At 34.8% G+C, this 66,756-nt stretch overlaps 3 protein-coding genes across 3 annotated transcripts; all 3 read right to left on the reverse strand.

Annotated features, from left to right (window-relative positions):
• Positions 1 to 3,152: 3,152 nt before the first annotated feature.
• LOC128553902 (uncharacterized) lies at positions 3,153 to 5,312 on the reverse strand. Its single transcript, XM_053535103.1, has 2 exons — positions 5,016 to 5,312; positions 3,153 to 3,728 (listed from the first exon to the last, which is right to left on the reverse strand). Exons 1-2 carry the CDS (start codon positions 5,254 to 5,256, stop codon positions 3,427 to 3,429), a joined length of 543 nt encoding a protein of 180 aa, XP_053391078.1. The 5' UTR covers positions 5,257 to 5,312; the 3' UTR covers positions 3,153 to 3,426.
• A 3,166-nt stretch (positions 5,313 to 8,478) lies between these two features.
• Positions 8,479 to 26,092, reverse strand: LOC123563906 (neuroendocrine convertase 2-like). Its single transcript, XM_045357056.2, has 9 exons — positions 25,817 to 26,092; positions 25,166 to 25,252; positions 15,344 to 15,442; positions 13,162 to 13,299; positions 12,663 to 12,751; positions 10,884 to 10,972; positions 9,930 to 10,123; positions 9,089 to 9,189; positions 8,479 to 8,527 (listed from the first exon to the last, which is right to left on the reverse strand). Exons 4-9 carry the CDS (start codon positions 13,267 to 13,269, stop codon positions 8,479 to 8,481), a joined length of 630 nt encoding a protein of 209 aa, XP_045212991.2. The 5' UTR covers positions 13,270 to 13,299; positions 15,344 to 15,442; positions 25,166 to 25,252; positions 25,817 to 26,092.
• An 8,027-nt stretch (positions 26,093 to 34,119) lies between these two features.
• LOC123563905 (furin-1-like) lies at positions 34,120 to 59,855 on the reverse strand. The gene is made up of 13 exons (XM_053535102.1): positions 59,590 to 59,855; positions 56,405 to 56,491; positions 54,531 to 54,635; positions 54,142 to 54,279; positions 53,383 to 53,471; positions 46,629 to 46,717; positions 45,158 to 45,357; positions 43,187 to 43,378; positions 40,238 to 40,338; positions 39,832 to 39,938; positions 38,000 to 38,114; positions 35,759 to 36,066; positions 34,120 to 35,414 (listed from the first exon to the last, which is right to left on the reverse strand). The coding sequence occupies exons 1-13, from the start codon at positions 59,761 to 59,763 to the stop codon at positions 35,077 to 35,079; spliced, it is 2,043 nt and encodes a 680-aa protein (XP_053391077.1). The 5' UTR covers positions 59,764 to 59,855; the 3' UTR covers positions 34,120 to 35,076.
• Between the last annotated feature and the right edge of the window lie 6,901 nt (positions 59,856 to 66,756).

The following is a 66,756-nucleotide window of genomic DNA, read 5'->3' on the forward strand; positions in this document are numbered from 1 at the left end:
GATCAAAGAACCAAGAACGTTTAAGCGCAGCACTTCTACAAAGTCACTTCGATTATTTTTGTTCGTCATGGTATCGAAGTTTTAGCAAAAGTCTGAAACGAAAATTGTAAACTACTCAAAACGAAGTTCTTAAAAGGTTCTTAGAAAATCAGTTACAGTTACGGCTACAGTTAATTATAGTGGGATCCGTGGCCGAGTGGTAAAGGTCGCGGACTTAGAATCACTTTCCCCTCACCGATGTGGGTTCGAAATCTCGCTTGCGGCGTAGAATTCTTTATGTGATGAAGTTATCTAGAAAGATATTTCGTCGTATAGAATGTCTACGAGAGAGTAAGATTGATAGGCTGAGAAACTAAGCATTTGATTATCGAAATGTTACCAATCGCAAATTGTTTGGTAACTGGCGAAAAAAAAATGGCATAAATACAATATGTTAATACAATGTACGAAACTGCCAAACTATTAAATGCGATGTTTTGTGGTCACTGTAGGTCAAAAGCAGTGACTAAATTCATTTCCGATTTGTCATAGAGTAGTCAGTGCGTCAACGTTAAGATTGACAAACGACATTTTAAAATGTATTGATTCTCTAAGCTGCAAGCGTCCGTTTAAATGGTCTAAACAGGATCAATTTAACTTTTTGTTCTAGTTTTGCGGTAAACGCAAAGCTGGGTAACACCGCAAAGACATGAACGTGAATGGAATGTTATAACCTATAGACTGGAATCTTCCACTTAAGGCTATCATCTACAAGTGATACGCTGTGATCTAGGTCTTCACTGATTTTTGTAGTTTATATGTACACATGTAATATGGTTAAGTTTCTTTCCAGTCCAATTCCAATTGTCAAGATACGAGTTATATGGTCCAGGAAAGTACTTGTGCCTTTTATATCTTGAACAATAAATGGGTTCAGTCACTAAGATGACTACATCTTAGACTATCTGACAAACTAAGTTTAATGTCCTTTGTTAAAACGTAAAGCTGTTGAGACCTATATATATATCATAGCATAGGCTACCTCGCCTAAACGATTCGTGTGCCAATGATTCATAAATGAATTGAATTATTCAGATTATTTCACGGATCAGGCAAATCACTCAATATTTTAAACTAACAACTTTCAACTAATAATGATCAGCTCAATCGCCTATAGGCTAGAGACACGATACTTGACTGGTCCTTTTGTTGAAGTTCCCGATAGACGATGTCTTTGAATCAACAACATAGGAGTCCTATCGCATAGATGTTTAGCCAATATCTTCTTAATTGAAGCTGCAACTCAATATGTTAAGCACTAACTCTTGGATGCTAAGCACTTATATGCTATCACATAGCATCCAGCTACCATATAGGTATAACCCCGATACCTTGGTTGTACTTCGCCAATAACGCTGAACGTCGTCTGTAAGCTGGAACTCTCCTACTGTCTCAGTAGATTACTAAACTATGTTTCTCTGTCTCAGGTTCCGATGTTCAGCCTATATTTGCTATTGTTTATAGTATTCAACTACCGTTAAGGTAAAACTCCTATGCGATTGCCCTATAGCTCAAAACCTAGTTACAATTCTGCAACACTACTTTAGTCTATAAAGGTGTCTTCTTTTAAATAAGTTATCCGCCCTGACATTGTAGCTGCAATAGCTTTCTCATCAAGGTACTAGGATAAATTGTTATTTGAATCCACGTTGTGTCTACATCAATCGCTGGATACAGAATGAATTCACTTTCATCCATTTACCTATATATACCCTAGCAGAAGTACGTTTTGATTTGTATTATTTATAGAACTTGTTTCTGCATAGAAATAGTTGGTTCCCTTTAATTATTGTATATAACATAATGTGTGATACTGTGATGATCACTGTTATTAACACGAATCAGCCATAAATGATCCACATTTTATTATTAACAGCAATTCATCTATAATTTTAGTAATGACAGAATGAAAATTGAGCCATGCACTATCTGTATCACGTTATCAATACATCAAAAATACAAATTATTCTGACACCAATGTCGACACGTTTTACACGCTCTGACATGCCCGATCCAAAATACTTGGTACCATTGGCAAGTGAAGGGCCCAAAACACAATTCAACATGCAAATAGTTATGTTTATGTTTTTGTTTTATAATAACCTAAACACATGAGAAGTATATTTAATAATATTTTTATATCATTCCAATTCCAACATAGTGATGACGTAAACAGCTGTAATTTTTTATTTGTAACTATTCATAATCAAATTCACAGTAAAACCAGAAATCTTTTATCGGATAATCTATCTACTAGGTGAGTATGTTCGCTGACCATATCTTAATTATCACTGACAAAATGCAATATCAACCTTCGAAGTTTTACCCGCTGGTGCCTAAATCAATACTTTCCTCACTCCGTGTAGACGGTCTTGTCAAAAATCTTACCTGAGGTAACAGAAGTCGGACGAAACGGAAACGGTCTTCCATCCATCTAGATTCGACTTAAATTTGCGAAAAAAGTAAACTGTTATGAGACACTTTTCTGACCAACATGTTTTCGTCTGGTCTGGTCGCAGGCTTAAAAAATATACATATATTTCAGGTCAGTTATTTGCGGATAATATGATTCAGGTCGCGTGAAGCGTGCATTTTGGACCATTTTTGCCTCAAAATTTAGTGTCCTGAAACCGGAGTTTTACTTGTTATTATCAATGAAACAACGGATTCGGCAGGCAATAAATTTCACATGATGAAGTGCTAAGTATATGCACTACATCCGCACTACACTTACCTGGCATTTCTCAAAATAGGATTTTTTAATGTTTTATTTTTCGCATTGGAATGAACGCATATTTAAAGAATTTTCAACTTTCCCTTGCCCTCTAACAAATGCAAAGAGGGTGACTGCTTTTACCAATGAAGCCAAATTAAGGAACAGTTTTAGCAAATTCATTGAATTGCATAAGCAGGAAGTAGTTGTTACGTTCGTTTTGTATTATCTAGCAAGAGAATTGTCGGTCATTATTTTCAGACCAGTACGTTTGCAACGAATGCTTAATATTGATACACTCACAGTCGCTCTCCTGTGCTTACTCATTTTCAATTAAATCTGTATCTCATTGTCTTATGTTAGGTAAATAATAGGCATGTAAACATTTTCAGTAGTTTTATTGCTGATCATATTTAAACAATACCATCCTCATTCATTCAAAATTTCATTGTCATTTAATATTTCAGAATTTCACCTGAAAATTTAAAAATGTCACACATCGAATGACACATAATAATATACAGAAGTTTGATAGATACAAAAGCATATACACGTTTTATCACAATCAAATATAAAACATTGCACACGTGAACAGAAAAGAGATCTACTTCAAAAATAGTTAAAATGTTTCGTCCCTATTTTACAGAACGCACTTGCTTGGCTTTGTTTTTTTTTCAGGCGATAAGGGCTTTGTTTGACGGGTCTTTCATTTCATGTGATTCAAGGGTTGTTCCTTTTGTTCTCTTTTTGTGTATAATACATGATACAACTACGACAATTATAATCACAAGTATGCAAGAAAGAGTAACAACAACGGCAATTATGATACAGCGAATATCAGTATGATCAGAATACCTGGGTAGAGACTGACATGTTGGTGCACAAGTTTTGTCCTTCAACATTGTGTTCTTTCTTGTCATGTCTGTTCCAGTTCCAAAAAATGTCAGTGAAACTTTTCTTATCACATTAATTTTTCCTGCAAGTGGAACATAGAGCAGCATAAAATGTTGTTAAGCGCAATTTATAAAATCTTTAATGTAACGTTACATGTGTAAGCCATGCTGTATACGTGTGTTTATTTTGTTTCATTTTTCTTTTGTACAAAATAGAAGAAATCTAAAATAAAAATATTGCAGACGAAATTAATTGAACAGAAAAATTTTCATGAAATAATCAAGGTATTCGAGGTTTTTGTTGTCTAATTTATCATGGTTCAGGAATTGGGTAAATATCTAAGCACCTGAACGATGTAAATACGTGGTAAATTAGACAATAAACCACGAGAAGGCCTTGACTGTTTTCATTCTTACATTGAAATATTTTGATTAAAACCATGCTGGACTTCCATTTATATACATACAATGAGAGACTTAAAATAAATTCATGCTATTGACAATACATGTTTCAGTTAAAACCCTATCTAAAATGGAAGGTTGATGTTTACTAATACATACATTAAAAGACTTTATCCAGACAATATTAAAACATTTATCACTATCAAATATGTGGTAGACTGATTACTACACTCATAAAGTAGTGCTAGTCTTACCAAAATTAAGAGTCCATTTCACTAAAATTTCTAACACCAGCTATGGATTTCAATTATTAAAACCAGCACTATTACACTAGATATTTGCATATTTTTAACACAAGGGCACCTAACTATTCTTGCACTTAATTCTACAATCATATTCTTTAAAATACCAGCTTGAGTTATAATACCAATTTGTGTACCTAACTCGATTAAAAACCCAAAGTAAATGTGCTATATTTACGGGAAATCAGTTCTTCTTTTTAAAATATCAAAGCATGTTTTGGCAGACAACCGCACAATACTCTTATTTGTAAATATTTAAAAAAAAATTTTCTTCGTCTGTTATGGTAGTGAAATTTTCAATATTATTTGAAACATATGTAAATAGACTTCCACGAAGATCATCATATAAATGATAGTTCATCAAAACTTGAAACTCATTTTCCGCCTGATTGGTACATAAAGGGCAAACCCTTTGATCAACATTTAACCTTTCATATCGTCCGGTTTCTATTCTGATTGATCAAACGGAGCCATGTTAGAATTTCAAACATCCTTGTAATTACTTCTTATAAAACACAAGTAAAGATAAATTCAGTTTTATTGAAATAAGGATTTGGTTATCGATAGTATTAAGAAATGAATCGAGGTTTGTAGTATTCAAACAATTATTTATTTATTTTTTTTATAAAAAGAGATTTGTCATGTTTATAAAGCAATCAACTCTACCATCAGATTTGAGCTCGAATCTCCAAAGTCCAAATGCATCTTCATCCCAGAAATAAACTGAAGTAAGAATCTGTTTTCTTTTTGTTGAGTCTGTTCGCACACTGTTTGATTCAAAATCCTGTAAAACTGACACTGTCCCGCTCGGCGAGATCAAAGTCATGCGCATGTATGTAGCAGATGTGCGATAAGTTACTTGAATCTTTACGGTTTTGACGACATGCAGACAACCTGATGCAATCATAGAACCGGCAATATCTTGAGAACAGCTATAACAGAACTCTGCAGTTTATCCTTGTGCTTCATTATAGCTATAAAACAAAATACGTACATATTTTTATCATGTGACATATTCGGGTTTTACCTACGCTTTTCTGCTCTATCCATAAAGATCACGAATTCAAAGAAATTTCATACATTTCCATTCCATTTTAAAGCAGCATGCATCCAGATCGTTCGACAGCAAAAAAAGATATTTTTTTAGATATCTTGAAATAAATGCTATATTTCTTAAGAAGGCTTTAAAACTTAAATACTGACAAACTTTATGTTACAGAAACACATGAGAATTTGCTGTTGTTACTACTTTTTACAATGAAAACTGAAAAGCGTTTGTCACGCTTTTACTCCATGTAAATTGTCTTGATTATAAATATCTATATTTTGAAGTCATTATTCACTACTTCAGCATTAGCGCTATTGGTTACGACGACGGGAAAATGTCTTTATTGCCGCGGCGGTCCGGGGTCCGATTCCCGACGCGGTCATCTTTTTTTCTTGATTTGGAACTTTTAAAATATTTTAGAAACAAAAATTCATATTCCAATGTTCATAATATGACCAAACAAGATTATTTTTTAGCCAAATCTGGAGGCATGCTGCTTTAAAGTGATTACGTAAGATAACACGACAAAAGCTTTACGATACTGTTTGATTGATAAATCAAACATAGATAATAAAATTGATGAATCTGTTGACATTTAAATTTCTAAAAACGAAATACATATCACACCGTACAGAAATGTTATGAAAAAAGAAAGACAACTATTATACGAAAATGCCGAAGACTTCCGTAATTTTCCGTAGGTCCCGATCCCATAAAAGGGACACAAAATCTCCCCAAACCCACAGCAGTGAAAATGCTGTAAACATATATCTGATAAATTACTCGACATCACCAGTTTTACCCATTCGAACACGCACACTATAGCTATACAATGTATCAATAATCTACAAGATATATGTTTGCCTGTAATAAATGATAATTGAATGCTTATCTTCTTACAGATTTTATTAATAAACTTAAGAAATGTCAATTATCTCTGTTACTAAGGGAATAATATGTTTGACTCCAATACTTAAAGAATGCATTGATCACTTGTTGAAAACGATAACCAAAAGGATTATGATTACCGGAAACTACAAAACGATGCAGATTAAGGTTTATTATGTAAGAATACTTTTCCAAGAATTAATATAGCTAAAAGCAATGATTAAATCATTACCAAGCTGAAAACAAACGCAACGAACAACAAGAGGGCCAAGATAGCTCTAGGTCGTTCACCTGAGTAATACACCATAACATTGTAAACATTTTTTACCTAGTGATTTCATATTCTGACCAATTTTCATTAACGTTGGACTAAAAACGTGGTCTGTGTGTAAACAAGCAAAAAGGTGGCCTAGCTTTTGACCCAGATTTGAAATTATCCAAGACTTCATGATAACAAACATTCTGACCAACTTTTATGCAGATAGAATCAAAAAACGTGTCCCTAGGGTGTAAATAAGCGTATTCTTTGATTTGACCTGGTGACCTAGTTTTGACCCACATGACCTAGATAAAAATTAGTCAAACATTCTGACCAATTTTCATGCACATCAAATGGAAAATGCAGCCTCTATTGTTTCCATAAGATTTTACTTTGATTTGACTTGGTGACCTAGTTTTTGACCCAGATGATCAAGATTCAAACTTGGGCTAAAGATTATCAAGATCATCATCTTCACCAAGTTTCAGGAAGATAGAATCATAAACATGGCCTATGGAGTATTAACAAGCTTTTTCTTTGATTTGACCGGATGACCTACATTTTGCCCCACAAGACCAAGATTCGATCTCAAGCTAGAGGTCATCAAGACAAACATTCTGACCAATTCTCATGAGACTGAAACTTGAAGTCTCTAGTATATTAACAAGATTTTCCTTTGACCTGGCCTACCGTCCTAGTTTTTGAACCAATATGGCCCAGTTTCAAACTTGACCCAAGGATCATCAAGACAAACATTCTGACCAAGTTTCATAAAGACTGAATCATAATTGTGGTCTCTAGAAAGTTTTTCCTTTGATTTAATCGAGTGACCTAGGTTTTGAACCCACATGACCCAGATTCGAGTCTGACCTAGAAATCGTTGAGACAAATATTCTGATCAAGTTTCACAAAGATTGAATCACAACTATGGCCTCTAGTGTGTTCACAAGCTTTTCCTTTGCTCTGACCTAGTTTTTGACCCTATATATGACAGATGTAAACTTGACCTACAGGTCATCAAGACAAACATTCTGACTAATTCTCATGAGTTTCAAACGTAACTTGTGGTCTCTATAGTGGTAACAAGATTTTCCTTTGATCTGGCCTACTGACCTAGTTTTTGACCCAACGTGACTCTGATTCAAACTTGGCCTAGAGATCACAAAAAAAAACCCATAAGTATCATAAAGATTGAGTCACAGCTATAAGCTTTTCCTTTGATGTGGCCTAGTGACCCCACATAACCCATTTCAAATCTGACCTAGAAATCATCACAACAAACATTTTAACCAAGCTTCATAAAACTTGAGTCACAAATGTGGCCTCTAAAGTGTTCATAAGCTTTTCCTTTCATCTAGACTAGTGACCTAGTTTTTGACCTCACATAACCCAGTTTCAAACTTGACCTAGAGATCGTCAAGACAAATATTCTGACCAAGTTTCATTAAGATTGAATCATAACTATGGTCTCTAGTGTGTTCACAATCTTTTCCTTTGATCTGACCAGGTGACCTAGTTTTTGACCCTATAGGACCCAGATTCAGATATTGCATACAGATTATCAAGGCAAACATTCTGATCAAGCTGAATAAAGATTGAGTCACAACTGTGGCCTCTAGAGTGTTCACAAGCTTTTCCTATGATCTAGCCTACTGACCTAGTTTTTGACCCCACATGACTAAGTTTCAAACTTGACCTAGAAAACATCAAGTCAAATATTCCGACCAAGTTTAATAAAGATTGTATCACAACTGTGGCCTCTAGAGTGTTACCAAGGCAAATGCTGAAGGACGACGCACGATGGACGACGGACGATGCACGACGCACGCCGGCGGACGCCGGACAATGACCGGTCACAATACCTCACCTTGAGCACTTCGTGCTCACGTGAGCTAAAAAGCAACAATAACAACAAATAAAACGAACATTTCAGCTCAGCTGCGTTCGTTGTTATATTTGTTGATTCTTGTTAACAATCCACGTCTGAAGAATAAACAATTAAATCTTGGATGTCTGCCAGTTTCAGCTGCGGTCTAAAATAAGACATTGAAATCTTTTAAAGTAGTTTCTTTGATAGTTAAGACACGTTGTGACAAATGTAACACATTTTTGTCATTCAAAATTTTGATTTAAATATTTTGAATTGTATTATTCATTTCGGTCCTTCAAATAGAGTTAACTATGGAGGCCTTTTTGGTAAAACTAAAAACTGATGACATTTTCGTATATAAATGTTTTTCTATGAGCTTAATGAAACTCACCATATCTTTTATCATATGATAAAAGTACACATCAGAGAACAACACATTCTTTTCGTGACATTTACTGATGGTTTCGAAGATTCAAACCCATTTCCTGACATTTGAGTTATTAGATTTATGACCATATTAGATATTGCTCAAATAGATATTATTACTATTATCATTATTATTATCATAGCTATTTATAATACAAAATGTAATTAATTTGATTGGTTAATATAAGTCTGAGAAGACAGTTGAAATAATATTTTGTGTGCTATATATACCCAAGCTATACTCCTACCTTGCTTCTAAGGCTAACGCTATAATTCCGGCAACATTCGCGGTTGCAGCAGATACTCCCACAAAACCTGTTACGCATTTATTCCAAAATGACGTAGTAAGCTGGAATTGAAAAGGCAAGATACTGTTGTTCAAATCTGTCTCCTTTAGCTAGTTTTACTGTTGTTGTTGGATTACAACAGGCGTAATAATATTTATTAGAATTTAATTTTTAAAAAGGCCTCAAAAACGCTAAACACTATACATTGCACATTGTATTTGATATCTATGTGACCAGTATTCAACAATTTAATCGAGAGTTTATTCTGATTTTTTTGCAGACAATATTATTGCATCAATGTTCATCTCTTGATTGAAAAGAAAATGTAGTTTAAGAGTTGATCAAAAATAGAATGGTAAAATTATAATTGTTTACCATAGAATTGGCAGTGAGATTATTTCCGTTTCGAAGTCCCGAAGTTATTACACTCGCGCATATGACTGAATCACTCGGAACTGTTCCATTTTGTCCAACTGCACTTACTGTGATGGTATACTCGTTATTAGCTAGCTCATTTCCTGGAGGACCGACAGGAAACACCTGTACAGCTCCTAGCCCTCTTCGGCCTTAACATCGCAAAAACATGTATATACATTATTCTACTTAAGTTCTTAATTCTAGTTTTTCCTATAACTATTATACAATATGTAAGCTATCGAGTATCTAGTATCAAAATATTATAGGTCGTTCATTGTACATTTATATGTTTGAATTGCATGATAGAAAAGTTAATATCTTATTATATTTGTTTATGTTCGACAATGATTTTGTTAAGAAAATATGAAGAAGGACGTCTACTAACCGTTTTTGCACTACTCCTCATGGCTTCTCTGCGATCAAGACCAATCTCTGAAAACGGCTCGGTTGGTCCCCAGGAGTTTGAATAAATGTCAGTTTTGTCTGGACCGTAAACGTGAGATCTGGCCATCATGTCAGAACTTGACCAGGCATGAGTATGCTTAGGATAGTCTCTGTAGGCTCCAAACATTTTAAGCGCTAAAATATAATACATATCTTTCAGTGTAAATTTAGATGTTGCTGTTTTGTTTTTAAACATAAACGGAAATAAAGGACAGAACATTGATAAATCATGTTATGGTAATTAATTAAAACATTTGTTGCTTGTTAAAACACTTTAGGAAGAAATCATGTTAATGGTTTTGCTACTTGTGCATGTACAAGAATATTGAAACATGTAAAAATAAAAGAACTCGAAGTGTTTGATAGAAATATATGCGTCATTTTACATGTAATCAGACAAAAATCATTAACCACATATATTTTTCATTAAGTCAACGTTATTTTCTTATTTCCATAACCATAACATGTTTACAATTTTCCAGCAGCTCACACAATTTACATGTTTAGCTTCTTTAAAGTTTCTTCGAATGAATTTCATTGTATGTTTATTATACTACAATAACTTCGAACGAAATGATATTCGTCTTAAGCGACAATGCAATTGCAGATCTGATACTGGTTTTGTGAGACTATTAATAGAGAATACAAAAATTCTTGTTATTCATCAGTATTTGAAACCAGAGCTGAGACATCTATAAAACTAAGAAAGTTATCTTTAACTTCAATAGACGTTGTTCTACAGTGGTAACATTTTGCATCATGTTGGCTTCGTCTAATTACAAACATTTGATTCTGTCAATAACATTTGAATGTTATATCAACGGTGACATTGTTGAATAAACTCAGTTTAGTATGCTATAGCGAAAGTTCAAATAAACATTGACAAGTTCAATACCGGCAATGGATGCATTAAAGGCAATTCCTGCGCTACAGACTTCGTTTCCTTTTACAGCAGCAATGAGGCTGGCACATCTATTTCCATGGCTGCAATGTTTCAGATAATTGTAAAGTTTCATTTTCAACTGCATTGTAACAAATGCCGAAAGGGCATCTGGCGTGGATTCTATTACTGTAAGCAATACAGACAGACAGTACCTTTCGCTTTTAATATGTACCACCTAGAAGTACCCTTAGCCCATGATTATTTTTATATCAAAATAAACAATATTTTCAAAGATCTTAGAAAAGATATGCATGTTGTCTTTATATTGTCATTATGCTTATTCCTATTTACTCAAGTCAGAGGGTCAACCGTCATATTTTCCATGTAATTCATTTATCTGTAATGAACATAAGTTAAAAGGTAAGGAAAGCCTGTAAATAAGTTAATTTTATATGAAAGCCATCATCAAGCCTTTCATAACGCTGAAAGAATTTTTAAAATCGGACAACTATTGAAAAAGATATGGCAGTTTGAAATTCAAGAAAATGGCTGATAATGGAGGCAGCCATTTTAGTGTGTTTATGACGTCATTTACACGCTACTGAATAATTGATTTAGCAAATAACCTTTTAAAAGACTAATTTTCATATTTTTCTTGAGTGTAATGTGTAAAACATGATAATTTCTTTCATTATAGCAGGAAAAAGTAGAGATTTTTTTTAAAGTAATAAGTAAATGCAGTTCAAGTGTGTCTAAAAACTTATAAAATCCGCAATTATGTTTTTTGTTGCTATGGAAACAAAATGGCAGCCAATTTGACCAAATATTTAAATGCTCATAACTTTCTCATTTTTACTCCGATTTTGAAAATTCTTTCACTTCTTTAAATAATTTAAGAAATCCCAGCTGAAAAAAATTAACATACGAACAACGTTGCCTTTCCCTTTAATTCAATTTATAAATTACTGTTGATAAAAACTGAATTGTAAATTGTTTAAAATGTTATAGTTATATCAGAAACTGTAACAGAACTTGTTTGTTTTTTCCAAGCTGTTTTGTTTTCATTTTAATTCTCAACTTACAATTATTTTTTCAAAATGCATAGTTTAACCACTATTTGTATTAGTTATGTTTTCCCATTTGTACAACATTTTCTTGTTGACAATTAAATTGATCCGTCGTAATATACTTATATTTCATCAGATAATGAGTTGGACTGGGAGTTTCATAATGTTTGTATCTCGCCTTGTTGTAACTAGATACACATGTCACACTAATAAAATAATTACTTACTTACTTACTCGCTCATAGCGATAAGTATGCAGGCAGGCCGTTAGAACCATGTCACTCACTCACTCACTTGAGCTACATTTTCTCGCCTTTATCACCATAGCATGTGGTTTAATGTGAATAAGCATTGTAATAGATTGACATAATGACAAGATAATAAGAAATCATGAAAATATGTAAACAACCAGGTGCGAAATTAGTATTTACCATATGGCTGTTGTTCATACATTTAGTTCCATTTCATATATTTGATATTTATCCCTTATCATGCTGCCTTTGCGACCAGTGTAGATCTTGATTAGTCTGCACATCCGTGCAGTCAGATCAGGATCTGCACTGTTTACCATTCAGTCAGTATGTATCTTTTTGGTAAGCACCCCTTTGAACTGTTAATGGTACTGTCCAAATTGAAAGATGGACAAGTTCATTTTAGAAAATTAGCGGGGTAAGAGTTAAGGCCTATCGTAAAATGTGTGCAAAAGGAACATTTAGGAAACTTACTCAGTAAATGATTCCTCCCTGTATGAATGTAAATACTCTGGTGTTACATTCGTTGAATTGTTTATAAAATTAAAGCAAAGGTTACCATCCTGTAGCACAAATAATATACGGTTAATAAATACAGTACGCTAAATAATTGAAAACATGACTGGTTCCCTGTTATTATGTTAGTATTTCCCACATAAGCACCATTTCGTCCCTTAAAATCAAATCGATAGATTAATGAATTTATAATTTTGTTGTGATAAAAATGTCAAGATTAGATTAGACTGACTTTGTACAGTTTTCAAAATTTAAAGGAACTACATAAATATATACAACCCGGTGATAACAAACCGAAATACCCAGTAAGTTCCAAAACTGCCACACAAAGCCTTGATAGCTTTTTGTAGAAAGATTTCTCAACATGTACAATTCGACATACTTCTTCCAAATGAAGTGAGAGTATCAAACTCGGTCATAATAACTCCAGTAAAAGCTCGTTTGACAACATACTTACAATATTTGGCTGGAGATCAATCAAATCTGTATTTATGCCTATATCAGTTACGGCAACCACAACGCCCTTTCCACTATAGCCACGTGACCATGCATTCTCGACGCCCATCCCGTAGTAATGGTCACATACTAGATTTGGCTGGTCAAGATAAAACACAACTGCATTTTAGGCTTTTTAGAGTGCAGTATGCTGGCAAATTTTAGATTTTTGATTTTTTTTTAGCTCACCTGTCACATAGTGACAAGGTGACCTTTTGTGATCACCCTTCGTCCGTCGTTTGTGCGTCCACGGGTGCGTCCGTCCGTCAACAATTTCGTGTCTGCACGATAGTGGTTTCGTTTATGATTTTATTTTAACCAAACTTGCACACAACTTGTATCACCATAAGATCTCGGTTCCTTTCTTGAACTGGCTAGATCCCATTATGGGTTCCAGAGTTATGGTCCCTGAAAGGGCCAAAATTAGCTATTTTTACCTTGTCTGCACAATAGCAGCTTTATTTATGACTTGATTGGTACCAAATTGGCACACAACTTGTATCACCATAAGATCTTGGTTCCTTTCTTGAACTGGCCAGATTCCTTTATAGGTTCCAGAGTAATGGCCCCTGAAAGGGCCAAAATTAGCTATTTTGACCTTGTCTGCATAATAGCAGCTTCATTTATGATTTTGTTTTAACCAAACTTGCACACAACTTGTATCACCATAAGATCTTGGTTTTTTTCTTGAACTGGCGAGATTCCATTATGGGTTCCAGAGTGATGGCCCCTGAAAGGGCCAGAATTAGCTGTTTTGACCTTGTCTGCACAATAGCAGCTTCATTTATGATTTGAATTTAATCAAACTTGCACAAAACTTGTGTCACCATAAGGTCTTGGTTCTTTTGTTGAACTGGCCAGATGCCATAATGGGTTCCAGAGTTATGGCCCCCGAAAGGGCCAAAATTAGCTATTTTGACCTTGTCTGCACAATAGCAGCTTCATTTATGACTTGATTTTAACCAAACTTGCACACAACTTGTATCACCACAAGATCTTGCTTCCTTTCTTGAACTGGCCAGATTCCGCCATGGGTTCTAGAGTTATGGCCCCTTAAAGGTCCAAAATTGGCTATTTTGGCTTTTGCAGCCATATAGAGACTTCATTTATGGTTTTATTTGATACAAACTTCCAAAATATCTTCAACAACAATAAATCTTGGATTCCATGACAAATCAGATCCAATCGTAGGTTCCAGAGTTATTTTGTATCTGATTACCTCCCCTGATTGTAATCAAAATGGATTTATATCAGTAAGTACTTATAGGACTTATTTGAAATTTCATTATTGTCATAAGTTGGACTGAGCCAATCAGGGTAGATAACTATGGACTGATTTTATGTCAAATTACCTCCCTTTATTTCAAATTAAAATGGGTATATCGCCGTAACTAAAGAAGATACTGATATGAAATTTCATCTATGTCAACAGTTTTATTTGGCAGATCCTTCTTTTAGTTCATTTACAATATTTTTTTTAATTACTTCCCTTTTACGTTACTATAAATAGCTTATTTTTAGTAACTTTTTTATTATTGGCTATAGGGAAAAACCGAGACCACTTTTCTGTGGTACAATACGGATGGAACCTCCAATTTTAGGTGTATTTTGACATATCTGTACCTTGTAAGATTTTTTCTTTTTTGTTAAATTTCTTCCCCTTGTTGTTACTGTCCTTTGGACTTAGATATTTTTTCTGAGGACCTTCTTGTCCTCAAGGTCAATGATAACAGGTGAGCGATATTGGGCCATCATGGCCCTCTTGTTTAGATTTAACTCTTAAAATAACCTGGGCGTTCTCTTACACTTTCATTTTCAGCATTCTTGTTTACCCAAAGCAAACCTTTACCTACAGTTTGTAGCAATTGCAACAGGTCAAGTTCGATGAACACAGGCATTATGAAAATAACTCGCATATCTATTTTAGAAAATAAGTATCTTATTTAGACATACCTATCAATAAGAGGTGAAACATAAAATAAAACATTTCTATTTTTTTTTCTAACATATTGCCTGATCTGATACGGCATTGCTTAAAACCAACTCAACATTATTCAGGGTTAGGAAAGAAAGTAAGTGAACATGATTTAATTTTGTCGCTGTTCTGGTTTGAAATAAAGTTTGAACATTCAAGTTGAACTTACCTGTACTAGATCTTCAAAATACGTTTGGTTTTGGTCTAAAGATGTTTCGTTTGTTCTAATAACCTCAATGTAGTTCTTCACTTGTTCTATTTCAATTAACTATAAATTTAAGATGAAGAATTATATCTGTCAACTATGCAGATTTTAGTCATGGTCATAACATATAAAAGTGCTTTTATGACATACTCGTTTCTATTCCCCGTTAAGTTACAGTGGTACCGGAAACGTGAACATTTTTCAATACACTGACGCCTGAATTTCATATCAGGTGTGTGATGTTATTTAATGTGTGTTGTTGCATTAATTATTTTCTTATTTAGTTCAGTTTCTTCTTCTTCTTCTTCGTTTGTGAATACACTGACAGACCAGTAGCCTCAATGAAGCTAGTGGTTTTCCGCAGATCCTCAATGCCTCCATACAGTTTCTGGTGGATTGAGATATTTATCGGCCAAGTTGCAGCTCGCTCCTAGTCATGCCTTTTACATCTCTGAAGTATATGCTCCGTAGTCTGATCTTCCTCACCACATGGACAAGTTGGTGATGGTGCCAGTCTGTATTTCTTGTACATATGAGCATTGAGCTTGTTGTGCACTGAGCGAAGCCTGACCAGCATCACTTGTTCAGACCGATCAAGGAGATGAAAAGCATCTTCCTCAATCCTTGGTCTCATTAGTGCCTTGATGATGGTGACTTTATCTTGTAACTCACAGGCGTTGTTGGTTGTTCTGACTGAGTTCCTAGCTTAGCCAGTTGGTCTGCCTCTTCATTGCCTGCAAGTCCACAATGGGATGGAATCCACTGAAGTACTACTTTGCAGGAAATACTCAAGCTCTGCATTCTCCTGGCTAGCTGCGGAGCTTTATTGTTGATCAGAGCTTCCATAACAGACAGTGCATCTGTGAGAAAGATGACTGAGGAGCTTTCTTCTGTCTTCAACCATTGAGACGGCCTTCATGAGTGCTTCAGTCTCTGCCTTGTAATTGCTACAGTGCTTTCCTGTGGCTGCATGTGGTATTTCTCTCTTGCCAGATGGGTATTGAATGACAACTCCTGCTCCTCCATCTTTGATGGCGCATGTGGCTGATTCATCTGTATAGACATGAGTCCATGTTTCCGGAGGATATTCTTCATTGATCATACATGTAGCAAGTGTGAGGCTCTTCCGAATACCTTCATCCTCTTGCTTCCCGCGGTCAAGACAAGGAACAGCAAGTCTCACAGTCACTGCAGACAGATCATTCGCTAGAGGGTTCATAATGTTTTCACTACCTAGGGGAGTCGTTGGTATGTTCAGCTCAGTTTTGAACTCTCGGATACCTGTTAGCTTCTCCATGAAGAAGATGGGTGTAGACATTGTAGCACCTGTCATGCTTGGTTTTGAACCTTGTCTAGAGCCTGTTGGTTAGTTTTGGCAGTAGTGGACCAGGCAGTTGAGCTATACTCTATGTGGGGTCTCACTGTTCCCTGATTTACTGTCTTCAGTATTTACTTCCCTTCTGCTTGGCTAATGTGGGGGTTTCCAGGTTAGCCGTTTGTCAAAGGTCACTCCAAGGTATTTTGCCTCGTCTGCTTCAGTCAGCGAAGTATTTCCCATCTTGATTTTACCCGCCCTCTGCTTTGACGACAGGGAAAATAGTGAAGTGGACGATTTCTCTGTATTGATCGAGACACACCAATCTTCAGCCCAATGTGAAAGCTTGTTGATGGCTTCTTGTATCCTGTGTGTGGCTGTTGTGGCATGTTCTTCCTTACACCATAACACCAGGTCGTCAGCGTACAGTGCAGCCTTAACTCCTTTCGGTAGTTCAGGCACCAGATCATTGATGAAAAGCAGAAAGAGTGTAGGGGATAAGACTCCACCTTGCGGGACACCATGACGCAACAGGAACTTCCTACTGCTGGCATGTTCTTAGCTTACTCTTGCTCTCCTGTTATAGAGTTATGACTTAATCCACCTCAGCATGTGACTTCCTACTCCACTCCTCGTCAGTTTGACGAGGAGTCCATCAGTCCAGACTTTGTCGAACGCTACTGCAGATCAATCCATGCTGTAAGCACGATTTTCTGCTCTTTGAAGGAGTCCTCTATCTCTTGAGATAGATAAGTGGTCTGGTCCTCAGTGGAGTGGAATTGTCTGAACCCAGCATGTTGCGTTGCGAGTAAGTTGTTAGTCTCCATGTCTTCAGGCGTGCATTCACAATCCTCTCCATGGTCTTTCCAACACAGCTGGTTAGGCTGATAGGACGGTAGCTTGCAGCCTACTTTGGATCTTTCCCTTTCTTATGGATGGGGTTCATGACTGCCTCTTTCCATATCTGTGGAAGCAGTCCTTGTGTCCAGCTGTAGTTGTAAATTTCCAGGAGTTTGCACATTGCTAGATGTGTCAGCATTTCATTTGTGACTCCATCTGGTCCAGGAGACTTCTTTGTCTTCAACTGTCTAAGAGCTGTCTGTAGCTTATGTAGTTTAAGACTCTGTTTCATGCATTCTGGTGTCACTTGGCTTGTCTGCCTGTCCCTTTTTTCTCTTCGGGCTTCCCCTTGCCGTTCCCTGTTGATTGGGATGTTAGAAACATCTTTGTAGTTGGAGACAAAAGTGTTAGCCGCTTGTTTACCTTCAACAGTTCACCATTCTCTTCCAAAGTTCCTGAGCCTCTTCCGGTGTCTTCATCGTTCAGTTGTCTCGTCAATCTCCACAGCTTTTGGCCATCTCGTTCTAGGTTGAGCGAGGCTTGTATCTTCAACTCTTCCTCTGTACTTCCAGTTTGTGCCTGAGGAATTTGTAGAGAAAGGTTACTTTCTTGTGAGGTATTGTTTTCTGCTTCCTCCCTGGCTTCTGATAACTTTGCCTGTAGATTCTCCAACTCATCACTCCAGTAGGACTTATAGTCCTTTCTTGCTTCCTTTGGAATGGCGCTGTAAGCAGCCTTTAGTATACTGGCGTTGAAGTCTTTGACAACCCGGTTGATGTCTCTACCTTCCACTCTGATGTCTTTGCAGAGCTCATCACTCAGACTTTGGTGAAAGGCCCATCTGGCCTTCTTGTAGTTCCATCTGGGGATGTTATGTGAAGTAGAGGCTATACGGTCCATAGTAAGATGGACTGGGCGATGATCGCTTCCTCTTAGTTGCTCATCGACTTCCCGCTTGACATGTCCATGTATGTCATCAGTACATAAAGAAAGATCAGGGGTTGACGTTGTTCGCCAGCTTCTGGAGTAAAAATTTGGGGGGTCCTCCGGCCTGTTGATGAGGTTAAGCTTGTTATCATCTTGCCAGGTCTCCACTTCCTCTCCACGTTTATCAAGGTGGTCATATCCCCATCTTTGTGAGTGACTGTTAAAGTCTCCTACAATGATGAACCTGGTTTCATCAGTTGTAAATTTGTCCAGGGACAAAGCTTTGTCACTTGGAGTGTATATATTCACAAGGTTCAAATTGAACTCGTTCTTTCTTAGGCTCAGAACTTGGAACTCAGAGTCATCCATATGCATGTTGGTCTGGACAGCACTGATGTTGTTCCTGGCCAATGTCATGATGCCTCCTTTTCGTCTGCTAATTCTGTCACAGCGGAAACACTGGTATCCTCTGACTTTGAAAGATTTCTCTGGTTGTAGGTGAGTAGTTTCCTGTATGCAACAGACATTGATGTCTTTCTCATGGAGGATATGCTCAAGTTCAGCTTTCTTGTTGAAGACACCCTCCGTATACCAATGCATCGGATTGGTTCTTCTCCTTTGTAAGTTCCTCCTCCTCTTCGCATGTTTTGGATTGAAGGAGGGACCCCCAGTAGCTGTGGGTGGACTCTGTCGAGGCTCAGAGCCCGGCACTGAATCTCCCTGGAGGGACTTCGGAGATTCAGTACCACATTGTTGAATACCTGATGGCTGTGTAGTCATAGCGATATTGCATGGTGATGTGGTTTGTTAAGAGAGTGCCAACGGCCCAGCACCTCTGTCTTCAACTCTCTAGGTTTCTGTCGGGGTTACCTCACCCTTAGTTCCGAGTTCATACCCTACCCTGGGAACACAGGGGCTATTTGCCCCATAGCTGGGAGTCTGTTCATAGGCATCAGGACGTGTTCACACACCGGTGGGCCTGGCATGCCATATGTCTGGGGCAGACCTCCTCCGATTCCCCTGTAGTTCTGCCTGAGGCCGCAAGGTGCTCAGTTACCGTGTGGCGCCAACTGGGAGGCACTGCAAAGGGGCTTGTCTGCAGAGAGGCTATGTACTGGCAGGGAAGACTTACGCACTCGGCTTCTTTTTCACCAGAAGGCTAGCCAGCGGCGGAGACTGAAAGCGGAAGGTGACATGCACACAACACACAGCACACCACACTCGACGCATCAGGAGACCAATGCCGCACTGATTTAGTTCAGTATTTTCAACCTTATCCAGGCTATTGAACAAATGCATAATATTTACATTATATTTATGCGTGTAGATACGTATGTAATAAAAAATGCTATCATCTTTGCATCAGGAAATATGCACTCTTTCTATAGCGGAAGAATATTGCACTCCTGAAGTCGCACAATATTTCCGCTACAGAACTCGTGCATATTTCCCGATACAAAGCTAATAACTTATTAATATAAAAGGAGTGCGTTTTCGCAACTGATGTTCATGAGCAAATATAGCCAGAATTCTTAAATTGCAATCGAATCTCATTGTTCAGCCAAGATCATACATAATTGAGTGATGCTATATCAATCTCCTAGACTTTAATGGTATTGGATGATAATCTCAATACTACTGAAGAATAAGAAATTATCTAAGTTTGTACGTGTATTGTCATATTCTAATTGATATTTAAAGCTCAAGTAAATACAAGTACAAATATAATTTAATACCAGGGTGTTAATAAGGTTCTTACTGAGGGCATCTGATTGTTTGTAATTAGCTTGATAAATTCAGTAAATAAAATGTATCACTGCATCTATACTAATTAATGTTATCCTATGTTATCATATTGTTTGTACAGATACATGTCCTCATGCTGCCTTTCATTCTGTGTAACAGATGGTATATTAAAAACATGACCTTTTTATATAAATATTTTTACCTTGAAAGCATAATTAAGGTTAAGGAGTATATTTTCGAAACACAGAAATATTTGATAAATGCACAACATCTTTACGATCTACCTGACCATTACATGTCTTGCCGTACTGTCTCATATGTCGGATACTTAAAATATTCTCAAAAAGTTGCCCCTCTTTAAAAATGAATAACATTTGTAAAGAAATAAAATTAAACAATTGCTGAAAACTACGTTCAATCTAGTTATTGGTTATTTCAGCAGTGGGACATTATTGCAAATGCATCGAAACGAAGATATATAACAGTTCTTTGAAAATGGTGAGTTTTAAAAGGCGCTGAACTGTCCGAAAGTGTGGTCCCTTTCTGCAGCCTTTTTCCGGATTCCAATGTGTATATCAGTAAACTGACAGTTATTGTGTAGACTAATATATATGTTTGATAAGCTGTAAAATTTTCATGTAAAACAATCCTTTCTTTCTATGATTTGTTGTTGTTTGATTTTTTGTTTTCTCAAAATGTAAGGCTATGCCTTAAATTGTTGCAAAGTGACAAGATACATTTTTTGTCATTTAAATTTGATTATCTAGGATAGACAGATAAATAAAAAATCTTGTGTATTTTGATCAAATGTCATAGCAGCAAAGTACAATTAACAGGGTATCAAAAAATTAATCAAACTTTTATGACATTCCCTAAATCCCTGAAGAGGTGTAATATCCTAACACTGTTATTATCAGGGTTTACTAAGTTTTGAAATAGTTTGATAAATAAATGTTCATTAATAGAAGAAATGCACTCTTGTTACATATATAAAGACTGTGATGAGCTTATAAAGGGCTGGTGGAAAAAGTAAGTTCTCTCTCTCTCTCTCATGTTCACAAAGAAAATTAGAGGAAAACGAATGTTTTGTTTTCATTTATTTCAACGGACAACTAGAATATTTAAAATCCCTCTCTTTTTCAGTCTTAAGTAACTAAGTGTGTGTAAAAATTCAGAATTAAAATACACGTGTATTGGAAAATGTATGATTTTCCCTATTTAATAAAAAAGCTCTCCCAACAAAGTGTTAAATTACTATTTAAAAAAATGTATTACAAAAGCTCTCTTTTTCTCAATGATTATTGACATATTAAAGTATGAGGTGTCTCTGTATTAGGAATAAGAAAGAAAAGTTCATTGAGTTCATTGAAGTGAAATACTGGGACAGGCTATGAAATAAAAAGAAAACAATAAAATTAAGTAAATGCATGATATAACATACGGCTATTTTGTACTCACTTAAGTAGAACAAAACTTTAATAACATACTAGGCATGCTACAAACCAAATATAAAAGGCAAAGGTCTTGCACTTTCAAATATTAAGATTTTTAAAGTTTTTTCCTACATAAATCTATGTAAAACTTGGGACCTCAAGGACAGAGCCTCTTTTCACCCGAGGGGCATAATTTGGTACAATTTTTGTAGAGAACCACTTGGCTTTGTAACATAAAAATATCAACATCTTAGACCTTGCAGTTTCAGGCAAAAATATTTTCAAAGTTTTCTCCTATACAAGTCTAGATAAAACTAGGGACCCCTGGGGTCGGGCCTTTTTTCACCTCAGGGTAATAATTTGAACAACCTTGGTAGAGGACTACAAAGGCAATATTACATACCAAATATCAAAGGCCTAGGTCTTGTGGTTTCAGTCAAGAAGATTTTTTTTCTATATAAGTCTATGTAAAACTTGGGACTCTCGGGTCTGGGCCCCTTTTCACGAGAGGGGCATAATTTGATCAGTCTTGATAAAGGACATTGAGTGATGTCACACGCCAAATATCGAGGCTCTACACCTTACGGTTTTAGACAAGAAGATTCTTTTAAGTTTTACCTTTAGGTTGCCATGGCAACTAAACTTCTGTGTGGAATTTAATTCTTTGAATAATTTTGCAAGGGGGCCTCCAAGGAATCATTTCTGTAAAGTTTGGTGTAAATCTGCCAAGTGGTTTTGAAGAAGAAGATTTTTTCAGAAATTGTTGACGGACGTACGACGCACGACGGACGACGGATCGAGTAGTCAGATCACGCGCTTAATTAATCATTAAATACTATTATACCATTTAAAAACATTAAACATAATTCTATGAAGAAAAGTGGTGAAATAGATCTGTTAAATGTCGTTGCTAATAAGGTCTTTATAAATACGAAAGTCATAGGATTTGATAAATTCATTTATTTTGGGACCGCACACAGTGCACACAGACTTTTGAGATAAAGTGTAAAAAGCCACGACATAGTTGTTATCTTGCAAAGAGGGTTATGTCCATATATAAATTAAAATTGAAATACATTTTCTCTTCTCTTTAATTCACTGAATAACCTGCGCGTTGTAAGTATTGTATGATATGTTTGCTTTTAGGCAACCGATTATGTTTCAAACGTTCAGCCATGCACTCTTTAAGCTACGAAACATGCATGCACTCTGCAATTAAACACACGATCTGGTATTTATAAAGCAATACAAAATGTAGTTGTTAAAGTAACATTTTCATGTTTTTATGAACATATTTTAAAAAACACATATTTTACATCATAATTATATTAATCAGAATCTAGGAAACTTGGACAAAACTAAGACTGAAAAGGAGAAGCCGAAACGTGGGGGAAGAAATGACCAATTTGAAAGCGTCAAGGGATAGGAAATGACCAAAATGGGGACTTGTTGACAAGGGGACGAGTTGACTGTGTAAATCGATTTTGGGAGGTCATTCCATTTCAGAAATGGCAGGTTTGTAGTCGAATTCACTACCGAGGGGATTCAGGTTTATGATGTAAGCTATTTCAATTTGAGTCTTGCAACGGATTATGCTGCCTAACAATACAGCTCAGAGTACCTGCACACTCCGTAATAAAATATTATCTATTACATTCAAAAAGCTGTAGACCTTCCACCAATCAAAATGAACAGTTTTAATCAGCTGTTATGACCTTCACCCCAGATATATACAGGAAGTAAACGAGGAGACACAAGTCAGCAGGTGTATTTCACTATGCGACACGTTTATTGATATCGTTAATCAAACCATCTCATTATTTAATGTCAATGCTACAAATTGACTTAATTCTAACAAGCTGTACAAAATGATATTTAAGGACATTTAGGTGGTAATTAAATGCAGACGCCATACAATAACTTTACACGTGTTTATTCTATAAACAGCCTATTGAAATTTGTATTTTAAAAACAAAAATGTTTAGAAATAGTTGTCTATTATATCTATTCATCGTTACGGAATATGCCTGCTAATTTCGATATTAAAACACAAACGCACGCACGCATGCACGCACACATGCACAATTCCTATATATATATATAATAATTTGGAAAAAAAATGATATTCAGAAACACCTTCCTCCGAATGTATGCCCATGAAAAGTAATTTTTATTTTTATTTAGAACTTTACAGTCTGTAAGTACTTAATCATACGGTAAGCTTGTGAGACACAGAGAATAACAGGCTACTGTCTTTTGATATCAATGTTATCAGGTCGAGGCTGATATGAGCTGGAAGGGGTAAGGGACTTTAAAGTGTAATCACTAAATTTACACTGATCCAAAAATGATAATTAACTGTTCCGAGAATAATATTTAACACAAATACTTTTGCTAATAGACTTAATAATAAAATGTGCATGCCTTAAATTAGGCATAAATCAAGAATAAGTATATCATACATTGTCAAGATTAGTGTATTGTAAACCTTTCCAAAAATCGATCCATGTAAACATTGTGATGTCATGATGAACGTTTCACAATGACGTCATTCAGTGCTATTGTCTGTGTGATAAATGTAGAAACAACCATATTCAAGGGAATTTGTTGATATTACAGAATCTATTTAGAAAACTGTTGTGCAACATCGAAACTGAATTCTGAAAAAAAAAAATCTGGAAGGAAACTGATGTAAAACCCAGTCCGTCGATATGGGAGGTGCTTAATTTTGATATAATGACCTGATATCAAAATAAAACATCAGGCAAGTGATATCAGGTACTTTTCATAGTAGTTGCATGATAAAATGATAATAACGGATCTTGACATATCTGATCTATGCATTATTAATATGAGCAAAAACTAATATGCGGTATTCCTTTTTCTTGACTTAAATGTATCAGTTTAGCAAGTGATTTACTCAGCATGTTTAAAATACTATTTTTTAAAATAAAGTTCACCTAAGGAAAATATCAATTATTGGTATCTTAATGCCAATAAGTATTAGTTGCACGTGCACCAAAAGAGATACGAGATGATCGTTTAAACCTATGTACTTGGTTAGCATACGGTTTCAATCATGCAAAATAAATTTGTTATCGTGTCATTGACTGATACCAAGAATGACTCATCCATTATTGGCAGCTTTATTTTTCCACCCGCACAAATAATTGCCCACTGCGGTAAATATTAGAGTATGTATCATTATTATTATTATCATTATATTGTCAACTCCCGGCATAAATATTAACGAAAATATTAATCAAGTTGTAGGAACAATTCAATAATCTATTTCCAATTTTTATTTGTTTGGCTTATATGTAAAATATTCCAAAATCATTGTTTCACATTTATGGCAGCGTAAAAAAGTACGTTTTGAGTTTAATTACTAAATTTAAAATTCAAATCGTACTGTTACTAATTATATTCATCAAAATGTGAAAATATTATCGATTATATACTTGTTTAAAAAATGTGAAATGGTATTTAACAGGAAAGAAGCTGAAACTAGCAAGAATTACCTACCTGATTTTTAAACTTCCTTTTTACATCTCCAATCGCATCATTTATGGCTCTGCCTTTGTATTGGAATATGAAGGTTGTGGGAGTTATCTTCAAAGTAAATTCATTGTTTGCAAAAATGATTTATTTAAGAATCAACCTAAATGTATGCAAATATGTTACTGTCTTAGTTATGCTAATTGTAGGTATCTACGATAATAACATAACATGACGATATGGACAAAATCTATGCAAAATTTCCAAGATTTCTTAAAAAATGGCATGGATATGAGAAAAATGGTTCTGCGTTTAATATGTTATACTTCTTTTTAACCAACAACACAGCAAACATCTTGAAAATATTGGTCGTTTTAGGAGACTATTTGAGCCGCGCCATGAGAAAACCAACATAGTGACTTTGTGACCAGCATGGATCCAGACCAGCCTGCACGTCCGCGCAGTCTGGTCAGGATCCATGCTGTTCGCTTTAGAAGCATATTGTAATTAGAGAAACTGTTAACGAACAGCATGGATCCTGACCAGACTGCGCGGATGCGCAGGCTGGTCTGGATCCATGCTGGTCGCAAAGCCACTATGTTGGTTTTCTCATGACGCGGCTCAATTGTAGATTATATCATTTCCAAAATAATATTTTTTTGATCTCTATATACATACCTGGTAGAGTTTATTCCAGTGAGATTTCTCAAGGTCCTCAAAAACGTTATCATTGAGTTCTTTTGAAAACAAAAAAAACAACAAATTTCTCAGAAGATTTCTCTTTTTCCAGAATATACTGGAGAGAAATCATTGTCATATGAAACAGTAAAACTATTGGCATGAAAGTGTAACCATTCATCATTGCTGTTTAAAGAAACTACTGCACGATATAACATACCATTGTACTTATCAGTTTTTTTTTTAAATCTTATGTGAACAGGTACGAGTCATAGTTTTTTTTATCTACTTAGGATGTCATGTGTTTATTTAGTTCTTATGTCATCGTTAAAATAGATAAACGTTTATTCTTTAAAGGCCAAAACACTTCAGGTAAAATTATCTTTAGATTGTTACATAAGAGCAAAAAAAATAATGCATTGCCACCACACTGTAACATTATGTATGTGTGGCCATCGGTGCTCTTACTTTTACACATTGCAATATATTTGGTGATTTAAAATTTAGAATAGAAGACATATTAATGCTTCATAGTTAGAGTGAGTTTTAGAGTTGCGCAGAAAGAAATGAAATAAGGTATTTATCCCTTACATGAGCATAATATCAGTACCAAGCACACGAGAGTAGCATACTTTAAGAATCTTTCAGTGGTTGTTGGTGTGGACCAAAATATCCAGCTGAAGGGTATTACCACAAAACAGATACCCATGAGCCGGATACTCCCATCCACAAATTGCGATCAGATTTTGATACCGTATTTTGAATTATAGAAGAAAAAAATAAAACGACTAGCTCTTGATTCTTGTAGAAGCGTCTGAATTTACGCATTAATTCATTAATGACGCATTTATCAATATTGTCATTTACAACGCGAGGGTCATAATGAATTCCTGTAACCCTTGGTGTAAGAGGAATGCTTCCAACACTTGAAAATACAGGAAACTCCTGTCTGGCATGCAAGAGAGATATAATCAGAAATGCTGATGAACGAAATAAAGAATCTGAAATAATAAATACCGACGTCTTACCCATTCTGGGCCCTGCTTAATTTTATTGGTTTTAGCGCGAGTGTAAAAGGCTTTCAATATGAATAGGTAAAGGTGAAGTTTAATTTACGTCGCATATAATTAATAGACAACTTGAACTTAGGTATCCAGTAATTACCTACCTGGTACAAGTTACCGCCAAAATTAGTAAATCTACAATCCATTCATAAACAAGTCAGTCAGTGCGGAAGATCTTATGCCATTTTTAAACAGTACTTTATTTAAGTTGGACAGTCAGTTTCCTGGACTTCATACGACCTGTAAGGGATTTGTGAACCGAGCGAGTGTAGCAGATACTTGTGGGGATAAAGGTAATACTTGTATGAAATCCAGGAAACTGACTGTCCAACTTAAATGAAATACTGTTTAAAAATGGCATTAGATCTTCCGGCCCCGCCCCCTCCCCTCCCCTCCCACCCCCGAAAAAAAGACAACAATAAACAAACAAACATTGCACTGTACAGTGAAGTACATGTAATGTTGACATACTGTCTAAAAAAATAAACATGTTAATATTTATTTTATATGATTAATAATTAACTCGGGAAATTTTTAATGTTTGTTAATTTTGTCATTGTTATTTCTATTACTGAGTCTGTTTCACGAAATGTATTTCTGATAAAGTTTAAACTTAAAAGAAAGCTGTTTCACGAAAATAAGGTCCCTTTTTGATATTCAGATAAATCGCAGGAACAGTGTAAAATAAAATGTTAGAATTTTACCACAAGGTCGGTTTTAGGACAAAATTTTAAGATATTCTTATGTAAAACTGATCCAGAATCTATATTTATAACAGGGCAAACTTATGAACTGATAGTCTTATCAACCTTTTACAATGCACGTACTCATGTTTCGTTAAACGGCTTCATATTTGGCTGCATGGTATCAAATTTTGATACGCCGCTCCAAATTACACAACACGGCTTCAGTATGCATTAGACGGTGCCAAGCTTTAATGAATTGTTTCATTTTACACTACACGAACTCATGTTGCGTTAACATGTCCAGAAATGAGACCGTGTTTTGAAGAGTATTGTCCCTTGATTATTAAGCCAGATCGGTTAAATTTGGTTGTTTCCCTTTATACCATCTTAACGCGAGTATCGACTTTTGTTAATCTCTCTTATCTTGATAATCTTGACCTTACACTGGTTTTGTTAATTAGGGGTATTGCGACAACATTGTGAAACTTTTTACACAAGCGGAGTTTATACCTTGCCCGAGGCAATTTGCAGTGTATTCCTCAAATTGGTGATTTTGAATGATAATCGGGTTTTTGTTTCAAAATTGAGAGCCGGGAAGGATATTCCCATTTTAGATATGCATTTAAACTTTTGATTATATCTTTTAAGGGCAAAATATATGTGAATCATAAATTAAAAGTTAATTAATTAAAAAACAATTTTTGAAATTTAAATATTTTTATTCAAACATGTAATTTAAAATAACAGTTTTAACCTAATTGACAAAGACGGAATTAGATCGACGTACATGTTTATTACCTGTTATACATAACATTCTTATTTCTTCAAATTAGTGATTTTGAATGATAATCTGGAATTTGTTTAAAAATTGTCAGGAAGCATATAATTCCCATTACTCAACGTATTTTTAAAATATGTATTTAATGACCTCCAGATTTGGCTAAAAATAATCTTTCTCTCAAATTGAAGTTTGTTAATACTAGAAGATGTGTTTTTGTGTCTAAAACATTTCGTCGAAACCAATAACGCTATAGCGGAATAAGTGAATTATGACTTCAAAATATAGATTTTTTTATAATCGAGACAGTTTACCTTGAGTAAGCGTTACAATCGCTTTTCGATTTTCATCATATAAAGTAGAAAAACAGCAAATTCTCAAGTATTTCCGTAATATATAGTTAAAATTTGTCAGTAATTAAGTTTTAAAGCCTTCTTAAGAAATATAGCATTTATTTCCAGATATCTAAAAAAGTATTTTTTCTTGTTGTCGAACGATCTGGAGGATAGTCCCTTTAATTTTTAAAATATTTCTATGAGGGCGAAATATATGTGTATTTCGGGTCTCCTTGAAAATGTGTCTTTTCAATTTAAAAAAGTTTTTAAATATTATGGATCCGTGGCCTATAAATGCATTTTACTTTACAATAATGTGAATTTGGATTTTGAACGGTAAGATAAATTATCAAAATTTATAACTCCATATCCATAATTTAGATTTTAACTTTAAAGTGTTTATGCAAGAGCCGTAATAATTGTCCCTTTAAGCCGCGGGGCATGTCAGACAAACGGATACTAATCCAGTTAGTAACGGTAATAAACAGAAATATGTCAGCATTCGGTTAACTTATTGTCAAACACGTTATTTGACTTTATTATACATAAATAATCATTACAAAAAGATAAGATAAGAAATTTTTAACAACAATATTATAATACTTACAAACAAGAAACATGAAATTTACACCCGACCCAATGGACTTGTTATTATTACATGTACAATATTCAAGTTTAAATATGAACATGTAGTTCTATATGTTAACCAACTTTATGTTATGTTACGTTTTAATGCAATAAATAATTCTAGTTGTGAAAATGGTATTAAATAAATTAAAAAATGGAATATTTTTATTTAAACATGTAATTTAAAATAACTTTATTTTTATTTAATCTGACAAAGTAATGACATTAAACACGGAATTAGATTGACACACATGTCTATCAAATTCAGTTTATCCGGTGTCATCAGTACACATGTACTGTGACGGGCAAAATTTTCCAAATTAGTAAAATCAGTGATATTCAAACGTTTAGGGAAGCAAGAAGACATAAAAATAATTTAAAAATAAACTCATTGAAAGAAAGATTAACTTTTCTAGTTTACTTCAATAACTTAATAAATGTTGTGAGATGATTATAAATATAAGAATAAATCATTCTAAAAGACCATGTAAAGCTTAAAATCTGTCATTTCCTACAGAAATCAATGGGACTCGGGATCAAAATTAGTTACTTATTTCAAACGCTTAGGGAAGCAAGAAGATCATATTTTATTTTATTAAAAATTATATTGAAAGAAAGTGCAAATATTGCAGATTACTTCAATAACTTAATAAATATTGTCAGATGATGCTTTTGATGTCATTTGATGTGTTAAAGTTTTTCTCCTTCTATATTTCAATAGGCGTAAATTGACCGATAATGGCTAACCGATACACCCGATAACCTGTTTTCAAGGGAGACAATTTCGCCAATAAGCCAGCAAATTGGCTTAGATTTCTGGGTATGACGTCTTCACATTGAACTGCATGGCATCAAGTTTTTATACACCGCTCTTAATTACACAAAGCGGTTTCAATATGCATTAGAAGGCATCAAGTTGTAATAAATCATTTCATTTTATACTGCACGTACTCATGTTGTGTTAAATGGCTTCACATTGAGCTGCATGGTATCATGTTTTGTTGTATGATTTCATAGTACGGTGCATCGCAACAAGTTTTTCAATGCATCGTTCCATGTTTAAATAGATGAAATGAAGTTTTGCATTAATTAAATGGTTTCAAAATACAATGCGTTGAATGCAAATCTATTGGGCGGGATGGAGTTTTAGACAAGACGGCGTTGAAATGCACTGCACTGACTGATTTGTTTATGCATGGATTGTATATTTACTAATTTTGGCGGTAACCGCCGCCCATACTGATTGACAGGACGGGTTTGTGACATATACATGTCTGTTGCTGGGCCGGAAAAAGATAGGTCCAAAATTTAAACTAAAAGCTATACTGCATAAATTTTTCGTTAATTCTGTGCATACAGTTTGGTTGTTTAAAGGTTAGAATATCAGAAAAATACAGGAAATAAAACATGTCTTTGAAAAAGTCCCGATCTTTCATCATTTGTTTGTATGGCGCATGATTACGAGTTTAATGTTAGTAGGCCGTGATGTCCATGAAGCCGTGTAAAGTGATAATTTTGATGACACGTTGGTTTTATTTTGTAATTGTGAGTGATCGTTAAGTGTTCAGAAAGATCGGACAATGGGATGTTATAAAAAGTAATGCTTTATTTAGATTAGAAAGTCAATCGTACTCTACAATAAGGAAATCTAAGGTAAAATACTCCTTTTATTTCGTTCACTGAAGAAAACATAGCGGACATATTTTTATAAAAGAGCGGTGCACCTGTGATTCGTTTAACACAGTTTAACGTCGTTTTCTTAGAAAACTAACGCTCAGCTAATTTACACTGACATATCCTTGATTGAAGAATATATATATTGTATATACATGAGAGACTTACGGTACCAAATACTTAACCCGAATATTTCTATGCATTTTTTCTAGTGCACCGTTGGGGCATGTTTTAAGTGTCATTGATACATGTACTTTATAATTTACTCGGAGATACAATTATTTTTATTATTATTAGTTTCTTTTTGATCCCCGTGCATTTCTAGCGTTGTTGCGACAATCTCAGTTTTACATAGTCACATAGGAATTTTGCATTGTCAAAATAGCATAGGCCTTAAGCAAAATAATTACGCAATTTGTAATAACGGTAGTCTTGCTGAAGAAGTTTACTTCTAATATATTGATTACGTTCATTGAAATCCTTGATGTCATGACTACACGCTCTGGCAATCCGAATTAGTTGAGAAATATATAAACCCCATAAAATGTAACCTGAGGTAGATCTACATCTCCATCCAAATGGGGAAAATTTACAATACCAAAATTAAAATCATCCCTCTTGTCATAAATTTTGGTTTGTATAATATTGTCATAAATAGAATGATGTAAATCTAAAAAGGAAGCATCAGTATCCAAATTGTTATTTTTAATTAACTGAAGCTCCCTTTGATATCCACCAACTGACCAAAGAACGGATTATCCATATTAAGAAAATCATCCAGATAGCGTGATGTATTATTAAAAGCAGTTATAATATCTGCCTGCGTATCTGGAGAATAAGCCTTATTTAGATTAAAATATAACAGTAACATGCAACTAAAGACATTTATATCAACGATCTGAATCAACAACACTATTACACATAGTCTTATACTATGTTCGTTATTCTCATATTGTTAAAAACATTACATGCATGTTGCCAACTTTCGCAAAAACAATTCTAACACGACCCTATTTTGTTTTCCTATTAAACAAAGAAGGTTGAAAACTGTGTGCTATTACTCAACATTTCATTTTTTCTGACGTCACAGTTATGTCATAGCGTTAGACGGCATAGCGGCGATCAACAGAAATCAAGCACGTATTTGATAGATATCGTCAAGGACGTACATATTAACTCTTGTAACGTGTTAGAATTGAAACAATCTATCTCAGACAGTGAATTGCTCATTGATAAAATCATTGTTTGTCATTTACATGCGTATTATTATATTACTCGGGCTGGTCCCTCTTAATGTAATTCCTTCGCATCTCAACTCCAACCAATGATTTTATTCAATGACAAACCACTGTTTGGGATATACATTATTATTAATCCTTAAATATCATTACATTCAACAAATTGACTTAGCTGTATGGTTATCAAAATCATGTACATTTCTTGACATGTAACGAATAAATAAATTCAGGCAATGATAGATCTAGTTAGAATCAAAAGCTGATGAAAAATATGGATACGATGGCAAACGTTCAAAACAATTATTCTTAAGTTGCTGATATTCTAAAAACTACAAAATAGCTCTTAACGGTGTAAAAAACTACAAAATAGCTCTTAACGGTGTAAAAAACTACAAAATAGCTCTTAACGGTGTAAAAAACTACAAAATAGCTCTTAACGGTGTAAAAAAACTACAAAATAGCTCTTAACGGTGTAAAAAACTACAAAATAGCTCTTAACGGTGTATTATTCTAAGACGTACGTCTATCAATACTTTGCGAATACCCGCTAAAAACAAATTATGTCGAACTGTGGGACATCGCCCATACGTTAGAAGGAAGTGGCACAAAAGTACCTTAGCTCTCAAAACGTATTCAATTATGTTTTACATGTTGAATTTAGTGCTACTCCTGAAACAATGAATATTACAATGTACTGCCGATACGTGTACTTCTTTTATGAATATATTCAAAATTGTTAGAAAACTGAAACATCACCGATCTCAAGTCTGCTCATCTTTCGCAAGAAGTAAACTTTACAAAATTTATGATTTATTAGAGGTTATACATTCTTCTACTTGATCATGTAAAGTAAAAAGTTAATCCCTTGCGGATATTATTTATTTTCTGATTTTATCATAAAATTACTGTTTTGATTTTCTCGTCATCAGCGGCGTCACAACTGGTATCATTAGTAACATTCTTTACGCCACTACTGTAGGCATATTAGCATTACTTGCTTTTTTTCAAAATATTGAATTTTATTTTTTTCATTTACATCATGTATAAAGGAAAGCGTACCAAGTCCTTTAGCTTTTAATGCATAACTGTAGTCAATGACGTTAGACAGAGCAAAGTACATATTCCATGTCTTATTAACGATAGCAAACAACGTTCTTTTAGAAAGAATCTCTTTGATTGCAACAAGTTAATTGATTCCCAGGTTACCAGTTTGCACATTAAATAAAGACTCCAAGGCACTCGAAAGCTTCGGTCTTCTCTGCTTTCTTCAAACAAAACTCGTGTCGGAATACCAACACGCTTAGACGGGCCGGAAAGTGGACTCTCTGTCATCTACGCAGACCTATGATGGGAAAACATGTTTGGCCGAAATTTGAACCTATTACATGCATAGATGAAAACATAAAATATTAAGTAAACAGGTTTCCGTTAGTGCGAGTGAGTGTGTAGCACTTTTCTTTACCTCTCGTATTCAAACTGCGTGGCCTACATGATTGTAGGAGGATAACGAGGTATAATTTAACAAAAAGTATATTTTGTTTCCTCGCTTCAACTTTTTTAATAGCAATTTTCCATGATATATTAAGCTTGTAAATATATTTACAACATCGCTAACAATCGCTGGAATTTTGGAATCCTTTTATCTCTTCGTAGTTTTATTTTCAAACGTTTAGATATGCCATACCTGATGTATTCTGTTATACATGTATAATGCATCTAATCCGATTATTATATGGGCGTCAATGGACCATGTTTGTTGGCATTGTTCTATATCCTACTAGTACAAGCATAGGTACTAGTACTATTACTATTACTAGTACTACTACTACCACTACAATTACTGCTGCTGATATTAGGAATAATTATAAAATTCTAAAGTGTACATAACAAAAGACAATAAGCCAGCTTTAAACTTTATTTAACAAGCAACAAGAAATGCATGAATACATATATAATTTGCTTAATCACATATTCTTCTCATTATATATCACATTCATTTGGCACACGCTCATAAGCATGATTACTGGTTAAAACTTGTATACTTGTTTCATTAAACGTGATATATCCACACTGTCCGTAAAGTGTCTTGTGACCCACAAAGAAGAGCTAGCATCATGTTAAGAACATCAGGTCAAAGCAGATACCATGCCGCTTACGATATCTAACCGTTTAAGACGTTAGATTATGTCAAAAAATGGAGAGGTGGACGCCCAATTTGGCGTCATCTCAGGTAATATTCAGTTAAAATTGAAATAATTAAATAGCTTTTTCCGATTGAGGGCGGGTTTTATTGCATTTATACAATGCCTTTCATATGTATCTAGTTTCAGTGGACAATGTATGTCTGTTTTAGACCTATATATGGTTTTCATATCACTGAGATGATTTAGTTGTTTTTATGACATACAGTAAAAACTGAACTAGTAAATTAGTATTATGTAACCTTAATGTGACATAGGAACGAGTTTTTCGTAATTTTTAAGCAGGTCCCGAATGCTCAAAAATTTCAATCTGTATTTAACAAATTAGCAGTACTACTGCTTTACTCTATAACATGACAGTAACTTGTTCTTCAAGCTGACAGTATTACTTTAGACCTTTGCGATCACTTCTAGTATAAATAGGCATTTAAAGCTACCCACTACCCAAGTTTTTTTCCAACACATGCCAGGCTCTCGTTTGTGTATCTAAATATACTTTAAGCATGTCTTTATGTTAATCAGCTTTAGACATAACATGTTTTTAATTATTTTCTCCTATCTAAATAATCCTTTACAGAGTTAATGAAATTTGTGGAAAAGAAAGCAGTTTTAGATAATTCAAACGTATTTATACGACATATGTATTGGCGGACAAATTTATAAATTCAGATCATTGTTTCTGTCACTCACAGCTTCAATGAAAGAGGTTTCTATGTCATCACTATTTGGCATAGCTATATTCCTCCTTTTATATATGCATATAATCATAATTGCAATCACAATTATGCAAAAAGAAGAAGAAACAACCGCTGCAATAACACCACTATGACTGTCTTTCGACGAGTTGTTGTGAACCGGTTTGTCGGAATGACCTGTATCATCATGTTGAGATTTGCAGGTTGGTGCACATTTAGTTTCGTTTCCTCCTGCATCTGGAGAGACAGACACAACTCCAAAAAGTGTCAGTGAAACATTACCAATCACTTCCGTCTTTCCTGTAAATAAAGATGCATAAAATGCCTTCCTTCGAACAGAGCTTACAATTAAGTTTTTATCAACTGGCACTTATGACACAAAGCTTGTGTGCGTGATGACATTCGTTTCAGTCTTCGTGTTAAGTTAGGTTCAAATTCATTGAAATCAAAAGCGTTCAAGCGTACATGAAATGTTCATAAAGAATACAATAATCTTATTGAAATTAATGCTTGATTGTCTACATTTTTTAAAGACGATGTCTTGAATATTAAGTGATAACTTTAGTACTAGATAATTTTAGTTATTGAATGTGTTAATAAAGACCAGCTGTCTTATTGTTAAATATGCTTCAATTAAATCTTACCATTTGACCCGATTTTGAAACGCCAAAGGCCAGACGCAGCTTCATCCCAGAAATGAACTGTAGTAAGAATCTGTTTTCTTCCCTTATCACTCGTTTTCATATTGTCCGATTCAATGTCCTGTAGGACTGACACTGTCCCGTTCGGCGAGATCAAAATAATGCGTATGTATCTAGCAGATGTGTGGTAATCAACTTGAATCTTTGCAGTTTTGACTACACGCATACAGCCTCGTGCAATTACGAAAGTATCAACACTTTGTGAACAGCTGTAACAAAACTCTGCAGTAAATCCATTTGCTTCATCATAGCTGTAAAATAAATACGTACTTCAAGATACTCGGTTAACCTGAAAGACTTACTATGCAGTTGAAATTGTTATGTTAGGCATATACGACAACGTAATCTATAATTTAAATTACAAAAAAAACCCAAAAAAGAAACAAAAAACCCCCCAACAAACTCGCCAAACCTTTCCCTGTTATTCATCTGTACTGTGAATTGTTAAATGATCAATGATTCCCAACAAACCTTGTTATACTCATTGACATAAATTATTAAAAATATCAATTTTCTATTTCTATATTCCTGTAACAAGAGTATTTCTCTTGTAAAATATAATTGCAACAAATGTATCACAGGCACGTCCGTTATCGATTGGTTTAAACATTGGCTTCTCACCGCTGTGGGCTCTAAATCTCGCTTGGTGTACACATAACTTAAATACAAAATGATTTAAATCTGTTAAATAACAACACGGTGTTTTCTACCTGTCCTGTTTAACTTTCCATTAGCTATTTTAGTGTCTGCAGTTTTCCTTTTTTAATAAAAAATGAATAAATGAATTAAGTCTTGTTACAATAGTCGCTATCTGACTTAAAGTGAAATCGCGAAAACATGTGACAAATCGTCTAATCTAGAATATGACCATCAAACTAAAATGATCTTACATCTTCAGTGGCAAAAATGAGTAACATTAAGAAAGAAAAGTGGAATATGACACTTTATGGCAAGTTAAGGTGTAAACTTAATCTGACATACATAGGTAAGGTTAGCAATGCAGACAATAATTTTTTTTTTAGATTTTATGGAAATTGTGAATTCATGTCATCAAAATTGTAAAAGTCTAGCATTGACAATAAAATATGAAACAATTCGTTTCTACAATAAATTGATTAGATCTTCATTTACGTCCACTATTCAACATGTTTATCTTTTTGATGACGTTTACGTATTTGCTAATTGCCATTTATTTTTTGTTTTGTAGCTTTGGTTTTGCCTTGCGTTGGCTGTTAATTGGTTATTCATTGCAAACGAAAATCAATCCCTTCGAAACTGTGCAGTCACCCTCCCCCCATGTTCATTGACGTTGAAAATTATTGAAATACACCAAGTTATGGAATACTCTATAGTTAATTTCTTACACCAATCACCAATCGTCAAGTTCTAAAGCTCAACGATGAACCAAGTCTATATCGTCTCAAGGACGAGTGTTTTCCTCTCTTACAGTCATAATGGACTATATAATTGAAGTCCGAATAGATGCGCTGCATCATCAAAGTTCACAATACTGTTTCAGTGCATATTTGGTAACCAGCGCGGGCAGTAGAATATGTGCTTATTGCACATGCTTGTACTTTCACTGTGTACTCTTTATTCTTTAGTCAGTTTGCTAGATCTCGGTCTTTAAAACAAAATTCAGCGTTTATTATTTTTCGAAAATGTGCTCTTTACCTTGTAGTTTGCGAAAGGGGGAAAACAAAAGCTATATGGAACTTGATGGTACCAATATTTGATAACAGCCATCGCCATAGTTGACCGTCCTTATTTATAAAACATTCTAGGATATTAGATGGAATGGATATATAACAGAGTCTGAAAGACACGTAAATGCGAACCAACAGTCTCTAGTTCGAATCCTGTTTCCAATAATTTACACTGCATACATAAAAGAAACAGGATTGCACTACTCTCAATGTTCTAAAAGTCTTTTACTATTAGTATTCCAAAATATCTGTTGAAATAGTTGACTTATTTGATCGTTGGCCAATTCACTGAGTGTGCTTATAAGAATTTTCGTTTTAGGGTGAAATTGTATAAGATTGTGTTTTCATAAATGAAAAAGGCTTTTAAGAAGGCCGTCACGCGTAACAGAAAGCTGCTTTTCATACCTCAGTAGAAATTACTAATGAAAATCTTCAGGAGCAGTCGCATATATTCGCTCTTTCTAAAATCAATTATTACCAAGCGGTTCTTTGGCGCAAGGCTATACTTGAAATGTCCGAGCCAGCTTGTAATTCTTCTGCCAAGGAAACCAGCTTTGTTGCATTTAATAGGCCAAATCCAAAGACCGGATGAACTGAAGAGAAGAAAAATGATTTACAATACATAATATATATATATCCAATGTATCCTCGGGATCCAGTTAACTTTCAGAGAGAGAAAATACAGCTTCTCTGGTCCCAAACAGTTAAAAAGACTAAAATGTCACTTCTGATTTGTGAGGCATGAAAACAGAGATTTGAGTATATATATGCAAATGCTGAACCAGTACGAATATGTGGTACGGTTCGGGCTCGTGTATAAGGCAGCATCGAAACTAATCTTATTAGGTTAGTGGACTTGCTGTGGCATGTGCATGTTCGTTTGTACTGCTAGGCGCTTTGCCGTAATTGGTCTGGTATATTGTGGTGGTGGTTTAGTTCGTATAAATTCTCTCTTCTGTATATATATATATATATGTAACACTTAAGTTAGTTTACACTCATAATTGGGCATGATTAGTATGACAATTGTACTTTGGACATATCTTATATACTTACTTCTGCATATTATGTTATCTACTTCCAGCAAACAAAACGAAAAAAGAAGAAGAAAAAAAAAAAGGGAAATGAGAGAGGGAGAGAGATATCCGCTGTCTTGTTGATTCTGATTTGAACATTTGTTTATCTATCGACCTGCTAATTATAACAAACAAAACAAGAGCTGTCTGTTGTCAGCGCGCTCGACTATTCGAAAAAATTGATGGAAGTATTGGGTCGAAATAATACCAGAGATTTTCACACAAAAGAAGAAAAATAGATAAGACAAACAATATTGCTGTACCTTTATTTATGGATTTGGCTAAGTCATGCACTCTATTGCAGTGTGTGACTTTGATGGTATTTGTTTATTTTGATGGGTTTAACGTCGCACCGACACAATTATAGGTCATATGGCGACTTTCCAGCTTTTAATGGTGGAGGAAGACCACAGGTGCCCCTCCGTGCATTATTTCATCACAAGCGGGTATCCAGGTAGAACCACCGACCTACCATAAGCCAGCAAGTGTTCAAATATCAAACAGTTTAGACAAAGTATGGAATGGTATGCGAAACGTAACTAATTTCTATTAAAAAAAGGTCATAACTAAAATTAAGTAGTCCCTGTCTTAGTTATATAGTCTTGCCTACATATGTAGACTATGATGGTTAACAAGTGATTAAAGTTTCAAAGCCATATGACATAGAGATTAGGCAAAAATATGGACTGGTATGAAAATGTTAACTGATTTCCAAGTCCAAAAAAGGCCACAATTCAGCTCAAATATTTGACATAGTTATGAACTCTTGTCTACACATGGAGATCATGACAATAAACAAGTGTTCAAAGTTTCAAAGCCATATGTCAAATAGTTTTGACAAAACGTGGTCGACTTGTACGAAAACTGAACCAATTACTAAGTTCAATAAAAGGCCATAATTCAGGCAAAATAGTTGACAGAGTTATTTATTCTTGCCTACAGACAGATATAATAAACAAGTGATAATACTTTCAAAGCAATACGTCAAACAGTCATAAGTTAAAAGGGGCCATAATTCAGCCAAACTCCTTGATAGAGTTATGTGCTCTTGCCTAAAACTGAACATGGTGATGGTACACAAGTTTTAAAAGTTTCAAGGCTTTATCTGAAAAGGTTTTGGCAAAATGTAGACTAGTACGAAAAACTTAACCAAGGCGTGACGCCGACGCCGATGCCGTGGTGAGTAGGAGAGCTCTACTTATTCATCGAATAATCGAGCTAATGAGGGGCAGACATTTATGTCCGGCTGCGTTTGTGGTAACGTTTGCTCTGTCTTTTATGCAGCTGACATCAGACGAATAAACAATTATGTCTTGAACGTCTGCCAATGTCAGTTGAGGTCTGAAATACGATATTGAAAACTTCATATACTTATTTTTATTTTCTTCCTTGAAATTAACGGTATCAATCAATCAAAAAAAAAATACAAAAAGTATTCTGTAACTGTTCAATTATCATAACACTATTGAGTACTAAATGATAAGGTAACCTTGCCATTTAATTAGGAAACACATTTATGGTTAGCTTTTACGATTATGCGATGCTTGTGTGTAACACAAATATCTGTCTGAAAGCCTTTTAATATATAGGCTCGTAAAAATAACATTTATATGGTGTACATATCTTTGCTGAAGTCTTACCTTGCTTCTAGTGCTAATGCTATTATTCCAGCTACCTGTGCTGTTGCAGCAGAAACTCCCCTAAAACTTGCTATGCATTTGTTCTTGAATGACGTAGTCACCTAAAATTGTGATCTTTTTATATATATTTTGAGATTTCTGAATAACAGAGTTTCACTTAAAGCTACTTTCCATAGATCGCAAGCAATCGTATCATTTGTCTATATTTTCTTTATGGTTTCAGACTATGCAAATAGCAATTACTTTATCTAAATTCCATTTTGTTACTTTGTAATCGCTTATTTTCCTCGGAGTACCGAAACCTATTTTTAGAATGTGAAATTGAAAGTAGACTATGATAATCAAAAGAGCGCACACTTAGCTAGCATACAGTAACAAAATGGCTGCCCTTGCCCTAGCGCACAGTAAGGCTTCTGGGTAAAGAAATCCGATACTTAATGACGAATATTGTAATATACGGCCTTATATGCAATGTAAATATTCGTTGGGGGTATATTCAACAGCTTAAAGACAAACTGTCAGGGAATGTGAAACAATTTATTATACATGAATTTAAATGTCATGTTAATTTCTTTTAAATGCATGTAGGGCAACGTGCATACTTTGAGAATGAATAGGGTGTATTAATCAAACTTGCATGTAGCTGTCAAGGGAGAAACGCTGTAAGTGAACATAATGAAGAGCAAACAATTACTATGCCAGTGAATATAACACCACTTACTGTACACCATTTAAAGGTATTTATATTATCTTTCAAATGCTTGATACATGCAATGTTCTATCTTGGGGAAAGTACTTCTAACGGCATTCTCATAGAAGACATAAGGTAGAAGACTGAATGAACTACCTAAATCATACCAGAGATAAACACCTGGGCCAAACTGAATTTGGAAGACAGTAAATATCTTTAATAATCTGTAAAATGATGTATGGTGAATTGTATAATACATTCCCTGAAAAGGAACCTGTGCCGCACATTTTAAGCTCCGTCGACCAATAAACGTTAGTGTTTGCAAACGGTGTTACTGCTGTTTCTTTACTGCTGGCCAAAAAGTGGTTATCTTATAACTGCTAAGTGTCGTCGACGACAGTTAGTAGTTTACCATTGAAATCTTTGAAAGAACGCCGAATATAACAATTATCAATGTTTCACTATTGAAACCAGAATTATTTGACCACGTACAAGTATAATTATTTTTTTCTATAACAAAATTTTATTAGAGTGTGGAAAGCAGCTTTAAGACGAGGATGGGTCCTGGAGAGTATGCATATTTCATTATCTATCATACCAAGTCAAGTCGATTCTTATACTATTATTTGGCAGCAGTATTCTTATAGATTGCTTCAACTCTCACAACAGCAGACCTTAAGTACCATATGGCGGCCATAAAATGTTTCCCCGTAGTCAGACTCGGTGTCCTTATAATTTTTGGCCCTATTGACAACCCTTTGCATACAGAGTCTTACAACTTTTAGCCGTAACACTTTAAAGAGCACAACACTATATGAAGAAAAATCCCAACTGCCTGTGGCGGGATTCGAACCCATGTAGCTCGTGTGCTAGTCCAACGCTCCAGCCGCTGAGCCAAAGAGTCGACTCTCTAACGCAGTTGTCAGAGCTTAGCTTTAAACGTACATGTCGTAACACTTCTTGTCTTCAAAGAAATCATCATGTATGATAACGTTTTAGCTATTTTGGTCTAGAAAGTGTCATATTCGGCAAGAGATAAAGTCCGTATCCTGGACGAGCCCAAATCTTACGACTTTTGGGCGTAACAGAAATTAAAGAGCATATCTTTTCATGATGAAAAATCCCAACTGCCTGAGGGGGAGATTTAAACCTGGGTCGCTCGAATACTAGTCTAATGCCACTGATCCAAAGAGTCGACTCACTGACGCAATTGTCTTTAGACGTTCAGGCTATGCATAAGCGACCGTTACAACAGTACCGCTTCAGCCGTGCTTGTTGGGTGGAAAAACGGGTGTCGGTTACTGTCCATATTATCCGCTTATATATCAACAGAAATTGCGGCCATTAAGGTTGTTTTGCACGTTCGGATCAAAACTTTTTTCACAATGTAGAATTCGATAAAATACTGATTTTTCAAAACTTCAGGATATACTTTGAAAATTCAGCAAAATTAATGAAACAAATTGGGCCGTGTGCTTGATTTTAAGCCAGACTGATTTTAAAACAAAATAACTTCAAAGAGGTTTTTATAATGAAGTTTATGGGAAATTCACAAATATGATAACATTTTGGAGAATAAAATTTATCTACTATGTAGAATTTAACAAAACTTCTTACAGTCGTAAATAAACGTGATAAAATAAAATGTGTAATCTGTTTGCTTCATTTTGAGACATTTGCAATAATTAAAGAGCACAAGTCTTAAATGTTTAAATACCATACTTTATCTTCAAACAGATAGTAACGTTGCCATTTCCATAAATTTGTTAATGGGTTGAAATGATTTTCATTTCCGTATGACGAGTCCGGGCTCTGATTTATCAACCGTGCAGAACTACCTTAAACGTATCAACATACTTGGGTTTAGTGTTGCTATTACGTCTGGTCAATTGGGATCATGGACTAAGTGATTCACATTTGATTTCATCTCATAAGCTAATCCAATCAGACAGAGTCCGCTATTATTTTACTTATGCAATCTTCTGCTCGATTGAATACAAATTGCGGGATGCAATATTTTGTACTGTTTCTTTTCGGTGAGCAGAATAATATAAATTATAACCAAATCATTTATAATATATTTAATAATGATTTTACGCGTATACATCGGACTTTAGCACGAACGACTTTAATATGCCTAAATCTTTATAGAAGTCTTACAGACAATATGTCACAGTATTGCATCAATATTTATCTGTTGTTCGGATGCAAAATATATATGAATAATCTATCAGAAAGCATTTTTAAATGGTGTATACCATTGAATCTGCGGTAATGTTGTTACCGTTCCGAAGTCCTGAGGTCAATACACTTGCACTCACTACTGAATCACTAGGAACGGTTCCATGTTGTCCTACAGCACTTACTGTAATGGTATATTCGTTGTTAGCTAACTCATTTCCAGGAGATCCTACTGGAAATACCTGAACAGCGCCTAGACCTCTGCGGCCCTTGAATCAGAAAAAACAAAACAACGTTTTTGTTATTTGATTTTCAGTTTCTACTGGATCAAAAGTTTTTGAGATACATGTCACGAGTACGGCTAAATCAAGGAAATCATACTTTGTAGACATTTGTTTGCAATCGTATTAAGAACAAGTAGCAAATGCTTTTGCAGTTTGCTCTGTACGGAACTATAAATGTTGTCTCTTCTTGTCCATTTAGTTTTTACCCGTTGGGTGCGGGGGAGGGGGAAGGCTATGTAGAATATAAAATCTGGAATGTAAATCCCTCGGAAGCATCGAGAACAAGGCAAAGAGTGAAATTGCAGACTCGGTTTGATTGAGTCTGTTCATGGGCAGTAATTGAAAAAGCAACACTGCCCACGCCCCCTAGCACCGGCTTAAGCAGTCAGTTTTGTCGCGTCCCATCCCGTCGCGTCTAGTAGCGTCGCGTCCCGAAATCTATATTTCAGTTATTACTAAATGGATTTGACTCAAACTTAAAATAGATGTTCCACCATATCACTCACATCATGTGACACAAGGTACATAACTCTGACACGAAATTTTAATGAATTATGCCCCCTTTTATTTAGAATTTAAGGTTAATTTTGATGCATTTTCACTATATCTCAGTTTTTACTATATGGATTTGATTCAAACTTAAAATAGATGTTCCACATTATCATCAACATCATATGACACAAGATGCATAACTCTGACACCAATCTTTCATGAATTATGCCCCCACCTTTTACTTAGAATTTAAGGTTTATTTCGATGCATTTTCACTATATCTCAGTTATTACTAAATGGATTTGATTCAAACTTAAAATAGATGTTCCACCTTATCACCCACATCATGTGACATAAGGTGCATAACTATGACTCACTCCAATTTTTCATGAATTATGCCACTTTTACTTAGAATTTAAGTTTAATTTTGATGCATTTTCACTATCTCCCAGTTATTGCTAAATGGATTTGATTCAAAATTAAAACGAATGTTCCACCTTATCACCCACATCATGTTACACAAGGTGCATAACTCTGACACCAATTTTTCATGAATTATGCCCCCTTTTACTTAGAATTTAAGGTTAATTGTGATGCATTTTCCATATATCTCATTTATTACGAAATGCATTTGTTTCAAACTTGAAGTAGTTGTTCCACATCATCACCGACATCATATGTCACAAGGTGCATAACTCTTGCACCAATATTTCCTGAATTATGCCCCATTTTTGCTTAGAATTATACTTATGTAGTGTTTTGATACACTTTATCTGTACCTCTCTTATTATTTGATTTTTTTTAATACAGACTCAAGCTATTGTGCAATATTCATCCACCATTGGAGTCATTAAACGCCCTAGTGACAGTTCGTGACAGATTTAAATGTTTTTGGTACACAGGTGTAACATTATAAAATAAAGGTCACGTTCGATTTAAATTGCACTTTCTTGTGGCCACGTCTTTCTTATGGTTGCCATTCTTCTGTGACAAGACCATATTGCGGGGGTATTCGTCATTCCTGTGACAGTTCTAGCTTACACAGTTTGTTACACTTGTATGTATGACATTTTCATATTTGTTCTCATGAAAACGAAAAAAAGACAAACATTTGTACTATTTGAATTATATTTCAGCATTGTATAATTTTGTCATTCTTCTTTCACTTTAATGTTTAAAATTATTTTGCAATTATTTTAAATGTACGTGTTTTGTATCACTTTCACCAGTGGGAATACATTGGAAATATAAAACAGAAAAGCTCCTACAAACCTTCCCTGCGCTGGTCTTTATGGCCTCTCTGCGAACAAGAGTAATATCTGAAAACGGTTCAGTTGGTCCCCAGGAATTTGAATAAATATCAATTTCTTCAAGACCATAAACAAGGGATCTGGCCATTAATGCGGAGTCGGTCCGCAAATGAATATGTGTCGGAGTTTCTTTTTTTTGTTCAACACCAAATATTTTAAGAGCTGAAAAAAAAAAAACAACAACACCATAACACGTAACTGACTATGCAAGCTTAAATGGACTATAATATCTAAGTTTATATGAACATGAATTGGTAAAGAACAGTTTGTTTCTCGAAAATATTATTGTATACAAGCATTTCAATGATATTCCCATACCTTTATTCTTCTTTACCGATTTCGGGCGTGCGCAAACGAGGAGTCGTTTTTGATATGCTCTTGAGGACAGGTAGTAATAAATGGACTCAAACAAGCATCTGCATATCTGCTAAGATCATTTATATGGTGAATATATTAGTAATTTATTTAAAAATACCCAATCCAAAATTAGTAGCAGGATGAGAAAAAGTCGTTAAGTAATATTTTTGTTCTTGTACTAGTTGTTATGAAGTATGAATGTTTTTTTTTTATTGACAAAGTGTCAGATTTCAAAAAATCGATTTAATATCATTATTCAATTTCATTTTTATCACCTGAGAAATAGACTTTTGAAAAAATGACCCATTTGACTTTCAAAAATGTGATAACTGACATAGAATGTTATAATCATGTATTTGTGCTAAACACAAATTATTAGTCATGATATAGCATAAAAGCGCAACAAAAATAGTATAAATAGAATGCAGACGACCTGAAGTGGTCTAGGAATAAGGTCAAATGTGCTTCTGTGGTAAAGTCGAAAATCTGCTTCTGTGATGCAGTGGAAAGAAGTCCAAAAGCTAATAGATCCTAAGTTTCCTATTTTGCGCAAATTCGTGTAGAACGAGTGCTTTTATCACACATTTTCATTGCTAGAATACATTTTGCATGAAATGAGACAATTTTCATGTTTATACACCCCATAAAGCAAGTTTAGCAGATCGAAACAGAAAGTAGGGGTTTTATATATTGTGCGGAAAAGAGCAAATATGGCCATTTTTAGGGTAGCAGACCACAACTGACTGGCATTTCACTTGGAACTATTCTAACTGTAGTATATTTAATAATTTATACAAATAAAATCACAAACAAACACACGTTCAACTGAAATCTAAAAGCATGTTTAAGAAAGGACAGTTAAAAGAATTCTGTTTTATCTTTTAATGATGAAACGTAGTGCACTACATTTCTGTTCTTCTTTTAGGGGGACCTTCTATTGGCCATTTTTCTCACACAAGTATAAACTAATGACATAGAAGTATACAGCAAATAAGTATATACTGAAAGCATAAGGAAACATTTTATCTCCAACACAATTAACTCTTCTTTTTTTTAAACTTCAACAATTACATTACCGGCAATAGTTGCATTAAATGCAATCCCAGCACTGCAAAATTCGTTTCCTTTCACTGCTGCAATGAGGCTGGCACATCTATTTCCGTGGCTACAATGTTATTGTTGATATAGTCAATATTGTTTAGATATGTATTTTTCCTCCATTTTATTTTGAAAAGTTGTTCACAATTGAAAGTATAGTATATTTAATAATATATTAATAACAAAAAGAGCTATTAAGGTATTTGATTTTTTTACAATTTTGCGTAAAATATTACTGCACAAAAGTACAATATAATCATGTTGTTCGTTTTACGTTATTTACAGCACGATAGTCAACTTACACCCCGGTGTGTAAGATGGAGTTTTCCAGCAACGGTGAGATCACCGTAAACCCAAGCCTGGTATGCAAGAATAAGTTTTTATGATAGTCTGTTAATGAATATGTAATAATGAGAACAAACAAAGACTTTTTTTGTGTGAATAATCGTCCGGATTCTTTGAAATTTAACCTCTCGTGCTTTAATTCCCGCATATCTGAATTCTGAGCCTTGGTAAATCTGACAAAATACAATGTGAAGGCCTTGATTATTGATAATTCTTACATAGTTCGCTTTCAAGATATTCATGCTTTGACTTCATTCCTGGCATAAAAGTAGGAGGTGTTGTGACAACTGCTGAGTATATGAACCAGGTCTGCACGTCAAACGTCAGGGTCACAGCATGTACAAATCTGTTTGTCATATTTTGTGTTCGGAGCATGACTAAAAAACATTCATGTGCAAAGCGCATGAGTTTGGCAAGTAGGTCAAAGGTCAATGTCTCAAAATGAGTTCAAATCTGTCCTTTGTAATTTGTGGCTGGAGTATAATTTCAAAATTATCCAAGGTATTGTTTTTAAATTTGGAATAAAGAGGGGTGGTGATAAGGTAATTTGAGAAATGCAATGATCCACATTGATCTTCCATCCTACTACAAATCACATTTATATTCTTTTGCCTTAGTATTCGAGGGCATGAACTTGGTTGATAGGTCAAAGGTCTCGGTCACAAAATGACTCTAAATTTCAAGTCTGTCTTTTGTATTTTATGTCTGGAACACAGCTTCAAACCCATTCAAGGTATTGATTTTAAACTTGAAATATATGTGAGTGTTGAGAAAACGATTAAAGGAGTGCAGTTATCCATCACTAGCCCCTTTCTTCCACCCTTCCTCCACACAATATGCATTAAGTCCCTCTGCCCGCCCCCGCCCTCCCAACGAAAATGTCACTTTAAGCGGCCCTTAGTACGCCATCAGTGCCGTGGATCAACCCAGCAACCCTACCCCAAACCCCAACGGTCCCCCAACCAAAAAGATTTTTTCTAAATTTTGCTCCCTCCTCCTCTGATCTAGAACTCTTCGGGTGTATATTGTCCTATTTTGTGGAGCTCTATTTTGCACTCGTCTAAAAGGTGGGTTTAGAGAAATATGAGATCTGCATGCAACATACGCATTTAAACCCTAGTCCTTTTGCCAAAGTTACATGACAATCTAGGGCTGCCATTTTTTCAGGTAACGCTTTGTCCGTTCCGTCTGTTTCCTTGTATATTTATGAAATAACCAAGGATTTTGCTATGTGTATTATATGATTTGCCACTTTCCAGAGTTTAGATCCGCATGATCCGTATTTCGAACCACCAGCGCGTGAGCTCAAGTAAATCAGGCATTGTTTAATTATGATAAATAGTACGATAAACACCATTATTGACGTCATAGTATTCTCCCACCGGTCTGATTGATTGATTGATTGATTAATTTCAGTATATCTAATACATGGTACGGTACAACACAATTTAAGAATTTTAAATATCGCATATACAATGACTAGGAATTAAAAATAAGAATCATTACTAACATAAAATATCAGCAACTGCAAAAAGTACCTGGACATGAATTCATATACCCAGGATGACACAGAAAAAGGGGAGTGTGAATCCCCTTATTTCCATTGTGGTCCTGGATGAATGATGACATGTCCTAGCAAGGCACAACGACTTTGTAATGATGTTGGTAACTTGTGCAAATTTATCAGCAGTTTAAAATAAGTATCACAGAAAAGGTATAACTGTATAACAAAAATAGGACAAATGTAACAAACTACAAACTATGTAAAACTGAAACCATGAGCTGCTGTATATTATTAGAATTATTGATGTGGTAATTTATTCCACAAAGAACAAACATTGTACGAGAAATGAGTTTCTACCGGATCCTTTGACTTTAGGAATACTGAAGCATGACCATTTACTAAACCTGGTATTATGACTATGTACAGAACTGACTCGAGTAAAATACTCATTCATGTAAGAAGGGACAGAACCTGAATGTATTTTAAAAACATGATTTAGAGTGATTTGTTCTACTCGTCTTGTTACAGGTAACCAGCCAAATTGTAAGAAGTGCTCTGTATCAATGTTACGTCTTTGCTTAAGCCTTAGGACATACCTAATGATTTTGTTTTCAGTAACTTGGAGCCTGTTTTTCAACTTCTGAGAAATAACGTAGTACCATACGGAGCAGGCATAGTCAAAGTGACATTGGACCAAGAACATGATTAGCATTTTCTTAAGTGTACAGTGATAAAAACTTTTGCTTTCGTAACAGAAGTCTTGCATTTACTTGTTCGATGTGCCCATAGTCTCATAACCCATTGCACTAATGTAGCACACAAATATTTAATAGAGTCGGTGTTCTTAATCATCGTACCATTACATACTATACGAAGGTTAAAATCCTTCTTTAACATGGGCTTTGACCCAAATAAAATTGATTCTGTTTTCCCTAGGTGTAATGAAAACTTGTTGTCGACTAACCAGTTACTAACTCCTCAAGGTCCTGGTTTAACAAACGCTCAATCAATTTCTAGTTTACATTTGCCAATCACTAAAATAGCAGAATCATCTACATACAATAAAAGTTTGTTATTTACAACACCTGCCAGATATATCTATACAGTGTTGTCGACCAGATAGATATGATTGAAACTATCTGACAACATCCAGACTAAAACCTAACAATTTTAGTTTGTCTAAAAGGATAGCATGGTCAACTGTATCACAAACTTTCTGCATATCAAGTAGAACCATGCCAATATAATTCCCTTTATCTAAATCAAATTCTTTCAGATATTTTAGTTGTAAAGAAAGGTATTGAAATGGTTTGCAGCATTTAACATATCAAAATCAATGTCACCATCAATATTCAACCGAATATTTCCGGAGGAACTTTTACATTTTTAGATGGCTTACGTAATTCCGCGCAAGTCTTCCAAGACTCGGAATCATTTTCATTATCAACAATAGAATTTTTTCAAAAAGTCACTTTCAGCGCAGTATATAAGATGCTGAGTTTAATTTCTAAAAGATTTTCAACTTTCATAATTTTCATTGGTTTTGACTTTCTTGTAAGCATTAAAAGCTTTATCTATGTCCTTTATATACTGTAAAATTTCATTTGTAACCCATGGCTCAGTTCTTTGTTTAATTTTTTCTTCTTTCAGTGGAGCAATGTTATAATGCACTAAAAAATATGGATTTAAAACTGGACCATTCGTCTATAACATGATGACATACAAGCACTGGTGACCAGTCAGTGTTAATTAAATTCATCTAAAAATCCTGTTTGTTATAGTTTTTTAGGGATCTCACTTTGACAGTATTGTGCTTGTTTATAAAATCTTTAGTGATTTTTCTTGTACAGTATATAAGTGAATGGTCACTAATACCAATATGACGAACTCCACTTTGAGAGATTATCTCTTGATCTGTAACAAGAATTAGATTATGTTGAAGAATTACCTATCCTTGTAAAATGTTTTATAACCTGTGTAAAATTAAACCTGTTGATAAAAGACTGTAGAGATTTTGATAAAACACATCTCAAACCACTGTTTAAATCACTAAAATTATACAGTCTTTCTCATTAAAATAGGACTTTGATGAGCACACATTTTCTAAAACATCATAAAAGTTAGACTGCTTTAGGGGTCTATAGAGACAACCCCATATAAAAGGTTTAGTTTTAGGCAATATAGTATCTCGGGGGCCTCCGTGGCCGAGTGGTTAGAGTCGTTGACTTCAAACCATTTGCCCCTCATCGATGTGGGTTCGAAACCTCATTTGGGGCGTAGAATTCTTCACGTGAGGAAGCCATCCAGCTGGCTTACGGAAGGTCGGTGGTTCTACCCGGGTGCCCGCTCGTGATGAAAGTATGCACGGAGGGGCACCTGGGGTCTTCCTCCACCATTAAAGCTGGAAAGTCGCCATATGACCTAAAATTGTGTCGGTGCGACGTTAAAACCAACAACAATATAGTATCTCAATCCAAAGTGCTTCAAGCTCATCGTGAAAAATATCATCCAGTGAGTAAAATGCAAAGTCACTTAAGATGTACCCACATATACCACCTCCGTATTTATTTCTTTGTTTTCTTTTTAGGATATAATTATCAATATGGATTTAAGTGTTAAAAATAGTTTCATCGAGCCATAATTCACATACACATATGCAGGGTGTTTGACAGTTTCTAGCTAACATACGTATTCATCGCTTTTATGGAGCAATATGGATAAAGTGAAGTCCCCACTTTTCAAAACAACGGAAATTATTTATAGTTTCTTCTGGGCCACTTGCCACTGGACCTGGGCACGGATGTATATCAATAAACAGCAACACTGTTGCTGCTTTTAGAATTATAAACGTATGTCTTTTTTCTGTTTCTTCTGGACATGCTGGTAGCTAGAAACAAAATTACCATAGAATGTAAGCTGACTGTATGACTGGTCTCTTCATCACAGTAAGACAAACTTGTTATGTCACAATGATTTGAACAATTTGCAATTCTGTAAGCAGTTATAACTAATATCAGCAGAAGTCCAAAAACTTCTATTTTAGCTTCACAGATAATTGCAGAGAAGCAACTTGTCTCGTTGGAATAAGACCTTCCAATGTCTGACCCTGGTCTATATTGAATTTGCACAATGGGTAGCGTAAACACACAATATAAGTTGAAACTATTTATGGACTGAGTAAATCTCTTCTCAAAGGCCTAACTATAGTAAAGGAACCAGCGTGGGAGCCATCTGATCTAGTCGCGTAATGGCGGACAGGTTTTTGAACACTAATATTTCACTTGGCATGGCCAGAGAGGTCTAAATTAAAGCTGGTTTATGTTGAAATTTCATTATGGGTGTATTTTTGAAATTTTGGTAGAAAAATTGGGAGGGGAGGTTGTATTTGGTGAAGTGAAACTCAATTTTAGTATGAGTAGTACTTCCAGGTCACAGTAGTGTGATTTTGATGTCAGTTTTATCATAACTCTTTAAAATAAAGTAAGGATTTGTTCTCTAAAATGGGTCTAGCTATGTTTGGTAGCTTATTAAAAAATCTCAATTTTATATAGATTATATGGGGAATACTATTTATGCTAGTTTGACCTTAATGGACGATAATCTGATATTGTCTAATAGCGTCACCCCATGGTGTATCGAAGTGGGTGGGTTACTGATTACCAGGTGGAGATCAGTTTATATAGGAAACTGTATTCAACTAAATTGTCTGTACACATTTTACACCGTTTCTTTGATAAATAGAATAGATTAAAAGTCTGTGTGAAATACTTCTAAAACTATGAAATTCGGATTTGTTTTTTCAGAACAGGAAGTTAACAAGTGCCTCGCTAGGTCACAAACCATCAATGTGGTCCGCGCATCAATCGTTGTATATTGTAGAATTCTAACATGGCTCGATTTGAAATCAAGATAAACAAAGAAGTTTAACCTCTGTATATTCTGCAATAAACAACGGTTGACGCGCAGACCGGTAAGAGCGCATAATTACGTCATTTATGAGTCAAACTACCGCATCACGTCCGGTGAATTATCACTCGAATAAATAAAGCCCAGCGTTATTGTTATTAAATGTTTCAATTACAATGGAAGAACGAAAACAGTCATGGCCTTCATTGGTTCGTCGTCTAATTTACTACGGCTGATGCCTTTATCGTTTCATTCCTGTGCATCTTAACTCTAAACAGTGATAAATTAGCCGACAAACCACTCGGAGGTCTTGATCATTTTTTTTTGTTAAACTGACAAACAATTGAGTGGTTACGTCCGTTTTACCAAAACGGGCATATAATAACATTTCACAACTGAGCTAAACGTACAACATTTTTTATCAAAAAATAAAACGTAAACATGAATACTGTCACTTTTATCACATGAAATAGACCAAACTAAGTGTTTATGTTATCAAGTCAATGTAGGACATATCCGTCTTTTATCCTTGTTATCACACTGTGATTTACCAGGGCCCCCTTTTACTTAATCTTAGGATCATGGGGATTTCAGTAAATGCTAAAATGACAGGATGACACCATTTTTATGTGAAACGTACTATTTAGCAAAAACGTGCAGAAATTATAATAATATTACATAAGAAACTGGTTCATAAGACATTTTCATGCACTAGGTATTTAATAGTTTAGATATTGAAGAGGTGTAAATGGACGTTAAATCATGGTAACATATTGCTGCTAACCACAAAGCCACTGATTTTTCTCGATGTTTTTCCTAGTAGTACAAAATTTACTTATTTAGTGATTATTTGGCAAATTAGAACAGTTTTGTGAATTTTACTTAGGTATATAAATACGAGACAAAAATGTCTGTTAAATGGATATAATGCAAAAAAAAAGAGATGTAAAGTTGCTCTTAAAAACATAGAAACTTACTCTGGTTGTGATAATTCTCTGAATGAAGGAAAATACTCTGGTGTCACATTCGTTGAATTATTTATGAAATTAAAGCACAATTCGTCGTCCTGAAGTGCAAATATAAGTCATAGTAAATAAAGTATGCTCCATTTTGAAAAGACATAACTTGTCCCCTGCATTACTTACGCACTGATCTTTTCATTTATCTACGAATCATGTCAAAATATTATTTTGCTATTATAAAATCATCACAATAAAGTCTTTTTAATATTGCTCAGTTTTTTTCTTAATCTTACGTAAGTGAATGTAATAAGGTATCCTCTATAACTAGGAGCAACCAAATTGTCGTTGCTGTGCAAGAACATTGATAGATTGATTAGTTTCTTTGATCATATTTTGATTGAATGATATTAACTCTAGTGTTAGAATGTGTAGCCAGACCAGGGCTAGAATCCCTGTGGACTTTGTTAATAACTATGCTGTTTATGAATAAATTTGAAAAAGAACAAAAAAAAAAAAAAAAGGAATCCCTAGGCCTCGGAATACCGGTTTGCTGCTCTACCGATTTAGCTTAATACACTTTTTACAATTATATACAACAGCCCTATATTGATATCTAATGGGACAGAGTGCTCACTAGATAAGACCTCTTGAAGCATACTCACTCACATTTCCCCTATCTTAAAATGAAGTTTTATCATAGTTACTAATTATGAAGCCACAGTGTAAAGTCGACCTTTAACATTCAAAGAAGAATCTAGAATGAAATATACTTACTACGTTCGGCTCGAGATCTTTCAGTTTTGCGTTAATTCCTACATCAGTGACTGCGACCACCACGCCCTTTCCGGTATAGCCACGTGACCACGCATTCTCTATACCCATTCCATAATATTTCTCACATACCAGAATTGGCTTTATATGATAGAGAAGTAGCAGTATTGAAACATGTGTTGTGCGGGCATTTGTCAACGAACTAAACATGAGATAAAACTTACATAAAGTTTTATTTTTCCTTATCAGCGATATTCTTTTTTATCCGGTACGGTAAATCGATATAGAAAATCTTGTCAAAGAACGTGGGCAGTGTAACGTCATCCGTAGAAAATCATATACATGCTCCACGGTTCAATAATGTTTGATAGAGTATTTAAATACATACTTACCTTTAGAAGATTTTCTATACCGGTTTCCATGTTGTATTGGTCTAGAGATGTTTCATTTGATCTGATAACCTCTACATAATGTTTCACTGGCTCTATCTCCAGTAACTATAAATTGAAAATTTGAGCTAACAGTCCTCTTTACATCACTGTTATAACATAGCATCATCATTTTAACAATACTCTGAAATCAGACATTATCTAAATAATGTTAGATCCCACATGTCATTTAAAACAAAACTCCCATGTAATGTAGATAGCTTTATAAAATCTCTGAAAAGACTCATTACTGATTTTGGTATATTTGTAACTCCGGGAGAGGTACGTTGCAACGTAAATCACATGTAAACACATCTCTACAACAATTACTACAGTTTCGCTATGAGCGAACTTGTTTGATTCCATTATTATGTGTAATGAAACATTGAGTCTACGTAGAGGTCAATGTTATCACAGTGTTAGCCCTAGTTCGTATTTGCTGTTTGTCAGTACACTTAATGACGCTGTTATTCTTATTAATCGTACTTTGTAAAAAGGTTTGATAGACAACGGGTCTACGGAACCTACCATCAGTAAAATGTTTTTTTCCAAATCATTAGATCCACAGTTTGTGTCTCAGCTTTTGGCAGACTTTTGTTTGGACATTACTAGTGCATTTTTTCCATCTTTTACATTAGTTTTTATTTCAGAACCAATTCTGATTGCCGCAGTCACCGCAACTCAAAGAATGTCCCTTTAATCATTGGTACGAACATTTTGAACTGTCGGATGCCTTGGCTTCTCTACGCGGGGAAAATACCAAGCCTGATGAAGATACATCGGACGATTTGTGAGAAGTCGTTTAAATTCATTTCTATTTTTAGAACTGACAGCCTTAAAAGGAAAGGGATCAAGCTAAACGGTTAGAAGGCACTTAATTTATATTAATGCCAAGAAGATTCTGACCATGTTGGTTTAATTCTGACCTGTAAGTTTAGAGGAGAAAATGTTTAAGTAAAAATATTGACGAAAGACGACAGACGACAATGGACGACGAATGCCTGGTCATCCACCTTTACTAATAGCTCACACAACAAACAAAATTCAGGTGGGTTAATGACCTGGTCTTCCATTCAAACTCTACACAAATATTTGATTGACTAATAACATCATGCAAACCTTACTTTGTAAGTACAGTAAGGGCGTTTCCACATACAAAGAACTCATTCAAGAAATAGGCCAGAAAACGGTTTAAATATTTACAAAAGATCGTCATAAAAACATTAATTATGCATTATGTATAGGGTTGCGCCAACAAATTTTAGGTAGCTGGTTAAGTTAGACAATGAGTCAAAATCAAGGCCAAAAAGTTCAACAAGATAAGCAATATTCAAAGAATGTAGCCGCCAAAACTGCACTCCATACAGAAAAAGTAATGCAAAATGTATAAACATTCACGCCGACTCAGTACATATATACATAAATACAGACGTACACAATAATAAATCACGTAAGTAACAAACAAACACAAATATAAAAGAAGGAATACAGCAGGCCACCGCCTTGCACCGGTCAGAGGCGAAACCACCTTTATATCATCGTTTCGAATATTTGTATAGTACTGAAAAAGTATTTTTATGTTTTTCTGTAAGAAGTTAACAATAAAAACAATTAATTTCATTTTGCAGAAACATCAAATACAAACTACTTATGTCAGTGAAAAAGAAGTACTCTTTGAGTTCCCGAATACAGTTTCAACAACTGCTAATTATACAATTTGATTTAAATTAAGCCGACAGTGACAAAATATACAAACATAATGATAACACTGTTACTTGCTTTAATATTGTTATGAAGCATTAGACGAGAAAGAAAGTGGAGACTTAAATATTACTCACAAGGTTTTTAAACTTCTTTTCCACACGGAGAATAGACTCAGTTATGTTTCTGCCTTTGTATTGGAATATGAAGATTGTAGGAGTTATCTGAAAATAAAAGTCATGTCTTGTATGCATTTGCAAATTACATTAACAAATCATCAACAATCTGGACAAAAAGCAAAAGGTCGCGGTTCTGCCACTTTTAGCAAAAACCAACTAGGTGTATAAAAGTTGTAAAGAAAGTCCTATTTGCGAAAATGATTTTCTTTAGTGATATTGCAATATATTTGCTTCTAAAAACTATAGTTCTACACAATTATGTAAATTACTGCAGGTTTTATTAAGCATTTATTGACAAATATCCATTTTGTTCAGTGCTAAACATTTTTGACACGAAGGCAAGCAGTGTATACTAGTATTTGTAATTGCATGATAATGAACCCGATTAGTTTAGTGTCATAATACAGAAGTGCGTTAATGGTAAAATAACACACCAAAGCGTTTATCAAATTTATAAGGTACTATACGTCAGTAGAGTGCAGTAGCCTCCAGGTTAATACAAAATCAAACAAAGACACGATATTTTATTGTATGCCACTGCAAGCATTTTTCATAGTATACGTAGATGTTATGTTGGTGTGGGGGTGTTCGGCGTATCCTCCCCTTGTTTAAGTTTAAGAACGGCAAATAGGGTATTTAGGCGTGTATTTGAAGCAAAACCTTATTCTTTCTTAATCTTTTTATATACAATATGTATTGCACGTGCAATCTGTGGTTCAGTGATCCAAATCATATGTATGCAAGTATTTCTTCAAAACAAATGGTTGGTGGTAACACACTTTCAAAATATTCTTGTAACTGGGTATATCATTCAAGAGATATATACGATAGTTGTTAAAAAGAATTTTGTCTTTAACTCCAAATTGAATACTGGTCAACAAGGACATGCTAAGTTTCATGATACTGTCGCAATTGTACTAATTCTGAAACTGATACCTTGCATAAGGAAAGCATTCCGACAAAGGCCAGCGACGTCTTCATTATGTCAACTTCGTTAAAGATATTTCCTTTATCTTTTTTTCAGCTAAGACAGTATTCATTTAAATTATTTCGGCATCGCAATCTTAGGCTTCGCGCTTCATGTATCGCTTTCTCTAGCAAAGCAGTTTCGCGCTTCGCCGTCATGATCTCGCGCTGAGATTACTTTGCGTATCGCGTGCGCATATGAGCGAACGTGACGCGCAAAATCATGATAACTAAGCGCGAGATCACGATAGCGAAGCGAAAAATTATGAAAAAGTTTCGATTTCGCGCTTTTTCATCGTGATCTCGCGCTTCGCTGTCATGATTTCGTGCTTTGCCATCGTGATCCCGCGCTTCGCGTATCATCTGCTCATGATGGAGAAGCGTGAATCGTGAAATCACGATGCCGAAGCGCGAGATAACGATGGCGGACTGTGAAATTACGAAAAAATCGTGATTTCATGCTTAGCTATCGAGATTTCTCGCTTCGAGCTCCTTGCATCGCTTTCTCTAGCGATATGTAAAGCACGAGATCGCACGATTTTAGAATTTCGCGCTTCGCCATCGTGAAACGCAAAATAACGATGGCGAAATGCGAAATTAAGGAAATTTCGAGATTTTGTGCTCGTGATCTCGTGCTTCACCAGCATGATTTCGCATACGCCACCATGATTCCACACTTCACGTTTCACCTGCGCATAATGGAGAAGCGCAAAACGCAAAATTATGATTGCGAAGAACGAGATCACAATTGCGAAGCGCGAAATTACTAAAAATTCACAATTTCGAGCTTTGCCATTGTGATCTCGTGCTTCGCCATCGTGATCTCACGCTAGCGAAATTAATGTTTACAGTCAACACTTCAAATATAATAAAACACAGTTATAACGAATTTTTGCTCATAATGAACAGTTTAAAATGTCACTGTTTTAGGCATTCTTTGATCTTTATAATCATAATGGATATCTTCATAATTAAATTGGTTAAAGCAAACATGGTTATAGAAATTGTCGGATATTAAAGGAACGCATTTCCTTGTCCCATGTTAAAAATACATCGAAATAACATATATTAGGCTATAGCGAAACCAAAAAAGTCATTTTCTGAAGTTTTATACAAGTTAACATTAGCACTGGATAGATTGAATCATAAAACAAATATTACAAACATTGCGTGATTGTGGTTTATCTCAACGACATCTAAAACCAAGTATTAACTTAAATCTTGATTTGACAATTTTTAAATATTATTTAAGGTCTTTTGAAATAGAATACATAGAAATTAGTTATCTAGAGCTATTTGGGTCATTGAAAAAATGCAATCACCAATTATAAAGAAAGAACATACTTACCTCACCGTGAATTGGTTGTCAAATACTGTAATATCGTATGACTTGTATCAGTGTCATATCTCGACATTACGCGTAGGATTTAAATAGGTTTGATTATTTGATTTCTGTTGGATGTCATTTTCTACAACATTGTGACCATGGAATATTGATCATTGGTTTTACATTAAATTTAAGTACAATTGATATATATATATATATGATATCTGAAAATAACGTAGTAATTATTATGCGTGACCTCATGTCCTATTAGTATTCAAAAGCTTTTAGGCTTGAAAACTTTGACGATTTCCCAACCAACATTTCATTAATTTTTGACATTGTATTATAACTTTGTTATAGAAATTTGCCCCATTGAACCATTAGCACAGAACGGCGTATGATTGAAAAATTTCACATGTTCAAGATTATTACAAAATAAGCAATAAAATAGTAGGATAATGGAATAAATTGCAGAACAGTACCTAAATTGTTATAAAACTACCAAGACAATTTTAATGCACGTTAAATCAACTAATCATTTAAATCAGTTTGCTATACAAATAACGCCTACAAAGAACATGTTCGTTATATGTTTATAACAAACTCGGGCTATAACAAAACACATTCTGCTTGTCCCGATGAGTTGGCTACAGCCGGAGTTAACTGTTGTTCAAACAAAATATTGAAGTAAGCAGTGACTGCGTATCAAGCAATCTCCGTTGCATGATAAAGACTTCCTAAATGCAACAAAATAGATTAATAGCAAGTTTATTTTCGCCTTGCCAGATGGGTTGGAAGTATATTAATCCTCTTATTTATAACAAAATTTGATATATTTCTTTGTACATACCTGGTAGAGTTTATTCCAGTAAGACGTTTCAAGTTGCTCTAAAACTTCATCATCTAGTTCTTTAGAAAACAGGAAAACAAATTTCTCAGACGATTCTTTGTCGAGAATATATGACAGCGAAATTACTGTTACACTAATCAGAAGGAATACTTCCATGAATTTATAAGCGTTCATCGTTGCTAACACTGTCTTTTATTATGACTTATGCGTAGGTATATACCTGGTTGTAGTTTCGGGTGCATTATTTTTTCATTACATTAATTCACGAAGAAAGCGTCAAGTCATATCATTAAGTTTATTTATATCTCTTATATCATTAAACAACCCATAACTTTAGTTAGTAGGCGGACATGCATATTCTAAAAGCTGTTAATGCATTCTTTTTCTTTTTCTTATGCCACCTTTTGGGTGATATACAATAATTACAGTGTCCGTTCGTGCGTGTGTCCGTCCGTCCGGATTTCGTGTCCGGTTTTCTACATTGCCATTCATGTGTGGATAAAAACTTTGCATAAATTATCAGAATGACATGACGATGTGTCACTTGAATGTACCATAAATCTTCCTCTTACCCCCTTTTAGTTATCTCCCTTTATTGAATGTCCAGATACTGTTTTTTATGTGTAACTTTACCATCCATGTTATAAGTGCTGTGCCTTTAAGATGTTTGTCATATTACTTTGAATAATTCACACTTGTTTGGCTGTGCTATAGATTATTTTGCCTTACATCTTGTTTCAACAGTACTTTGACTTTGAATACTACATGCTTATTAGGTTGTGCTATAAAGGATTTTACCCAACAGCTGGTTGTCATAGTACTTTAAACAATTGAACAATGCATCTTACTAGGCTATGACATAAATGATTTTGCCATACAACTAGCCACCAAAGTATTTTGAATAATGTATGCATGTGGATATGTTATAAGTGTTTTGCCTTAAAAAGTTTTGCAACAAAACTTCGAATTTTAAATGCTTCTTAAGCTATATTTTAAGTATTTTTTGTCATAAAATGGTTTCCATAGTAATTCGAATAATGCATTCGTGTTATTCTATGTTATGATTGTTTTGGCCTTAAAGCTGGTTGCCACAATATATAGAATTATGAATGCTACGAGGGTGGGATCAAAAGTAATGCAACTAATAGTGTTAAATGACAACTGAAGGCTGGATTAAGAAAATCTTTATTTCAAACCTTCAACGTAATCTCCTTTGACAGATACACAACGTCTCAATCTTTTAATCCAATCCTTAAAAGCTTTCTGATAGTCTTTTTCAGGTATATCACTAAGGAGGTTAAATATGACGGCCCCCAACTTTTGGCGGGATGTATATTTTCTGCCTGCAAGCTTTTTCTTGAGACGAGGGAAAAGGAAAAAGTCAAAGGGGACTAGATCTGGAGAATAGGGTGGGTGTTCTAGAACATATATTCCCTGTTCATTCAAAAACGAAGTCACAATCCCAGCCTTGTGACTCGAGGCGTTGTCATGTAACAAACGGATGCCTCGGATACCCGTCTTTGGTCGAAGTTTCTGAAATACTTGAGAAGCTTTTTAAGACCTTTTTTTCTTATAAAACTTGGCACTCATTGACTTGCCTTTAGGTACAGGAATCTGGATGGCGAGACCTTTAGTAGTGAAAAATATGGCATACATATCCTTTTTCACACTTGCAATCCTTTTGGCAATGCAAGGCCTTCTGGCAATTTTGGTGAGCCATACTTGGTAACTAATTTTTCGATGCGGTTCGAAAAAATGTATCCAAGACTCATCACCTCTTACTACATTCATAAATGTTTTTTGATCGTATCTTGGAAACCTTTTCAAAAGCTTGCGCGCCATCTTAACGCGCGTGCGTTTTTGCTCATCAGTGAGCAAATGCGGGACCCACCTAGCACTTTTCTTCTTCAGTTTCAAAATATTTCGCAGAATGCGCAACACAAATGCTTTTGAAATGCCAACCATGTCCGCAACCTGCTGAGAAGTGTATCTTGCTAATAGTTAGACTAGGTTGCAAATATTTTAGCGTTATAATGGTTGCAACAGTACTTTGAATAATGCATGATTGTTAGATAATGTTATATGAGTTCTGTATTAAACCTAGTTGCAAGTGTAGTTTGAATAATTCATGATGGGTAGGCTGTATTATAAGTATTTCAGTAATACAACATGTTGAAACAATATTGGATGAATAGATTTCTACATGATAAACTATGTTTTAACACATTTAAATCATAATTGATTGTTAGTGTTAAGCTTTGTTATAATTGTTTTTCCATACATGTGGTTTCCATAGTACTTTGCATAATGCATGTCTTTTATCTTATTCAAAATATATTAAGCCATATAACTGCCTCAAACAGGACTTTGAATAACGCTTGCTTCTTAGGCTATAAGTGCTTTTACATTACCAATGGTTAATACAGTACCTTGAATTATGTATGTACGATAGGCTTTTGATATTAAAAGGGTGATGCCTTAAAAATGTTTTGAAATACATGTTTTTGTCTTACAAATGCATATTCAATTTCTTTGAGTAATACATGCTCGTTAGGCTATGTAATAAGCATTTTATATTACAACTGGCTGAAACAATACTTTGAATAAGCTATATAGCAACTGTTTCAGCCTTACAATTGGATGCTATAGTATGCTTGTTAGGCTAAATGTGTCTAAACATTAAAATAGTTGTCATAGCAATCCAAATGACGCTTTTTCGTATAACTATGTTATAAATGTTCTACCTTTCAACTGATTGCTAAAATACTTTTAATAATGCATTCCTTTTACTCCATACTGAACGAAACATTTTCCCCGCCATTTGATAATTTGAACGTTTTTGAATATAGCGTAATTTTAAAGCAAAATGTTGTTGATAAAATGTCAAAATTTCAATATAATCGAACAATAACATACATAATTATTTACTCATTTTACGACTTCAGTCGGTTTTCGAAAAATCTCAAAAATATACAAAATGTCTAGAATTTACACGCTATTAGGGAAGAAAATCACAACAAAAACAAAGTAGTGTCGTTTTCGTACCCTATCGAACAATATTATTTGACATTTGTTTGATATTTTACCATTTTAAAGTAAAAACAAAAATAAATAAAAAATAAACACTTCTGTATTCTTATAAATGTATTCCGTCCACTTCCTAAAAAACACAAATTTCATCGTTATTTTGACCTTTAAAACATTTGGTGTAGTAGTAAAATGAATAAAAATATAAACTTATGTGATCAATACTTTTTAAATTTTGGAGTGTTATTAACAAGACACTGATCTGAAATATAAGAATGTGATAGATAAACGTTTCCGGTTTTGTTCTGTCCCTTGCAGCGTAACGTTGTGTTTTATTTCAACGAACTTAGTTATTTTTACGTTGTTTATTTTTTAATTGGGAAATATACTATTAGGAACAAAGAGCAACTACTATACGAGGGGTGTTCCAAATATAATGTCATTTGTGTTTTATTTCGCGGAAATCGTGCCATGTGTACACAAAACCACCTTGTGTCGATAGAACGATCACTGAATCGTAACATAGGTAAATATCGCGCTCACACGTTCACTGACTTTGGTACAGTGTACATTGCTTTATAGCGTATTCAGTACACTTTACACAAAATGACTGGGAAAAAAGCTGAAAATGTGCCTGAAATTAGGGCCTACATAAAAGGTAGGTCGCTACTCGGCATGAAGCTTGTAGATATTCACCGTGAGGTGTGCGACATTTATGGGGAAGGTCAAATGTCTCATAGGACTATTTGTAGGTGGGTAGCTAAATTTAGGACCGGACAGCAGCAACTGAAAGATGCTGCTCGCACAGATCGTCCTGCAACAACTACGTCGAAAGGTTACATCGAAAAAATCCTCAATTTGCTAAAAAAGGATGCCCGATTCACCTTAATGCAATTGGCCCGACTGACAAACTTGTCGTTAGCACGAGTTCGTGGAATTTTGAAGAAACACCTAAAACTTAGAAAAATAAATGCAAGATGGATACCCCATTGGTTAACAAATGAACAAAAGAGGACCCGTGTAACAATGGCAAAAAACTTCTGAACATGTACCTAAAATACAGCAAAAAGGTTTCTGATAATATAGTTACTGGTAATGGAACCTGGGTTTATTATTTTGAACCAAAGCGGAAGTATTCCAACCGAATTTGGGCCACCAAAAATGCGAGACGCCCAAGTATTGCCAAACGAATACGAACGGCGAAGAAGGTTTTGTATGTATTTTTTTCACTCATAAGGGTCCAATCATTCAAATGCCGGTACCAAAAGGCAGTACGGTCATAGGAAAATTCTATAAAAAAATGTTGTTCTAAGAAAATTGAAGAACTACTACAAAAGTCGCCGCCCCAAAACAGGGCTTAAGTACCTCCGACTTTTGCATGATAATGCACCCGCTCACAAGGCACGCATTGTGACCGAGTTTTTGGAGTCAGAAGTTACCGTCCTTCCACACCCTCCGTTTTCGTCAGACCCCCTGCGACTATTTTCTGTCTTCCAAACTTAAATATCATCTGTCTGGAAAGAGATACAAATCGAGAAATGCCCTTGGATCTGCTGTTTATCAGTATCTGATTGGTGTTCCCATAGAAGAGTATGAACAATGCTTCCAAAAGAGGATTGACCGGCTCAAAAGGTGTATTCAGGCTGACGGAGAGTATTTTGAAGTACAGAGCAAGTTAAAATGATCAGAACATTTGCAGTATAGGAGAACCGATGCAAGTGACATTACTTTTGGAACACCCCTCGTAATATTGGATTTTTATTCCGTTTTATAAAATGAATTATAAATCACTAAAAATCTGTGTAGTTCGTAATACGTCATTTACAGCACGAGAGTCATCTTAACACTCCGGGGTGCACATGGGTTTTTCAAGCACCGGTGAAAATAACGAAAGTCCCCGTCAGGTGTGCAAGACTAAGTGTTTCTTTTTATTGGTCCTTCTATAGTTATCGAGTTTTTTATGTACCTTTTATAGGGTGCATTAAATTAATGTCATTTTGATATATTTACAACGCCTCAAGGGTTCGTTGAGCATGTGAGACTTCTTATATAAATATTTGTGCTATAAATAAAAACAAAGAAACTTGTTTTTCAGCCGTTTATATCACCAACCGCTTATATAACAACGGTGAAAGCCCGCCCGGTTAGCTCAGTAGGTAGAGCGTTGGTCTACGGATCTCGGGGTCGTGGTGAGTTCGATCCTCGGGCGGGGCGTATGTTCTTCGTGACTATTTGATAAACGACATTGTGTCTGAAATCATTAGTCCCCCACCTCTGATTCATTTGGGGAAGTTGGCAGTTACTTGCGGAGAACAGGTTTGTACTGGTACAGAATCCAGAAACACTGGTTAGGTGGTTAGGTTAACTGCCCGACGTTACATGACTGAATACTGTTGAAAAACGGCGTTAAACCAAAACAAAAAAAAAAAAAAAAATAATGATAATAATAATAAAAAAAATAACAACGGTGAAGGTCAGTAAAATCGGCGATAGTCAGTCTTATTTAATCTTTTTTTGTGTTTGAATAACTATAAAAACTGTGATAATGCATAAATAAGTCTATATTTTTACATTTTTTTTTACAGATAAAGTACGCGATGACAAAGCAAACGCGTGCTAAATACGTCAATACCAAAAGTAACAAAGTCACAAGTGTACTTTAAATACAACACATACGCACGCATGCACGCACACACACGCTGTGAATCATTAGAAAAAATGAATTCTGAATTTTTATGTTCTTGGCTTTATGTAAAAATAGATAAGTAAAAATGATAATTTGCGGATGAATATTAGAAACACTTCATGGTACGAGGGACGTTCAATATGTAATGTTACTCCGTATGTAGTTCCGTAACCGCTTGTTATTTTTAGATGCGGTTTTCAGCACATGATAGAGCAATTTATTGGAAATACAATGCTATATAAATTATAAAAATCGGTAGATTCAAAGGAAAAATATAATCATTTGAGTGAGGTGTACTCGGGTATGCTGGACAATTTTATTTCCACAATATTGAGATTGTAATATGCAATCTTTGATTCTACTATTTAACAACTAGAATTATAGTTCAATTTTTAGTTTTATCATGCAACTACTATGCAAAGTGCCTGATATCACTTGCCTGATATTTTATTTTGTTATCAGGTCATTGATCTGATATCAAAATTAAGCCCCTCCCATATTAACGGACTAGTTATTAAATCATTCCAGATTGAATTTTATTACAGAGTCCAGTTTCGATGTTGCACAACTTTTTTTCTAAATAGATTCTGTAATCTCAACAAATTTCCTCGAATATTGTTGTCTCTAATTTTATCACACAGACAATAGCACTGAATGACGTCATTGTGAAACGTTCATCATGACATCACAATGTTTACTGGCATCGAAGTAGTATCCGTCGGCTAGTAGTATCCGACAACGCGTCACTATGCGTCGCGTGACGTTCTTCACAATGAAGTCGCGATTGTTTTCATAACGCTGTCCTGCAATCCAGAGCTCTGTGAAATTTCAGCAACGAAAGGTAAAAACTTTCCAAGAAAACTCGAATTGTTCATTCCATAATTGTTTTGTTTACATTCCGCACATGGGGGATTTCACGTGCAGCTAATGCGCATGCGCAAAGGATAACTCCTTCGTCCCTAATTAAGTTGAAAGTTTCTCCCCTTGGCAGTCGAAACCAGACGATTTACCAAAAATACATAGCAATGATAAAAATGAGTCATTTTGTGCATCGGCAATAAATATTATTGTTTTCACAATTAAGAAAGCAAAAATAAGCATGAAATATAAATGAAATGTTAACATCTAAGTGAACCCCTGCTAAATTTTCTTATCCAAGGGAGGTAACTGGTCACATACTATATGCTATTGACAGTACCGGTTGTATCCCTTATGTAGTATACTTCTATATAATGTATATAAATCTCTCTAACTGGTAATTGGCCGATTAGCTCAATCGGTAGAACGCCTGCTTAATATGCATGATATACTAAGATCGAATCCTACAAAGTGCTTCTTTTTTTTTTTTATCTATTTTCATATTTTATTTCAAACATCTTGAGGGCTCAACGTGAAACTGGTCTAAGTGTTTTTAGAAATAGAAGCAGATAGACTAGCTTCGCGTTTAGCCCGGG

The sequence above is a fragment of the Mercenaria mercenaria genome, unplaced genomic scaffold (assembly GCF_021730395.1).
Source record: "Mercenaria mercenaria strain notata unplaced genomic scaffold, MADL_Memer_1 contig_4470, whole genome shotgun sequence".
NCBI lineage: Eukaryota > Metazoa > Mollusca > Bivalvia > Venerida > Veneridae > Mercenaria > Mercenaria mercenaria.

Bases quoted from the DNA above. Each gene is read 5' to 3' on its own strand.
- LOC128553902 (XM_053535103.1), bottom strand. From the start codon at position 5,256: ATGATTGCATCAGGTTGTCTGCATGTCGTCAAAACCGTAAAGATTCAA. The intron at 3,729-5,015 runs GTAGAGTTGATT...TTCCACTTGCAG, and splicing joins ATTCGAGCTCAAATCTGATG to GAAAAATTAATGTGATAAGA.
- LOC123563906 (XM_045357056.2), bottom strand. From the start codon at position 13,269: ATGGGCGTCGAGAATGCATGGTCACGTGGCTATAGTGGAAAGGGCGTT. The intron at 12,752-13,161 runs GTAAGTATGTTG...TTTGTGCTACAG, and splicing joins TTGATCTCCAGCCAAATATT to GATGGTAACCTTTGCTTTAA. The intron at 10,124-10,883 runs GTATTGAACTTG...ATTATATTTTAG, and splicing joins CTTTAATGCATCCATTGCCG to CGCTTAAAATGTTTGGAGCC.
- LOC123563905 (XM_053535102.1), bottom strand. From the start codon at position 59,763: ATGAACGCTTATAAATTCATGGAAGTATTCCTTCTGATTAGTGTAACA. The intron at 43,379-45,157 runs GTTTGTAGGAGC...TTCTGATTCAAG, and splicing joins TAAAGACCAGCGCAGGGAAG to GGCCGCAGAGGTCTAGGCGC. The intron at 35,415-35,758 runs GTAAGATTTAAT...CTTTATTTACAG, and splicing joins TTTCAAAATCGGGTCAAATG to GAAAGACGGAAGTGATTGGT.